The sequence below is a fragment of the Nannobrachium achirus genome, assembly GCF_963921795.1.
Source record: "Nannobrachium achirus genome assembly, chromosome: 14".
Taxonomy (NCBI): domain Eukaryota; kingdom Metazoa; phylum Chordata; class Actinopteri; order Myctophiformes; family Myctophidae; genus Nannobrachium; species Nannobrachium achirus.
The window spans coordinates 29665579-29737667 of NC_137821.1; the positions used below are offsets into that span (position 1 = coordinate 29665579).

Genomic DNA, 72089 nt, shown 5'->3' on the forward strand with positions numbered 1-72089 from the left:
TAAAAAACACTTTAGTAGTCATTCAGTTTCTGGAATCTGGACGATGACTGTGCAGGCCAGGGAGTGACATGATCACATGTGGAATGTACAGTAGAATGAGTCAGCGGTTAATCAGTGCTGAAAGGTGAAAGCATGCTCTCTGAGTAATGATTACAAATCATTAGAAATCACTACTACTGCTTTCCTTATATTATGGAATTTGCCATGGATGCTGTGGGCACAATTTGCCAGTAGGTGAAATACAAAGAAAACACAGATCCCTGATGTCATCAGTAGTATGTGCCCATATATAGGAATGCTCATATATTTATTGGCATATTGGTTGGATCGTCAGTTCAGGAGAACTGGATATCTGAACTACTCAACGGCAGGCACCGCACTCCCATACTGTATGCACAATCATGACCATAATAATGCATGAGCAGCATGGTGGTCGGATCTGTGGCTCTGGACAACGAGCACTCTGTATCTGTTAGTCCTTGTCCCTTTTATACCCATATATGGAGGTCGCTGATGTAATCAGTACTGTATATGCCAATATATGGACATGCCCCTTTGTGTGCCCATACATGGAGCTGACTGAATCGTTTGCGCCTGATGCAATCACGACACACTGAGGTTAGACAACACAGAACACACTCTATATTTGGGCATAGCTGCATTGGTTACTTCTGATAATAATGGTTATGGCTGAGTCATAGTGACACAAGCTTGACAACGTGATCCGCCAATTTTGAAATAAAAATACACACTTTTTAAGCCACTCAGTCGATATCACACATACTACGGCAAGGACTGCTGTGAGCCACGTCTCAAAGAGCATGAGTGAAATGGGACAGCAACACCTTCTTAATGTGTTTTGTCAAGGAGTGTAACTCCTAGTCCCCTTCCAGTTGGGCATACACATACATGCATTTGAATGTGCATGTACTCACAAGTGCAAGCACACAAGCACGCGCGCACACACAAATACATTATTTCACACTGTAATTTTCACACACATTCCCTTCCATGTGCTGTATGTGTGAATCCCTGCAAGCAGAGAGAAATGTGTGCGCACGTGCGTGCGGAGCATGTATGCGTGTCTCTATGTGTGTGTGCGTATCATCTGAGAAGTTGTCGTGTTTATGTGCGGCATTCATGAGTGAGCAGACAAATGGGAGAGACTGGGGCGTGCATTCATTTCCCTCTCACAGATATAGAAAGGTATAGTGGAGACAGTGGCGTTGGAGAGGTTCAGTTGGCCATGTCCTCGTCCCTGGAGTAGCCGGCCCATGGGCGAGCTGGGCTATTCTTACAGAGGGCACAGAGAGGTCTCTGTGTCCCCTGCTACCTCAGCCACTGTGTGGGATACCGCAGCACGTTCCCAAGGCCACCTGGGGCCGTGGGGGAGGTGTGAACTGAAGAGACAGAGCATGTGGGAATTATTGTGTATGGATTTATGCATGTGCAATGTGCATAAAAGGCAACTGAAGTGGGGTGAAAATGTAATCTTCATTTGTGTAGGTTCTGAAAGATTGAACGCAAAAGCTCGATTCAGTCGGTTTGTGCTTCAACCTCTTGATCCTTCCGTCACACCAAGCCTACAAGAAGACTGGGTCAAAACCTGTTATGGTTGGACAGGCACTATATACTGTAAGTGAAATTGTGGGTGATTTCTGTTACATGGATTGTCAGTGGGCGTGTCAAACCGTACACGATCCACAAGATGATTTTGGGATAAACAATATAATTAATGATGTATCTGGATAACCGCATGCCATTTCTGACTATAATTGTAAATTATGTAAATCACTTCAATGGCAGTTTCACTGCTGGAAGACGGCCTGGCCAATAAATTCATCCAAACTTTACTTTAGCCCATGAAGTGAAACAATTTGTAGATATAGACTGAGACACATGAAAACAGGTTTGAAAAAAAAGAAGGAAAGCAACTAAAGCTGTCAGCAGAGTCGTCCGGCCCTCATGAAGATGCATTGATTTTTCCCAGTGCGGCCCTTGACCTACAATTAGTTTGACAACCGCTGGTCAATAATGTGAATTCCTGGATATCAAATGTTCATCTGCAATTGTTTGTAGTGGTCCCAGTGTTGTTAAAGTGTACTGAATTAGCATATCACATAATATCTCAAGACATAAGAACCTGCAATATACTATTATAGTGATTGTTATTCGGTATGTTTTAACTGTGTGCTCTCTTTCAGGCTCCTGGGCACATGGAAAGCTGTTTTCTCTCCTACACTGTTTTAGCTGTTCATGATAATGATGGTTGTCTGCCTTACAGGTGTACTAGTTGGCATTACATACACTGGAGATGAAAATGTCTTTCATTGTGCTGTGCAACGGCTACCGGCATTACTGATTGCCTTTAACACAGCTTAAGCCTGACCGTGACGTCCCTATTCTGGGGCAAACATTTGGTGAAAATAGCAGATCTACTATCTGTGAGATTGTAGATAGAGAAATATATTGGTAGAGCGTAGCTCCGGTGTCCAAACATGTTATTTTCAAATCTAGCATACTTGTTCGGCAACACTACATGTCTTTGAAGTCAAGACGACGCTCTTATTTTAGATTTGGTGCAAGCGTCATCAGCACTCTAAACGGCAACATCTGATCCGTTTGGGCAAACCTCAAGACAGGCAAAAGAGGTGTACAAAATGTAAGCCTCTGCTAATTTCTGCTGCACATTTCTGCCTTGCTGTCACAATTTGCAGAGAATTGATGGGGCTTAATATAGCCAATTAGCCATTACCGATCAAAAGTAAAATATGCCTCGTCTTCGACACCAACCTCCGCACCATGGGCGACAGGGCTTTCAGCTATACAGCCCCAAGCCTGTGGAATGCTCTCCCAGAACACCTGAGATGTTTTTAAAAATGGACTAAAAACATTTCTTTTTAGCCAAAGCATTTTCTTAATTATTCTAGTTGTTTTTTGTCTTTGCCCTGATTTTAGTCCCATGTAAATGTACTGATTGCCTTTATGTGCTGTTTTCTTTATGCATTTTCTTTGCCTTTGTAGCACTTTGAGATTCGCAAGAATGTAAAGCGCGTTATAAATAAAATGTATTATTATTATTATTACCAGAGAAGGGAGGCGCTTTGTTGAGTAACGATCCATTCTGTTACTATGATCCCCTCCCTTAGCCTGGACAAAATAAACCCCTCAGGGTTCCTTGAGGGGGTCTAAGTTGACTCTTACAGGTCTGTAACTCAGATAGTATACAAATGGAACCAAATGGACCTGTTAGTCCATTTGGTTCCATTTGTATAACGTTAGAGTTAAGGGGGTCCTTGAAATTTAAACGGTTTAAAGCCTCTAAAGCCCAGATTGGAGTTGTCCAATCTGGGCTTTAGAGGATTTTCATTATAGTCAATAATGAAGTCAGAACAGAACAAAACAGAACTTGTAGGCAAAGCAGTGCTAAAATATCTTCTCTACTAGACTATATGTAAAGATATATAAGCACTATCGTCAGCCTGTGGAGGGCAGCATTATTCTTCAGCGTACAGCCTGGCGGAAACTAATAGAACATTCTCAAGGTGTGGTCCGGGGACCCCCATTGGTCCTTGAGGGGGTTCCTGGGGGTCCCCAGATAAATGATGGATAGTTAGGAACCAAATGGATCCTTATATGGTTATAACTCAGAGTGTACAAATGGAACCAAGAGGACCCTTACGGGTCCATCTATGGTCTAATACAGATGTGCTCAGATTGGGGTCCAGGGACCCCTAGGGCCCTATGTATATTTTCAGCTTTAATTTATATTTTCAAAAAATCTTGACATTCTTTGAAAATGTTAACACCATAAACCTTGTATGAGGGTCCTTGGCACAAATTATTTTCAGATGGGGGTCCGCGGCCAAATACACATTAATTTAGGGGTCCTTGTGGAGTAACTTCAGCATTCAGTCACTGCTGTGTCCGTTCAGGGTCCAACCAAAAACTGTTGAAAATAAGTTGCAGTCATGACAACAGCATTGATTTCAATCTTTAATGGCTGATGGCCTGAAATGTCTTCATTTAACATTTTCTTCTCTCATTTTCATAAAAACCTTTTGATCACCTTTTTTTTAGGGAGGATGGGGGAGGCGGGTTCAGAACAAACAAACCTCTGCAATTCACTGAAATATAGTTCCTCCTCACAGTGGCAAAAATACATAAATACCAACAGTCATGTATGCATTAGGGATGGGACGATAAGCGATATTATCGTATATCGCGATAAAAAAACATTCACGATAATCGTATCGTGGAGATTTCATTTATCGTGATATCATCCTCAGTCATGCACTGGGTTCAATTCACCTTTTATTTGCTGAGCTACATATCCAGTACCAGTTAAACCTTCTAGAATTGATATTTATTTTCACTCTCTCAAACGTCTTTGCCAAAAAATAGGCGATCTACAAGCTCTTGTAGATCTGCTATTTTTTGGCAAATGGTCCGACCAAGGATAATGGATTTTGATTATCGTGATAATATCGTAAATCGCGATTTCTTTTGTCACAATAATCGTGATATGACATTTCCATATCGTCCCATCCCTAGTATGCATTGAGAAAAGGAGAAAAAAAAAGAACACACACATGCCGTGAACATGCACAGAAGACACAGGGTACTCACAGATCGAAACCATAAGGGGATATCATTTTTCCATTGACGGAACGTTTGCAGGCTTTGAATTTCCTGAATATTCTGTGTCTCACAATAACTTCCCAGCATTCTTTCAAAGAACACGTCATTTCTCTGGATTTCACAGTGGATCTATAGGTAAAACAGTATTCATAAATCACATATTATGTTTTCCGATCGTTGAAATAAAGGACAAAGAAGGACGTTCTCAAAATTTACCAAATGAATATACACAATCAAACTCACAATAATACTTACACTGAATTACATGATGGGCATGGACTTTTAACATAACATCCATTTAAAACACTCACACACACAAACAAACACACTGTAAATATTTGTTCTAATAAACGTTGTGCCTCAGTTTGCTCAAGAATTGCATTCGCAATGAACGGAACATTGCTTCATGAATCCACTGAAATTACGTTTCTGTTCTCGTCATATTGATTAAACAACTCTGAACACATAATTCAACCTGTCTAATGATGGTAGACATGGGGTTCATGTTTCTTAGTTCATTTTGTGATTGCCATCACATCACCGTGAAATGTGATCCAACCTTTGGGCCAGATGATAAAACCACAGGACATGATTTCATTTGTCCTGTTTGGAAATGCAGCATTTGGCTTTAAAATGTTGAAATATCGTAGTAGTGTGTGTCATATAGCAAAAGAAACTTATTGCAGGTCCAGAAAAACACTAGGATTACAAAATATTATTAGTTTCACTCCAATAATTACTATAAATTCATATTTTACAAAAGCAGACTGAATCACATTGTTTCCCTAAAAATAGACAAAAGAGAATGCTTAAAATGAATATCCTTTCAGATGCTGATACTCTTTGGAGTGACACCAAAAGAGACATGCAGCACAACAAATAATAATAAAATAGTCACACGACACTTCATAAGAATTCAGATTGAGGAGTACAAAGCAGTCAAGAAATGGAAATAATTCCACTAGTCTAGATAGCTCTCCAGTGTAAGGGGAAAAAATGCCTTTGGTCTTTTGTTTGTCTACACTCTGTTGAAGTCCTCTGCTACACAATGAAGGAACCATTTCCTAATAATAGCAAGGCTTTAGTTTGTCGTGCATTGCAGTCTTTGGGATCACTCTACTTGCATCGGCGATGGCTTACTCCTGTCAATGTCTGCGCGTGAGCTTGTCTCCTCCGCCAGCTTTGAAGAGTTTCATTACATTAAAAATGCCACAGAGTTCAACATGACAACTAGCTGTTTCGGGTGTGTTGGCGTTACCGATATTAAGGGCACGGATTTGCTAGTTCTGACCTGGAAAGGCGGCATCGCTGCTCGTTGTTTGAAAAAGAAAATGCACACCGGTTAAAACAACAGTACATTTGGCAATACATTGCTTCTTCAGGAATAGATGCCTCGGGAGACACATGATCAAAACCCAAATCCACTTAATGTGAAGAAAAGACCATGGCAAACAAAAAAGGACTGCTTTGGTATAGCAGAGCAACTGTCCATTTTATAATGGCACCAATATACCATCAAAATAAAAATAAAAGACTGTAGGAAAGGTTGAGGTTTTCAAACAAGGTCCTCACACACTTTAGCACAACATCAACCCATCAAACAGAACCATTTCAAACATTGGCTTGATTACAAAAATACCTTTTTGTATTTCTTTAAAATATCTAAAAATGTACAGCATTGTTTTTGTTTAGTTTTTTTTTTTTTAGTTTTTTTTTGCAGTCATGCGTCAACATGTATTTAATAATCATAACATTAATATGGATGATATACAGAATAGTAATAATTATAATCATAGAATAACATTATCGGGTAGCACTTTGGCTACACTCCTGCACAGGGACCTTCTGAAAAACGGCAGCATTGATTTGTCCCGTTCTCTTGGCAAAACCTCTAATACAATCAACAGACAGTTGTTGGCGGTCTTTTGCTTGCGTTTAAAGCTACAATCCGAGACTTATTACAAATCTGTATGGCAGACTATGCTAACACAATACAACCAACTACTACATCTGCAGTGGTTGGTGGGGTCGTTCTCCCAACTCCTCCACTGAGAAATATTGACGCCTGTGTCGGTCGGGTGCACCTACTGGTTGACAATGTAAATACAGACGGCACACCGGACTGGACAATAGAGGAGCCGGCATCTCTGCTACAGTTCAGACATCATTGCAACTACCTCTCTCTGAACGGTAGAGTGAGACAACTGACATAACGGATTATGGATTAACGGGTTACGGATTGTAGCTTTTAAGCAAAATAAGACACGGTGGTGTTTGTACCTTGTTGTCATGCATGTCCAGTACCTTTCACATAGGTAACCTTAGACAGGCACCATAGAGTGTAGCCAAAGCACCGCTAGTAATTCTTGAATATGTAACAGTATAAAAATGGGATCGGGTTTCAGGGAGAGGGGGGGGGGGGTTCGATGTGTGATGGAGACAGGGGTCTAGAATTTCCTGAGGCCAATGAGCCTGCTGCTGCCTGAGAGAGAGAGAGAGAGAGAGAGAGAGAGAGAGAGAGAGAGAGAGAGAGAGAGAGAGAGAGAGAGAGAGAGAGAGAGAGAGAGAGAGAGGTTACCATAGCCACAGCACCCCAACCATGTACACTAATGAAAACACAGGGGATGATGAAACTGGAGTAAAACCACACACACACACACACACACACACACACACACACACACACACACACACACACACACACACACACACACACACACACACACACACACACTACTGTATATACAACTGTTACTGTACACAAGCTGTTATAGAGTTGCCTCCATAGAAGTAAAAAATAATCTGTGACAAAAAAAACAAACAAACAAACGTTTCCCACTTTCTCACCCAATCTCCCTAACTTATAATGTATCATTAACACTGAGACCACACACAAATCCCCCTTTTCATCCCACACAAATATCTGACGAGACTTTGTTTTCCAAATCTCTTCGGTGTGGAGTGAAAACATACGCACATGAAAACCGACACAGTGTCAATATGGCCACAAGCTTTCAAATCCATTCGGGGCGGATATCTTTGGCAGCTCGAGCGACGGCGTCTCCCAAAAGCCTCCGCTGGGTTTTCTTTCTGCAAACCTACACTGTCAAATCAAAGGATGTGGTCGCACCCCCAGAACCAGGTGTGATGTACATGTTGGCCCAGCTTATAAGCAGCGCAGGGCCATGAAGTCGGCGAGTGCTGCCAAGTGTATAATTATCGCATTCGTACCATAATTTTACCCTCTGTACGATGTGCGGGATTGTGCGCATGATCAATAATGGCAAAAATTACCGAACGTATGAACATTTTGCCATTTCTCAAAAATTCCCAGCCCTGCTGATGCTGGATCCTGTTTGCCTTTACGTTTTTACACATAAAAATGTTATAATTAGAAATCTGATTCTAGATATATGTACCTGTATATATCGTCATTGTCGGGTGAAAACCTTTAATGTCCAAAACCGTTCGTTTGGCATTTATCATTTTAAAAATTTAAACTAGTGAAAACAGCCGATCTACAAGCACACAACGCCTCACACCGCGAGGCGTTGTGTGCTTGTAGATCTGCTGTTTTCACTACTTTTGTGCGACGGCCTTGTATGATGAAGCAGGGCTTTACTTTGCGAAAGAACATACACATTTGAAACTTGAGAGATACAAGGTTTCCACCCGACAACGACGATATGTATACACACCATGTGTACAGTATGTGTATTTAGAGGGGAAAGTCATTTAAAGACTCAAGTTGTGTCTTTCCATCCAATCATGTGCTTGATGCATGATGTGCATGCGTGCCCCCACGGGAGCAAGCGCGGCTGCCGCTCTCCATCAGAGGGTGTGAAGATGGTGGGTGGTAAACGTGCCAAATTTACACGTACAGTTCAGTCTTTGACCGCAGTAAACCTACATAAGAAAACGAATGCCCCAGCCCCATCAACTTCCACACTCCCGTGAATCTGTCACGGAAAAAGAGGGCCATTTTTTTTAGACGTTTTGGGTATTTTGGAAAAAGAATAAAAATGTATACAGCAAATTAAATACCTTGTCACAGAATGACATTATAATGCGACACTGATGACTGAATATGGCATTCCGTTTCCATGCCGATTAATAATTACAGATCTCAATTATAATGATTATAGGGCCTACCTACAAGTTTGAACAATTACTGTACTTGTAGCCTATTTGACATTATACAAATGTTTCTGTCCCCCTTTCTGCACAAAGTATGTGTGTATAGGCTTCTCAAAGGAGGCCGTTGCTTACAATCAAGTAATCTCTCAAGAACAGATGAATGGAAAAGAAACAAAACAGAGAGGGCGCCGTTTTTCCCTTTTCTTTGACGATGGGTTCCCAGATTGACAATCAAGAAGCTATTTTTGTGAAATTACATATTTACACCAGTAATCTTTTTTTTTCTTTTGTTTTGCTTAAATAGTGCGACGGATCCGGAGGGACAAAGCTAGTTCGGTTGACGATCACATGGTGCGCGCGCCGCTGCGGGGGCCGGGACACTGGGTCCCGCCCCTTCCCAGGGTCCTTTTAGGTAGGTCTGCCAGTAGGTCATTCATGTTGCGCTAGCTGCTGCCCCGTCACCACCCCAGCGCCACCGTAGGTTCTGCTTCAGACCCCCGTGGGGGGTCTCGGGCCATAGCTCGCTGTAATAAGATTATGCCCTCGATACTCATGGCAACATGGGGATCGGGGGACAGCGAGAAATGGCCCGAGGGCAGAATCCATGCCAATCTAATGCTCTTACCGGTACTTAGGTAGGTCATAGCTATAGATATTATGCTTTATAGTAATGCTCACTATAGTAATGCTCACTGTATGTTCATGCTGTGTGATGCTTGCCTGCTGCCTCCATTCTTGTCTAATAAAGTATACCTAAACCTAGTGATCGTCTCCTGAAATAGGATAAATTGTAAACCTCGGGTAAAATTGTTTAATAATTAAGACCTGGCAACACTGAAGTTAGCTCACTTGAGGGCATTTGACGGTGAACTCACCGACGGTCCACTGCTCAGGGAGTCGAGGGTCAGGTTGATCCTCCTGGCTTTCTATTTGGACCCGAGAGACAGTCAGCAACGCCCATCACGGCCGGCCACGGCCGCCATCACACATCAAGAACCTGGAGTACACAGGAAATGGGGTTTAGGGAGTGGTTTACCAGGGGCGTCACAAGGGGGGGGGGGGGGGGGGGGGGGGGGAGTGGGACTGCTTTAGCTATTGAAAAATAGCAGATATACAAGCTCACAGCGCGACACAGAGTGCCGCGCTGCGAGCTTGTAGATCTGCTATTTTTTTAAAGTTGTGAAAATGTGTGAAAATCTTTGAATATATCTTTGTCTTTTTTAATGCGAACATTTGTAACTCAAATTTTGCTTCTGGGGGGGGATCCCTGGAACTAAATATGTTGAGATGGGGGTCCGTGGCCAAATACATATAATTTTGGGGGTCCTTTGCATGAAAAGGTTTGAGCACCACTGACATAGAAACCTTAGGATTTTAAATATTTAAAGACTACAAGCTCGCAGCGCGGCACTCAGTGCCGCGCTGTGAGCTTGTATATCTGCTATTTTTCAATAGTTTAAGTACCCAGGGCCCAGAATTTGGTGCAACACCCCTGCCCATGAGGACAAGATGGAGTTAACAGAGACGCTAGTAATCGTTTGTCTATGATTTGTCGGCGAATGTTTTAACAGTCAACACATAATGTAAAAATAACAGTGTAATTTACAACCCATCTGGGCGAGAGCAGCCGTTGGCTTTGCAAAGTGCCATAACAAACAACATCTTATGCACTTCCTCCAAGAAGCTCCCGATCCCATGACTCCCAAACTCCCCGGCCTCCACCCAGCGAACCAATGAGAGAGGTCAAGCCTTCAACCCGCGGCCCCCAGATGTGTTGCCAAAAATAAACGTCTTTTGGAAACCTTCAATGGGAAGACCCTCTTTGAAACAATAAACAATCAGAAAAGCCAACATGGCCTTGAGAAACAGAAAGCAAAGACAGAACAAACCGAGTGGAGTTGCCTGATCAGAGAACATGCATTAATTGACAGTAACATGCCTGGACACGGCTGGGCTAGCTAATGCCTGATTGCACGTTCAATCAAGGATGAGGGAATCAATGTGGTGCATAGCCGCTCGGCTAGGATGACGCCATGCATACTTCCACAACGTCGCATTTGTTCTGGCTGAACGGCCAAGGTTAAAGATTGGGCTGATCATTGAACAAGTCTGCACGGATTAGACAAAGTTTTAGTGATTTTCAGGCTTAATGTGTTACATCCTAAACTCGGGCCTGGTGGCATAATGTGAGATAGGTAAACAAGGGCTGTTTGAGAAGGGGAGGGAAGTCTTTGTTTCTCATGAATGTGAGCACTGTTTATCTTTTAGCATCAACAAGCAAACATTACCAGTGATGTTGCACCATTGATGTACACTGTAAATGTGGAGGATCCAATAAGGTAGTGCAGGGGTTTTCAACCAGTGGTCTGGGGACCACCAGTGGTCCCTGAGGGGGTTCCAGGCGGTCCCCAGCTAAATGATGGAGAGTTGGTAAACAAATGGACCCTTATAGATCTTTAACTATTGCGTGTAAAATGAAACCAAATGGACTCTCGAGAGTTAAATTATTGCTAAACATCTGCATTACTTAATTTACAAGAAGTCTACACCATTAGAGAATGTAGAAGAAGTTTGCCTGTTTTATCTCTCCTATGGTACCGACAAATACAGCATGGAATTGTGTGCAAAATCCAACGATATCCAACGATAACAAAATATCCTACGGCTTTGGTCTGAGACGTTAAATCTCATCAAATGGTGGTCCTTGGCTCAAATGCCGAATAAATAATGTTCCTTGATGTGAAAAAGGGGGTAGTGCTCTTCTTTGTTAGCGACCATGAGTTTGACTTCATTGTTCGTTTTTTGAGCACATCTTTTTTCTAATTTTCCAAAATGGAATACATACAGTATAATTGTATGTTTCATTCCATATCCGAGGGTGCTTTGGTATAGATGCCGATTGTATTAACGCTTGAGACCTTCGTTATCGTTAAGACCTTTACCTGTACTGCGTGGCCATGAAAGAAAAAGGCCAGGGCAATTCCTCTTTTAATCCAATGAAAAGCCTTTAGTTCCAGACACACATACCACATATCAGCGAGGTGAATGCAGCTGTTGACATGTGCGCTTATTGCTGAAACCTTGCATAGGGACAAGGCCACTGTGGCCATACAGCTGCGGCTCACTACCGGTGTGTGTGCGCGCGCGTGTGCATGCGTGCGTGTGTGTGTGCGCGGGCGTGCGTGCGTGTGTCAGTGGGGGGTGAAAATAAAGTCTCACTTCCTTATTAGACAGGGCCTCAGCTGGGGTTGGCCCCCCACTCCCTGGTGGGAGTTAGACCAAAGTTACACAGGAACCAGTGGCTTTGTCAAGCTATTGGCCAATAAGCCCCCCAGGGCAAGCAGCCAGACAACACACACACACACACACACACACACACACACACACACACACACACACACACACACACACACACACACACACACACACACACACACACACACACACACACACACACACACACACACACACACACACACACACACACACACACAGCCCCCCCACCATGTCTTGTCAGATGGAAAATCCGGATTACCTTCCCTGCAGTTCAGCAGGCATTTGTGTCTACTTTTATCCTGTGTTTGAATGAACCCTGTGCTGGATGCACTCGACTACGAATGAAGACTTCATTATTAAAATGTACAAAAAACTCCCAGAAAACTACATTCAATTATTAAAATGGGTAGGGAAAAAAACATACTATATACTACAGAGAAATGGAGCCCAACAAGCCATGTAACCTGTTGGCATGTGGTGGTTAAGATTGCCTTGGAACTTTTCAAAATGGCCGTTCCATTGACAGGAGTAACGGCAGGTGATTAATAAAGGTCACCGAGCGGCAAGCACCTGCACTGAGCAAAGAAACCCTGAACACTATCTCATTTCAGGTGTTCACAAACACGCACACGCGCGCGCGCGCGCACACACACACACACACACACACACACACACACACACACACACACACACACACACACACACACACACACACACACACACACACACACACACACACACACACACACACACACACACACACACACACACACACACACACACACACACACACACGGCCAGCATGTAATAAAAAGGCTTGTGTTTATACACACAATGCATGCACACAAAAACATAATCCGTCCCCCACAGTTATGCTTCCTGAGGCAAGCTGCATACCCGGCGCGTGAATGTAGCCCCTCTGTCGAATGCCTAGACGACCGCTGACTGACCACAAGCTTCTCATGACTGCAGAGCTTCACAGCTGTTTTGGAAGCCCCGTTTTGCAGAGAAGCCGGGAACATTGCTTTAGCATGACTAGGCTACTTCGGCGCGGGAATGGCAACAATGTCAAACCATGCCCTTTGTGGATTCAAACCGACTTTTTCTGGATTCACGAACCACTTGGAAATGTTGACCACGTTAAGTGGTCAGGTGGGTGCGCCGGATGTAAAGGACGACTTCACCAACCTATCTTCATATAATTGGTCCTCACTAATGTTCATGATAAAATAGCACAGAAACCTGTCTACCAGTGACATCATTGTTAGGCAGATTTAAAAATATATATTTAGATTTTTATTATCATTATGGTAACTTTTCAGGAATAGAAAGCAGTTTCTATTAGCTTGGATTCCCCATCGATGATGTCACTGGTAGACAGGTTTCTGAACTGCCCACAGCCCTCCTATGAGACACAAACCGTGTAGATTATTCTTTTTGTGCTATTATATCATGAACATTAGTGTGGACCAATTATATGAAGATGGGTTGAAAAGTGGTGAAGTTGTCCTTTAATGATGATCAATCAAATCCACCTGGGATCAATGGAACTAACGTAGTACACTTTTAGGTTCTTATGTATTAGTATCACTTTTGAATATTAATGTATAATATCCTTAAACTGTGCCAATTATTTGGGGGGGCCACTTGCAATTCCCGCGGCCCACCAGTGGGCCCCCGGCCCGCGGGTTGAGAACCACTGGATCAAACGGAGCAGTCGGCAGACAACTAACTAGCTGCAGACACGGTGGCATATAAACCTGGTGCAATGCACAGCAACTCTTCCTCAACCACTTGAGATCAAGTTTATTCTTGTCGTGTTGAGTGAGTTACACTCGCCACCAGCTCGCGGCCAACAGTTTCACAATGGGCCTGCGAGGCAGACAACACCCCGGTCCCAGTCCATTTCAAAACATTTGAGTAAGTATCCGTGTTTAGGACCAGACTGGGTTCATTCATATGTACGATAAAGTGTATCGAAGACCCACTGGTACTGACAATTGAACAAAGGCAGGGACAAACATGCTGTCAAGCTATAATCCAGTTATCCAGTTATCCAGATGGACAGTAGGAGATGGATGGCATTATATGATACGAGGGCACTAAGCTTCACTGGGCCCATACCATTCTCTGAATGCCTTTGCACACTTGCGTGGCCGTATGTCACGCTTGCCGTGTGTGTGTGTGTCTATCTGCGTAGTTGGAGCAGTTATTACGCGGCGGGCTGTGTGCAGAGCATACTGCATTAGCGCTGCATTATTTTTGTGTGTGGGAAAGTACCGTATATTATTAGTTACATGTGCCTGTGTTTAGCATAATTGCCTATATCTCGGGGTGGGCGTCTTAAAATCTCACCTCGGTTGTTTCCCGAAAACCCACAGCCCCCATGGGGCGGCCCGGATGTGGGTGGTGTTGTCGCTACATGAAGGGGGGGGGGGCAATATCCACTGGGGCAGCCTGACCCAACATATGACTTCCTCGGTTTGATAGGAGTAATTATTCCCTTCTAACCCCTCCCCCTCCTTTCTCCTCCTCCACCTCCCCCCCGTCCCATACTTTCACTCCCTTCCTCCTCCACCCCTACAACTCCCTTCCTCGTCCGTCCCCCCACCACTAACACAGCCCCCCCAAAGTTCTTGAAAAATAAACAAATGCTGCAATTATTTGTTTTATCGCTTCCCTGCTTCACCAATCCCCTCGCCCCCCCTCCCATTCTGAAAATAGACAAGGAGATGATGGAAAGGGGGGGGGGGGGGCTGGGTTTAAAGCTACAGGGTTCGCACCAATCAACACCGTACCCCCACACATCCCTCCAAGTCCCCCCTCGCCACGACGACTCCCTGTTGGCTTCCTGGGGGGGGGGGGTCGCGGGAACATGTTCCCCCCTGTCGTGGGATGGATGGATGGTATTAGTGACTGTGTCTGTGTGACTGGCGCCGAGCACATAATACTGTATATACGCCAGGGGTCTTCAACGTTTTCAGGCCAAGGACCCCCATATGAGAGAGAGATGAAGCAGGGACTCCCACAACCTTTTCATAGATTCCATATAGTTTCATGGTTTGACAGCAACGATCATCAGTGTATTTTGGGTTCATGTCAATTTGTGTTTTCAGATATTTAACCTCTTGAGCCGTCATTACCTAATGAACTTGATCTTTCACTCTGTACTTAGTCTGCTCTTTTTCCCGTCTACACCAAAGCTCTTCGCTGAAAATAGCCGATCTACAAGCGAGCTTGCTATTTTTGGCTAACGTTCTCAGAATATGGACACTAGGGTTCAAATGGTTAATATAAAAAAGGAGAAAAAAGTTTTTCTATCACACAAAGATTTGGCGGCCCCCTTGTAGTAACTCTGAGGACCCCCTAGTGGTCCCGGACCCACTGTTGAAGACCCTTTCTGTATACGCGTACACACATACACTCCGATTAAGCAAACATGCATACACACACACACACACACACACACACACAGACAGACAGACTGGGACGGGATTCGCCTTGCTTTGTGGGTTTTTGCGTCGTGCTCCGCAAAGCACAACAGTGCCCCGTTTGTCTGAACTGCAGGGCAGAGCCCATGTGCTGCTCTGCTCTCTTAAGCTGCTCTGTTATGCTTGTTCCTCGCCCTTATCAGAGGCCCTCTGTTTACGACAGTGATAATGACTGATAAAAGTTTAGTGAAAATGATATCGTGCCCGGGGCTGCACATACGGCTGCAGTGTGGGGATGAGACACAGCGCGTAGGTTCATTGCGTTTTGTGGAGGCTCCTCGTCAAATCAATGTTCGTTTAACCACATGAACGCTAGCATCCCTATTCTGGGCATGTTATAATAGACAAACCTTTTTCAAAAAGCTCACAAGCTCACAACACACCACAATGCAACTATTTTTGGAGAAGAGAGATTTGGTGTTGAGGGAAAAAAGGAAGGGACCAATGACAGACCCCTAAGACACCCCGTCAATTAAGTATATACTATATGTTTTAACTGGCTGTGCACCCTCTGCCTCTTGCTCCAACTCTTTCGTTTCATCTTTCATGTATAATAAGGTGGGAACCCTAAAATAGCATCTTAAGATTAAAAGAAGTATTTCACTTTGCCAGCATAGTTTATCTTTCACTTGATGAAATACAGTAACCTGGCTCTTGTTCAATTGAGTCTAGTTCTGCTATACTTTCTGCTTACAGTATGTCTGTTTTTATTCCAATAATGTTAACTCACAACTCATTAACCTAGCGCTATTGCTCTTTTGCTAGCAGCTGCCTGTATTTTAGGTAGTCAACTACAGTAACCAATCAGAGGCTGCATTTCATTGGGTGCTTGAGTGGCACAGGGCCAGGGGTAAAGTACCTGCCCACCACTGTGGAGTCTATGGGGTTTGAATCTATGGCGGCGGCTGTGGCTCAGGAGGTAGAGCAGGTTGTCCAATGATCCATGGGTCGGTGGTTTGAATCCCGGCTCCTACTGTCCACATGTTGAAGTGACCTTGGGCAAGACACTGAACCCCACATTGCCTCCAATGAGTCGGTCGGTGTTAGCTTGCCACCATTGGTGTGTGAATGTGCGAAATGAGGACGCTGGCATCGACTGTACTGAGTTCGCAAAAAAAATGCTATCCATTATTATTATTATCACGATGCATCCGGCTTTGCTGAATGTCTATACGAACACAACTGAGGGAAGCTGGATGGGGAGGGTGATATTTGTCACCGTGGCGTACAGTAAGTACTCCTACGGGCTGTGGCAGCACCTGTCAGCAGGGAATGTTGAGCGGAGAACAAAGGCTCTACGTCCTCCCGGTGGGGGGAGGGGGCCAGTAGGGTACAACCATCCACATATAAACCTAGATGCCCCATTGGCCACTGCGGTTCACTGGAGCCATGCGTCATCACGGCCGGGCACGTCCTGATAAGGCAAACGCCGATAAGGCAAACGCCGATAAGGCAAACTAATGTACTAAACCTCCTTTTGTTATGGTGAAATGTGAGCTCACCTGCATCGCGTTTCATGATCCCATTCATGCGTTTATCGTGCGCTTGCCCAGGCCTTACGGCCTGGGCATAAATATAACGATTGCATTCACCACGGCTTCGTAACTCGTGCGGCCGGCCCGCTCTTTGCGCGCACTCGCGCCTGCGGCGCTCGGGCGCGAAGAGCAGGACCAAGGTCCGCTGGCCTTCGCGCCGCTTGCAATGTCGTGGACAATAACTGTGACATATAACCATTGCATTGCTCAAAATTCTTTATTCATTTCACCATAACAAAAGGAGGCTACTCTGTTGCATTTTGTCTTATCGGCGTTTGCCTTAGGGGGATTTCCCCATCACGGCCGCCCATATTTTGAGTGAAAGCAGGAGGTTTCCCCACTGTTAAAATCATCATAACTCACTGAATGCTCAACCAATTTTTACGCAGTTTTGTTTGTTAGAAATGTCAGAGATGTATTTATGCTAAATGAATTACATGGATATGAACAGTAATGGTTATAAAACAAGAAAAAGGTTTTAGCCTCAGGGGCAGTACTTGTCAGAGTTAACTTTTTTGGTGCCATGATTTTTTCTCTTCAATGTCCCACGATGCCATGGTCTCCATAGACTTCCATGTAATTTATAGTGCACGGATCGTGCACGCCCATGCCTAGATGATGCACCACGTGTGTGCCCACTGTTCACAGCTTTCAAACAAAAAAATCCGCTTGGAAATCCGTTCAGGCATTCATGATTTATCAGCCATTATGTTTTCTTCAGATGTAAACAAACATGGCTGCCATGTTTGAAAGAATGGGTGGGTTGGTATGGGGGTTAAACATGCAATTTCGCGATCGCGATCATGCCTAACACATTTCTGGAGGTCCAAAAAAAAAATTGGAAAAAAAAAAATAGATTTTTTTTTTTTTTTTCCTTCAAAAACGGCCCAAACTCTGGAAACTCGGGGTTGGCACAGCGGTGGTACCAATACAAACTCGGGAAACTCGGGGTTGGCACCATATGTGTTAAGTTAAGGCCCTGCCCTAACTGGCCCGGCCCGACTGATTATTCTAAATTAAAGGCCCTACCTGGCCCAAAAACACCGGGTCGGGTAGGGTCGGCTTCGGGAAGGATTTGAGAACTTTATCACGGCGTAAAAGTAATAATTAAAAGTAAATACTTTCTTTTTTCGTTGAGCCTGAGGCCCGGCCCGACTAATTAGCATACATTTTAGGCCCTATCCGGCCCGAAAATGTCGGGTCGGGTAATGTCGGGTTTGGGCAGAATTCGAGAACTCCAGTACTTGTATTACAACTCAGATTCCACTGCAGATAGAGTTGGAGTTAGCTGCCCAGCATTATATAGGGGTTTCTTTGATGTACGGCCAACGAGGCATCTACCTAATTATGTCTATGGGTACAACAGCAGGCAAGCAATGGGAGGAATTAATTGGCATAATGACTATATTGGGGAGATAAATGTGTACCAAATGATTGACAACTCTAAAATAAGAAAAGTAAATACAGAATGTATTGTATGTGCATGTTAGAATGCAGTCCCTGTTTGGCTCAGAATACAGTACATCCAGATATCAGGGAATAGGCATGACTAGCCTCCATGTTCACCTTTTGTTGTGGATTTCACCTCATGAACTACAGTATAGCAGACTAATGATTTCTTTCTTAGCCGTGAGTGATAAGAGAACTGCACAAAGACATAGCATAGCCATGGCATGGTCGTCACACCACACCTATCAACTAATGAGGTTGCGTGATTTGATCAATCCATTTTAAAATGAAACACTTGGCCCCCGCTTGGCTCCTCATCCATTCCGTTTGAGTCACTGCCTTTGATGCCTCGCGTCAAGAGCAAGACCGCGACATCAATGGGAGCCGTCGACTTCGCTGCACTCCGTGACCCGAGCTGGCGGGAAAAAGCAGCGGTTCGCGTTCGTTTCTCATTTAAACTGCACCTTTTATCTCCCTGACGAGGGACGAGTGGGTGGGGTGTTTTGATTGCCTCAGAGCCCCGATGATGCTTTGGACTAATCGCTCCTGTCTCGTAGTTCTTATGGGCTAATTTGTCTGTTTCATGTTAAAGACGTGTGTGTACATGCGTGTGTGTGTGTGTGTGTGTGTGTGTGTGTGTCTTTGAAGTCGACCAACAGAAACGTGGTCAAATCTAATTAGTTGGCCGAGTCCGTCAGTAGCCTGAGTGAAGACTATATAAGCCTATGGGCAACGATATAATCTGCCGCCGCGAGGGATTGTTGGTTGTTGGGCTTGGATTGTTGTTAACGCACGTGAAGGTTGTAGCACGGCGTGCGTTAGTCCTGACCAATGTTTAGGAACATTTCTGTGGCTGTTTACGCCATGTGTCATAACATTTACTGAGGAATTTGCACAGCATGGTGCAATGTATACCTCTTTGTCATAGCAGGAGCAGAGACAGTGCATGTGCGTGCGTGTCATTACTCACACATACTTCAGCAGAACTGCCTGGACTTCCATCCCTGAGGAGTTCCATCTGCAGGTGGGAGCCAGCGAATCTACAGTACACATACACACACACACACACACACACACACGCACAATGAATACATACAGTATGATTAACAACACAAAAGTTAGCATACCGTTTCTGTTATCCAGAACTAACCCTTACATTTAGATCAGTGGTTCTCAACCTTTTCAGGCCACGACCCCCAAAATAATCATATTTTAACTGGGGACCCCCCCACCCTGACGAGCACTAAGAGTTGAGGCATTACATTTTGTATAACACGGTGGTTCTATTGTGAAAACAGCCGATCTACATGCTCACAACGCCTCGCGTTGGGCTATTTTCACAATTCCTGCCTCTAATATTTGACAATTTGGCCAATGTTTAATTTGTCATTTTAGAGGTATTAAAAAGTCCTTAAATTGTTACTTTAGAAATGTGCAGATACACTTAAACGTTATGTTGGTTTGTTTACTGTTGAGTGAGAAAACAAGGTTGCACGTTAAGTTAATCATCTGGGTGTCCCGACCCACAGGTTGAGAACCACTGATATCCTATCGGGCGAATTACCGTGATCGGTAAGGTAAAGGTAAAGGTTATCATACGTTTTTGTTTAAATCTGTATTCAAATTGAGTATACGGGTTCGATCCCGGGGCACCACCAACTCACAGTGTATGAGTAGCACGGCTGGGGTGCGGCAAATCGTGTGGTAAATACTGGGAGCTGATGGTAGGTGTTGCACTCCACCTCAGAAATCCATCACCCAGGGGTCTAGCGTATTGAAACAGGGTTGGACTCCAGCACTGTCGGCAGAAACCGACAATAATAAGCCTCTCCGACAATACTTGTATGCTAAAATGTAATCATACAGTTTGTGTATGCGTCAGAATCTTTAGGTTTGTGATCCTCCTGAACCTGAACCTCTCTTGTCAACCATGCTTCAATTATCAAATTTATATACACAGTATACTGTACACAGAGATGGGCACAAATTACAAATAAGTATTTGAAATACAAATTAAAAATACTATGTGAAATACTTACCAGGATACACCAGGATAATATATTGGTGACTGGTCAGTATATTAGACCAAGTACTGACCAAGTATTTCGATTTTCTCCCCCCCAAAAAATACATTTTCTTTTAATTTTGTGGCCATCTCTGACTGTATAGTATATTGGTATATAATATAAATGTATTTGATTTTTATATATTTTTAAATAGAATGTAAAAGGTTACAGACAGCAGGTTTAATTCACAAGCTTAGTGTGTGTGTGTGTGTGTGTGTGTGTGTGTGTGTGTGTGTGTGTGTGTGTGTGTGTGTGTGTGTGTGTGTGTGTGTGTGTGTGTGTGTGTGTGTGTGTGTGTGTGTGTGTGTGTGTGCGTGCGTGCGCGTGCGTGCGTGCGTGTGCGTGTGTGCGTGCGTGCGTATTCCAGAAGATCCAAGGAACGGGAAATGCTAAATAGGCAGATTCAGCCTAAACCTATTTTAGAATCTGACATCATAGGAGATTCAGCGTTAGTGCTGTTGCTTGGGGCCCTCGTTCTTAAAGAGCCCTGTTTGAGATTCTGCATGATGTCAGGAAATACTGCAAGTACTGTATGCTAGTAATTAAACATCCATCTCATAACAAAGATAATTACAAAGGCTAAGAAAGGGCTAGCATAGATTATTTCTTACCACTTTTGAAATAATAGTTCCTGAGAATCTGTGAGTGTACGTTGGGAGCAAGTTCACAAAATATTCAACAAACAAGTTTTAATAATAGAGCAGGTATTCAGAGCTCAACGGAAAAAACCCCGACTGAGCTTCATGAGAAGAATTTCAAGAGATCAATAATGAACTCCTATGTGAACTCGCTGTAGAGCCGCATAGATTAAGCAGATAATTGGGTCATGGTTGAAAAAAAGTAAGTGGAAGAAAAATGGGCTGTATTTAATGGAATAGGTGATGTTCATTTCAACGATGCAAAGATTTCAAACAGCTGAAGGTTTCAATATACCAGAAAGCCTGGATAAGGCCATTGTCTAATAGGAATACACGAACGATCTGAGCAAGAAGAGGCCTTTTTGATACTTATGATACAAAATGACAGTCTGTGCATGGACATTCATTTCCATTTGTTGGATGCTAAGAATATTTCAACTCTTTATCTTCTCCATATTTGAGAGATTGTCACTGCCCTGGAGTCACCAGCCGTTTCTTTTCATCTGACAGCAAGTAGCTTTACTGGGATTGCAACGCATGCAGAGGAACATGCTATCCCTCCCAGTTCTGCTCCCTGCTGAACACGTGCCCTGATCAACTTGAAGGAATAGTCACCAGTGCAGTTGGTGCACACAGGCTCAAAACCCCACTCTCCATGTGGGTGTAAAATGGATATACTGTACATTTATATACTGCAATATGTCAAATCACAGTAGTTTTACACATGCTAATCAGACATTTTGTAGTCTGGCGTACTGCATGTACCAAACAGTCACATTTCCTATTAATATTTTACCATACTTTCCAGACCTGGGTAGGAGCATTGTTAACTTGAATGCAAAACATGTCCAGGTTAGCAGGAATGCACTGAATGATGTTTCTACTTGAGACTTTGCTACACCAGTTACTATGGCGCATACACTCTGATAGCTTCAACACTTACCTTGTTGTCGTTTGACAAAATGTTAATGTTACTTACTTCAAAGATGCACTTTGTAAGTCACCGCATAAGACCATCTGTTTACCGCACATTGGACATTGCATGGCTTGATACTGCACATAGGGCATTGCACACTGTTTAATGTATATTATCTCCTATTTTGATTTTTTCTTTTCCTTAACTTTTCTTCCTCATCTATGCACGGTAACTGTAAAGGTCTACCAAGCATTTCACTGCAAGTTGTTCAAGTATGACTGTATGTGACAAATAAAGCCTTGAACCTTGAAATAGTAGCACCGTCTGTATCTGTTCACAACACACCTCAGAGCCTGTCATGATAGTTTTGTGCCACATTTTCCCCTTTATGCTACTTGACCGTCACAGAATGCTAGAAAGGAGGACATTTGGTGGCCTGTGCTCTGAAGTGCATCCGTGGGTCAGGTCAGAGTGGAAGGTGATTTGATGGCGCTCGATGGACGCAGCTGGGTTGCACAGTGAGCTCAGGAGGTCAAGACAAGACGTGGAGGTTGCGGTGAAGAGGGGAGGGGGCGGGTGGGTCGGAAAGGGTAAGGGATGGTGGTGGTGGTGGTCGGGGGGGGGGGGGGGGGGGGGGGGGGGGGCGGGGGGTTAAGGTTACCTGAGCGTGGAGCGAGGAGGGGTAGGTGAAAGCGGGTGGGAGGGCCGGCGACAGCTCCGCCGGGTACAGGGGGTATGACGCCCACACATCTGGGCTGCTGGGATAAAGAGCGGGCATTGTGAGCTCATCTGTGGAAAGAGAGAAGAAGCAGAGGAGGAGTGGAGTGAGGAGAGTGGCCAGTGGATGGGTGGATGGGTGGGGTGGCTGACAGAGAGGACAGGGTGGAGGTGTTGGCGGTGGAGGTGGTGGTGGTGGTGGTGGTAGTGCACCGTGAAAAGTGAGTGTCAATGTCTGTAGTCGTTTCCTCTTATACCCCATTAAGACCCGAGGAGCCGATTCTACTTAATGTCTTCTAAATCCTTTTAAGGCTTTTGAAATACGTGCGTTTCTATGATCAGAGGTTTTCAAACTTTTTAATGTCAAGGACCCCCAAAATAATGATATTGTATTTGGCCGCGGACCCCTATCTCAAAATACGTTGTTTCTTTAAATATATAAATATATATTCAAAGATTTGCAAACATGTTCGTGATTTTTCATAGCAGATCTACAAGCTCATAGTGCGGCACTCTGTGCCGCGCTATGAGCTTGCATATCTGCTATTTTTGAATAGCTAAAAGTAAAAAATAATGGTTCAAGTGGTTCAAATCTAATGCGACACAGATGCGTTCCAGGTCTAAATGGTAAAAACCCCATTTCCTTTGTACAGAACATACAGTACAACAGATAGCGGTGGTCGTTTTTGACCTTTCTTTCTTTCTTCCTTTCGGGAGAAAACATGAGGAAACCTCTTCAGACAATATTGTGATTGGTGCCCTTTAAGTCAGTGAAAGAGATTGTAGAAAAGAGAGAGAGAGAGAAGTGCATGAGTGGAAAGAGTGTCTGTGATAGTGAAGTGAGTCAGAGTTTTATCATCCAGTCAGAGAAAAAAGCTCTATTTTAAGATTACAAACATGGGAATCAGCTTGATCCAAAGCAATTCCTTTGAAAACACTGAGATACCAATATTTTATTTTCAATGTGCATACATGTGTGTGAAGTAGAACCTACACATTTAGTTGCCAACCGTTTATCAAGGCAAGATCGGGGAAAATGGCAGATTTAACAACTCTTATCAGGAAATGAGAGCCATTTCCCCCCTCCTCTGGTCGTTACGTCATGGGTTCATTAATCGCTTCCTTCTCTACCCCGCTGGGACCCAACAAGTGCACGCCCAGGCTCTGGCAAAAAGATCCCAGATAAGAGAAGTTTTTTGGTCATTTAGGAAGAATGTACAACCACAGCTGGCCTATGTTCAACTGTCAATGTGTGCTCCAAGCAGGGTTCTTAACCCCCTTGACAAAATATTTAACTAAAAGTAAAACAAAGTGCAGAGCTACAGAGGCACATTCCTCGCAGGTTTACATCTCAAAGGGTACATCTACAAATCCTTGTTACCGTAGCTAATAGAACATGCACAGTTCATGAAGCACAAATCCAGCCGAGTGGATGTGTCCACAGGGATGAAACTCTAGGGATTAGGTTAACCATAGATTTAAAAATGAACCTGTATTTTATTTCATTGCTTCTCAAACTTTTACATTTGTACCATTTACTGACAACGTGTGCTGTGTTGTAAAAAAAAAGAAAATACATTCCATTAAGAAGGCTAAAGAACACCATTACCCATAATTCAACGTTACGTTGTCATGTCAAACACAAATACTCTTCTGCAATCTCCCAAATACTACACCGTTCCATCACCTGTTGCAACGAAACTTCTAAACAGTGAGTTGACATTTGCACCAGCAGCAAGCAACAGATAAAAAACAGACAAAAAAAGAGGAGAAAGTCACACAGGATAGACAGCAGGAATAAGAGGAGCACTCACATGGATCTCTACTGATGAACTGTGGCCCGGGACTCTGCTGGTTGGGAGTGGGGTTGGGAGTGCCAACCAGCTTGTTCTTGGCCATCTTGGTGTTGGCCTTGGCAAATTCCAGACGCAGGGTCTGGGGGATTTCTGGGTCAAAGCGGACCCCCTGAGGTCAAAACAAAAGGCGCATGTATTCTTTCATTTCTTTCATTTGTTTTACTTTAAAAAAAGAATACGGTTCAAGTTATTTACTTTTTCACTTTCACAATGTATATTTTAATACAAGACTACTGTAATAAAGCTCTTCATAATTGCTTCAGAGCATACATAAGTTACTGTCAAAAGGTTGACATGCTGACATCAGTGGCTCCTCTCTCTAAATATTGTCATGAGCCAATGAAAAAAAACCTTATCAGTCGATCACTAGTCGTGAGATTCACAAAAAACTGCAGTGCAGTGAAAGTGTAATGATGAATAGTGTCAAACGGCAATGATAACTTCATCCAAGTTGCTGGGGAACAATAAAAGCAGATGAAGAGTTTCAAGCCTGTCCTGCATGGCTCAGTGTGGCTTAGGAAAAGGTGGATGAAGAGTGGTGACACTAGCAATAGAGAGGGGTGACACAAACCTGGCTGTCACACGTGTCATGCGTGCCACTGTTATATGAGCCAGAAGATACTCATCAATCTCTCTCTCTCTGTCTCACTCACACTCTCTCACTCTCTGTCTCTCTCTCTCTCTCTCCGCATTGAACTCTGCGGCTGTAACTTAATAACACAACCTCAAATCCTCCGATCGCTATGACATGCACCGAGCACAACCACTTAGACCAAGCCAAAAACCTCGACAAATTCCTGGGATGCCATTGTTAAAAGGCTGGATGCCTTTTAACAATGGCATCTTCTAGGAAATGACACGCTCAGCAGGGAGTCGACTGTGGGTTGCTCTTCACTCCTATGATCTCTATCAAAATCTCACCAGACAGCTGAGCAAAAACTTTTTTTGGGGGGTCACTATTACTTTTTTACCTCGGGTCTGAGTCTAAAAATATGGAACGAGACATAAACAAATCCCGTATTTGTTTGCCAGGTCAGGTATCAACAAAGCCCAGTCGAATTTTGCCAGTGGCTATAATCGCCCTCAAATCAACCCCGTTTGAGATTCGTCGGCAAAGAAAAGCCCCACAGTTCTAGTCACATCAACTGAGAAAAACAGAGAAGCAAAGAAAGGTTTCTGCAGTGAGTTAAACCAGATTTTTACACAATCGCACTGCGAACACAGTCACACTGCAAAGAATGGCCGATCTACAAGCTCACAGCAGTGTAAAATAAGCACCAAATTCTGGGCCCTGGGTACAAGGATTCAATGCGGCCCCCCCATGAATGTTATTCATACGGGGAGGGGAACGCATTATTACGCATTATTTTGTGCTTTCTTTAACTATTGAAAAATAGCAGATAAACAAGCTCACAGCACGAGTGCCGCGCTGCAAGCTTGTATAGATCTGCTATTTTTGAAAGATTGTGAAAATTTGTGCAAGTCTTTGAATATTTCAAATCCTTCTAAGGTTTTTTTGAAAAAACCTAAATGTTTCCTATCTCAAAATATTTTAGTGAGCTTGTATATCTGCTATTTTTCAATAGCTAAATAATTAAGGCCCCTCCACCTTGGGCCTTAGTAACTCAGTCCCACTCCCCCCCTCCCCTTGTGACGCCCCTGCGTGAGAACACGTATGCGGGCCGGTGCTCCCCTCAGGCCCGCAGGAGAGCCGAGCCAAAACGAGCAAAAGGATGATGGTTCTCATGAAGAGCGGGGAATTAACTAGGATTGCTTTGGCTCACTGCAGCCGCTGCCTCAGCTAGCTGAAACTCTGTAGCTGGGCGAGATATAATAAGGTGCACTGATCTAATGAGGCCTGGGCTCACACTCAGCTTTAAAATCAGGTTGCAGAGGAATCTTTGACATGTTTATAACTTCTTTATTATTATTTATTATTATTATCCGACCCCCATTTTTAACGGTTCTGCTTGTCATTGGGTTTGGGTGATGATAGTTACTTCATGTACAATAAAGTGGTAAACGGGATCATTGTAGAAATGTGTTGAGTCATGTGAATCAATCTTTTTCTTTTCTTAGTCGAACTCAGCGACTGTATTTTCTCTTAGTTTACAGGGAATATTATGCAGGCAATATCAAAGCGAATGTAAATGCAGTAACATCCCCTAAACATACACGCCAAACTCAAATACTGCGTTCCTCTCTCCTGTATTTCAATATGCAGATAGATGTTTGCAAAAAATCGGGCTCATCTCCATATGACCCATGGGACATAGCCCTCGCAGAAAACAAGAGCACTGTTTAAATCTCGGAGCAACTGACTGAATCTACGCACACGCACGCATGCACACGCACACACAGAATACTTTTTGCTCATAATAAGACGATAATTCGTATCATTTCCCTTACTCCCTCGTCTGTCTTTGATGCAAACGGATCTCAGTATTATTTGAAAGTATTTGAAAGTTGACAGATTCTGCGAGAGTTGTCATTGTTTCACGCCGTCAGGATGATTACATTGATCTATTTCTGTGGCAAAGGGACACTCATGGCTTTAAGAAACGCCAAGAAAAGGTAAAGTATAATGTACACATCAAATGAAAAAAGGTAGGGAAATAAAGGCACCGATTGCCGTAGTCCTCATTACTCATGTTGAAGTTTGACTAAAGCCCTGCAAAGATGAGGTCTATTTTGAACAAGTCCGTTTCATCAAGGCTTTCTACAAGGGAGCTCAAACGCTATATATTTTTTTAAATAAGAGATTAAAAACAAATCCCAGATCAATGCCTCCTATTTATACGTGGAAGAAGTTGCTAATTTGCCCTCGCTTAATGTGACCTTGTAGAATCTTGCGGATACCAAAGGCTTTATTTTACTAATAAAACTACAGTAGCTATAGCTTTCAAATAAAATAACTGATCGATATACTTTACTACAATGTGTATGTGTGTGGGTGGGTGCGTGTGTACACACACACACACACACACACACACACACACACACACACACACACACACACACACAGAGTATATCTTCATATATACAAATGTGCTTGTGGGTGGACATTGAATCATGTCACAAACATAACATGTTACCTATCATAATACTGTAGAATTTGATTGAGATTTTTGAGGTATTTATTGAATCCATAATACCAGGAGATGAAATAACATGCAGGCAGGGCTGTCACGATTATACCATTTTACCCGACGATTAATTGTCACTCAAATAATTGCGATTAACGATTTAATTGCCTTTTTGTCGTTGACATTTACGTTTCTGTTTAGCTTTTAGGCTTTGAAGTTGCACATGGCAGATATGACACATAACCTAAATATACAAAGAAATTCCTGTCATATTTGTCAACTTTATACTTAAAAAAGAACATTGATAGTGGAAATAGCCGATCTACAAGCTCACAACGCGTCGCATCGCGACACGTTGTGAGCTTGTAGACCTGCTATTTCCAAAGTTTTTTAAACTGTTATATATTATATATATTAACTTTTTCAACATGGAAACGATTATGACGATTATGAGAAAATAATTGCGATAATGTAAAATAATTGCGATTTGACGATTATGTAATAATAATAATTGTGACAGGCCTACATGCAGGTCCATTCCCTCAGTAGATCCAGAAGGGAGACCACAGACGCTAGCTATAGGAGAGAGGTTGTTCGGTGCGTGACACTTACATTCAAGGCATTCTTAGCCGCCTCTGCCTCCGACCGGCTGTCAAAGCTCACAAACCCCACCGGCTGGGGAGACAAGAACACAAGAAGGAAACATGGTTTAAAGGCACAAACCTGAGTCGGCAAATTCTGTCTGAGTGACACAGACATGGTTTGTTTGTGGAGGAGGGGGGGTTTATATGCATTCTGTCATCTCTCTCCGTCTGTCTCGCTCTTCCTTCCAGTTTATTAAATCGAAGAGAAGAGAAGACGGAGACGGCGGGAGAAAGAGATTGAAGCAGAGAGAGAGAGAGAGAGAGAGAGAGAGAGAGAGAGAGAGAGAGAGAGAGAGAGAGAGAGAGAGAGAGGATGGAGGGAGGGAGGGAGGTAGGAGGCCTACAGCGAGTTCATCATTCAGGGACAGTGTTCAGCTCCCCTATGTCCAAATACGGGCAATAGAATAGTGAGAACCAGCGAGTACTGTACATGCAGGAGAGAGAGAGAGAGAGAGGGGGGGGTTAGAGAACAGAAGGACAAAAACAAATAAGGGGGCTCAAGGAAGCAATGTGAAAGAAGGAGAGAGGGAAAAAAACAGGTCAAAGTTTAGAATGAGGAGGGAGAAAATGAAATGGGTGAAGAGAGAGAGAGAGAGAGAGAGAGAGAGAGAGAGAGAGAGAGAGAGAGAGAGACGGGATGGGGGGGTCGTCTTAAAGACTTCTCCAAAACAGGCCCGTCGACAGCAGAGCAGGAACACTTGTACTGTAAACTATATATGTCTCTCTCTTGTCCGTCCTGCAGTCGCTGATTTAAAAGGAGAGAAAGGAAAGATATACCGTGTATGGCTTGTACAAGCTTGTCTTCCGTGAATAAAGACATCGTTACACCGGTCGCTGCAGTGTGTATTCACGGGAGTTGCTGCCATGGCATGATATGTGACTCTTTTTTTAATATCGTCGCTGTCGGGTGGAAACCTTGTATGTCCAAAACCGTTCGTTTTGCATTTATCATTTTAAAAACACCCATTGTGTGCTTGTAGATCTGCTGTTTTCACCACATTCGTGTGACGGCCTTGTATGATGAAGCAGGGCTTTACTTTGCGAAAGAACGTACACATTTTAAACTTGGAGATACAAGGTTTCCACCCGACAACGAAGACATACAGTACATGTTTCGAATCGTCTGCCCTCAATATGTATTTTGGGGTTTTTGAACAAAGGAGACACAGATTTCACAGATACCCCCCTCCCAACAAACAGACGGCAGGGGAGAGGGGGAGTGGAAATGAAGATATGGAAGGGGGGATAAGAGTTGTTTCTGTTGTTCTCATGAGGCTGTGCCACACCGTGTGCAATCTGGAAAGCTTTCGAGGGTTATGGGAATTTTGAGCAAGTTGAACAGGAGAGGGAGAGGGAGGAAAAACAAAGACAGACTGGGTAAAGACGTCAGAAGGGAGAATATAAATAGAAAGGGCCCGAGATCTGGCTCTTGCTATATATGGAGTTGGCCATGTGTCCTTTGAGTGGATTGAAGAGAGAGAGATCGATTGATTTAAGTCATTGTCGTTTCCATTAGTCAGGGTCAGGCTGTAGAAGCGTGAGAGCATGGGAGAGTTGCTCGAAACCAGGACACCCTAAAATAATGCACCGCGTGAGAACTATGTCCATACAGCATGTATGAATCATACAAAGTCTGCCATGCGGAAACCTGCAATTTTCAGACCTATGGGAACGGAGAGCGAAAAGAGACAAAAATACGGGGAGAAAAGTGTACAAACTAAAGCTACTGAATGAGAACCAATATTAAGAAGGAAGATTTTATGAGAATAAAATGTAGGTCTTTAATAACTTTAGCATGACAAATTATAAACTACACTTACTACTACTAGTAATAATAATATAATCATAACAATAACACCAAGAAGAAGTAGAAGAAGCAGGAGAAGAAGATGAAGAAGAAGAGGACACCCCCACAACATGTATATGGTACAGGGAAATCCCTATATTAGTATACACAATCAATTCAGTAACGTTCTATACTGTGTCAGTATTAGGGCTGTCACCAACATCACATTTTTAGTTATCATTCAATTTTACTTGATGCAAGAATAATGGCTTCTATTTCACTGTGTTAACTTCCCAGTAAGAAACAGGCTGTAGTTTGTGTGGTTGCTATAGGCAACACACTATTGTTCTAGGTCAGATAACCTTAACGCCAGCTAAAGTGACCCTGTTTTTGTTAACATTTTGACTGAAGTTACTGTATCTGGATTGTAAGGCCAGATATCTTGGACAATATAAGGTCCAATCAGACTGGATTGGATACAAATAATTGCGACCGAAGGTCGCATATACTCTGAAGAACCGTGTCGCTTGAGTGACCTTCCTTCCGTATCGTCGTGACCTTCCTTCCGTATCCTCTGTGATGTCAGTGTGATGTCAGCGAGTTGTGACATCACTTCCTGTACAGGGCGGCTACACGAAATGTGGATAACACTATATATGGAGATAGTCCAGTCCATCATGTCATATGGGATTACCGTCATAGAAAGTAGCCATTGTTAGGCCGGAGTCAATGGCTGTCTAAACATGGAGATGTGGATAACACTATATATGGAGATAGTCTAGTCCAATATGTCATATGGGACTACCGTCATAGACAGTAGCCATTGTTAATCCGGAGTCAATGGCTGACTCTCTGTACAGGAAGTGATGTCACATGACATACTTTTTATGCCCATATATGAGTCCTAACATGGAGATGTGGATAACACTATATATGGAGATAGTCTAGTCCAATATGTCATATGGAACTACCGTCATAGACAGTAGCCATTGTTAGGTCGGAGTCAATGGCTGTCTGTCTGACTGTCTGTACAGGAAGTGATGTCACATGACATACTTTTTATGCCCATATGAGTCCTTCTGTACCACATCTCCATGTTTAGGCAAACTCCACACAGAAAGGCCCTATCGCCAACCCAACCTAGGGTGTGAGCGATAGGGCCTTTCTGTGTGGAGTTTGCATGTTCTCCCCGTGTCTCCTAGGGTTGATACCCTCACAAAAACATGAACAAACTCCCCCCAGAATGACAACAACTAGAATCGTCAGAGAAACGCTGTGGTTGGCCAGATGGTCAAGAATTGGCGCGACCTCGCCCTTTAGGGCGAGGTTGCATGTCACCCTGAGGTCGCATTCCACCCTCAGGTGTCTTACTAGTGTATGAAACAGGCCATATACTTAACACAACGGAAGCCAAGGTTTCTAACATTTCTAGCTGTTGCTGGTGCCGCCGTTCACTTACGCTTTATTTTGAAGAGCCTCGGAAGCTTTGTGCGTGTGCACGTGAGTGTCCACTGACGATTGAGGAAGATAATCCATTTGTTTACAAACGCTCGCGAAACTAAAATCCAAACCGGGGCCGACCATCGCGGTAAAGTGTCGCCGTGAAAACAATCAGATCTCTGCTTCCCTGGCGTTCTTTGCACCTTATTCAGAGATAAAGCCCTTTTTATGTTTCAGCATAGAATAGAAATCAACGCAGCCTAGATGCTCCATTTCGCTTCTGTGCGCGTCATGTTATGACATATGCACCAGCGTCTCTCACAGGGTACACAGGACGGATGCAGCTGCATGTAACAAAGTTAACCCTTTGTCTCGTTGAAAGACGAGACAACTGAGTTTTGGCACAGCGACCTCCAGTGGCCGTATCTCGTTACTGAACGAGTTTGGCCCCCAAGTTGTTAACTCATGGGATGCCCACGAGGTGTCTACATGCCAATCTCTTTGATGTTGCTGGAGGCCCACAACGTTTTGACGTGTTTACTGTATATACAGTATTAACTTTAAATCTCACCGTTAGGTTGGGGCTACGCATGGATGTAGCCCATTAGCCGCTAGTCGCTTCGAGTTGACGCTGAGAGCATCGCACGGCCGTTTTTCTGCATATACTCCAATGCATTTCCCCATCTTTAACGCCCTTTATCTCTGATGTTTGTTTTATGGCTAAAACTGTGGCGGGGTGCGGCAAAATGTCCAAATTTTGATCGGCAATGAACAGTTATGATCAACACTGGTCCATACAGAAAGTTACACAACAACATCCTGTCTGCGCTCATGTGACCAAGTGACGTCATGACGCATGCATTGACGCAGCAGGGCCGGATTCAATACAATGGTGGTGGGCCTGGGCAGCGAGAGGGGATAAATGGGGCTCAATCCAGGGGCACCCGATGTGTTAAAGGGGAATACCACTTATTTTCAACATTGAACTATGTCATTAATTTACCTTAGAGTTGTTGTGTGGAAATAAGAATATATATGAGGTGGAACCATGAGGTAAAGTGGTACTAAAATTGGAACGATACTGAGAAGATTACGATTGACTCTACATGGTTCTTATCGTGGTTCTCTAATATTCTCTGTATCGTTCCAATTTTAGCCTAAAGACAGTGCCCTGTTGCCATTTTGGTATTGCATCTGAAACGGCTTGGAATTAGAGACAGACAGAGCATGACATTTCAATATCCGAGTGGTTGTTTAGGCTAAAACCTGTATAAAACCGTATTATGGACCAATATTTATATAAAATATATACTTTGAAAAGCATGGTGGGGCCCCTTTAAATTCTAAGGTTCTTGAATAGATTGATAACAGTCAGCCCTAGGGCTCATAACTGTGCACTGTCACCATCAGCAAGCTGCGTTAGGAAGTCAGTAAACCAAACACGGTCAAAAATCAACCACCAGACATGGTTGTCATGGATGGTTTGGTAGAATCAACTGCTGAGGAGACACTGGAGCTTATCCAGGCACAAAAGAACTAAAACACAGAACAGGAAACAGCAATATTGGATGGTACACCGAATGGCCACATACCAACAAGGGCGAGGCTCGCCAGTAGCACCTGCTATGTTCCCTCCCCACACTATCAGGAAATCCCAGTGGGACAGCAGTTCCTCATTGACAGTAAAGGCAATGTTGTTGCTGTTTTTGTTTATAAATACATAAGGCTATGGGTAAATTATCACCCAACATTCGTTATCCTCAATATCCTACCTGAGGCAACAACAAACGCCAGGGTGATAATCTCTATATGTATGAACTCCTAGTGATGTAATACTTTGCACGTCTGTTTGATTTGAAGTACTGATTAATTCAGTTTCAGCTTCATGCATTTGATGGCTGCTCCAGATGGTCGTGATAAGCGCTGTAGGGGGCTGTTAGGGGGTTAAGTGGGGACACCTCAACAACTGGGTGTGCTGGGACGTACTTTACATGCTACTGAATCTAAAGACACCTTAATGAGCAAGTTGTCTTTGTATTGATCAAATTGTAATCTGCTATCAAGTACCCTGACATGAAGCTGAGTTGCTTAACTCTGGGCTTGTCTTGGACACATGCCAACTGAGCTCATTTTCAATTTTTGAGCCCCAGGGGCAAAACATTACTGTCAGTACCACTCTTGTCAAAACATTCACTTTGACACCTCAAGATTCTTTCCCATCTTCCTTCCCTTCCCTTCCCTACACATCCCGCTGGAGTTGATTGTCTTGAAGTTGACTGCATGCAGTCAGGCTATTGCCAAAGGCAAGTTGGTGCAACGCTTCCTACACCCCCACCGTGGAAGGTAAACCACACTCCTTGAAAAAGAAAAGCTGATGTATTTTTCTGTTTAAGTTATTTGCTAACAAAGGGTGCTAACTTGTAAGTTTTTTCTGTGCTAAGCAGAGACAGACAAAGCCGAAACAAGAAACCCTACTCCTTCGGGCGGGCTGGGGGGATTATTCGAGGCGTTGATTCGCAGGCCATTGCGTAACATATGCAGTGATAGCTTGGTGAGCGAATGAGTGATGGATTCAGTTGCTTATGGAAACATGGAGTGTCGTCAACATACCTGCTTTGAAGTGAGTTTTATCAAGGAGCCTTCATAGCCCTGTAAGAGAGAACAAAACAAAAATCAGAATGACTGATATAAGGATACTAACACAAATGATGTATTCTATAATCCAGTGGTTCTGAAAGTGAGGTCCATATAGACCCCCACGGGTCCTTGCTTGGGGGCTCCTGGGGGTGTCCAGCAAACTGAGGAACAGTTTTAACCACATTAACTTTATTTCACACTTTGTCTATTTGAAAAGAACCAAACTACAAGCTCACAACACACCATGATGTGATGCATTGTGAACTTGTAGATTTTCTATTTTCAAAATATTGTGATAACTCTTCATGATGAAAATGCACCAATATTTTATGGCTGGTCCCAGGCACGAAGCCCTTTCAGAAGGGGTTAAATGTGGGGGTCCTGAGACCCATAACACCCATTGCTATAACCTTCACGGACTTGAGAGAATAGAGGATTTCACAGTACCACAGGGCATGTCACGATATAAATGAGCAACATACAGTGACTCAACATACTGTATGGTGTCACAAAATGATACATTTCAATATTGTTGACAAGCAAAAGGCTTCCAATCTACGGCAGGTTCATAACTGACTACGAGTGGTTGTGTCATGGATCATAGAACTCTTATGAAAACCATATGCGCTGGGCTGTTGAGTATCCATATGCCTGATTGCATGAGATTTACTGCTTTCAGCACTCATGATATAAACCATTTCCACAGAGTACATACCATGGGCATTATCTAAGAAGTATTAGATGCATAGCAATTGACCAATTATTCACTTTAACTGCACTGTTGATGTGCCATTAGACCACATTTCTCTGGGGCAGGATCCCAATACACCTCACGATACTCTCTCCTCAACCCGACTCACTTATTGTCACCACATTTGCACTGTTGTTGTTTGGGTCAGATGAACGCTTACTCTCGTCCACTGAACGTAAGATGAAACAGATAGTTTAGTAGCATTTAGTATGGAAGGCAACATGCTATTTTCCATTAGCCTCCTCTAAGCTTCCCGTGTGTGGATCTGACTTGATTGAACTTCAGTCTCGGGAACACGGACACTTGAACCGCAGTGGATTTTTCCATGGCCATTTACTTCATCACCATTAATGGAGGTCTCATTGACCGCTGGAAGGAAAGCTGCTAAGAATAGCTGCACAGCCATCCATTTAATACATATAAACATACCTTAAATGGTCTGAACAGGAGATAGAGCTCTCGGGGCTTAATATCCAGCGGTAGCCCGCTGACGAATAGCGTTCGGACCTGGGGAGGAGACGAGAGGGAGAGAGAGTGAGAAAGAGAGAGAGAGAGAGAGATCATGTATTTTTCATTAACCTTCACTAGTTATAAATAGCTACCCAGTACACCTGACACTAACATATGAGGTTGTGACGGAGGGCACAAAGAGGGACACTGGAACTGTCTTGATCAAATTGTTCTCTGGCTGAAGGGTTGGCCACACACACAGGGTGGAATGTAGCTCCTTTTGAAATTCTGCTTTCGCTGATAGGGATGTCTCTTAGCTTCGCAAACACACAAACACACACGCCCACGGTCCCGTCGTGCACGCGCCTTTCCAAGTGCATTACGTTCCCTACGTAATCTACTACGGCCTACCGAGTCTCACAGCAACCCTCCCCCACAGTTTCGCCCTCTCGTTTTGTGTCTTGAACTTTTCAACTTCAACAGCGGAGACCTAAGCAAGCTCACTCTGGGGGCGAATTACAATTCACATGTTAGCTTATAGAGATACATCTGTTTACCCAGGCAGGATTTGCTAAGCGCATACAGCAACGCCCTGCTTCAAGCTGGGTCAGATTCAGGGAATTACATTAAGATGACTACAGAGGTTTGTCTGGAAGGGAAATTGTCATCTTTAAATATATTATGTGTGCTGAGTGAATCTCCAGTAGGAATATGTAAGAAATTGACACAACCCAAGAAGGCACAAGCTACCACACTGGTTAAGTGTTGATGGAGCAGGTCATTTCAGTCTAATATATATTGTAAAAATACAAGTTTTGTTGTTGTAAGGGCAGTTGGGTTTAAGACTGCTAACTGAGAATTAATAAATAAAATACGAAAATACAACATCAGATTTAATCCAAGGATTTACACCCTTTTAGAAAACAGAAAATAAACAAGCAGAATCTCTAGATTTTAAGAACAGTTTCTATTTAAGATGTATTTGCAAAACTGATAGAAACATTAAACCACAAATCATACTGTACATGCTACTGTTGAAATCTAAAAGGCTATCATGAAATATCAGTTCCTGCCTTAATAACTAAATTGCACAAATGTCCCTTTTTTGTTTCATAGCCGTCTTTAACAGTCACATGTGCCAAGCAGGAACCAATTCATCTTCCACCATGGAACAATCACTAATTCACTAGCATAAAAGCATAAGGACATACGGTATAGTACTGTAGTGCAGTGGTTCTCAACCTGTGGGTCAGGTCCTCAAATTATTTTGGGGGGTCCCCAGATGATTAACTTAATGTGCAACATTGTTTTCTCATTCAAAAGTAAACAAACCAATATAAAGTGTAATTGTATAGAGGCCACCCAGGGTATATTTTATAGGGACTATTTAAGGACTTTTTAATACCTCTAAAATGTCAAATTAAAATGTGTCAAATATTAGAGGCAGAAATTGTGAAAATGTCTGCCTCTTACATGCTCACAACGCCTCGTTGCGAGACTCTGTGAGCATGTAGATTATTCTATTTTCACAGTAAAACTGTGTTATACAGAATTGAATTCCTCAACTCTTAGTGCTCGTCAGGGTAGGGGTGGGCGATATGGAAAAATACAATATCACGATATTTTCCCAAGCTGTATCACGATACACGATTTTATCACGATTATTTTTTAAATTGAACTTTACAAGTATGTACCTCTGACAGTATACAAATGAAACCAAATGGACCCTTACGGGTCCATTTGGTTTCATTTGTATACTGTCAGAGTTAAGGGGAGACCTTGACATTTTAAGTTTTGAGAACTACTGATTTAGACCAAAATGCAGGTTTAAATTTAATTCTGCAATGAATCTTTGTATTAACGATTAAACAGGATTTTTTACAAGGCTCCCTCAATTGTATCACGATATATACGATACCTCTGAAAAGGCATATCGTGGAGACATTGTATCGTCTCAGCGATAATTATCACCATATCGCCCACCCCTACGTCAGGGTGGGGGGTCCCCAGTTAAGATTATTTTGGGGGTAACAAACAGCCTGAAAAGGTTGAGAACCACTGCTGTAGTGTACAGCACAAAAACTACTGCCTCAGTGTCCAGGAAGACCTCATTATTTTGTGTCGAAAAAGTGTAGTGCAAGGTATTTTTGACTGACAGAAGTGTTGACTTGCAGCATTTTCTCACTAAAGCACACTGTAAATTAAACATTTTATGTTGAATTCATGCATGCATTTTATGCATATTTTATATCTGCTGCTATTTGATGTATTTTCCTGTTTGCGCAATAGACTGAAGAAAACTGTCAACAACTTTATATTTGATAAATTGATCTCCTTTTATTTTCATTCTTATTCTTTATTTAAAATGTAAGCTAAAAGCAATGTGTGGGAAGTTTACACAAAATAATATCACCCACACTTTTATACCTCTGTATGAGTGTAAGTAAGCTTGTGATGTAACAATATACTGAAACTGAAGTTGAAATAGTAGGGCTGCAACTATCGATTAGATTCTTAGTGATTAAGGTATTGATTCCTTTTTTGATTAATCGAGAAGCATGTTGTTTATTTTTTATATCAACAAATAGGCAAAAAAAAACAGAAATAGATGTTTTATGATTGACTAAATCAATTAATAGTCAATAAATAAAATAGCCAATAGTCAATCTACAAGATCACAACGCATTGCATCATGTCATGTTGTAAGCTTGTAGATCTGCTATTTCTGCCTATAATAAATCGCCTATAATGACAAGAAGAAAAGGGAACAAAAGATTACTTAAATAAATTAGTTTGATTAACTGTTCCACCCCTAAACTGAAGTTGAATTTATTACCAACTTGCGCCGTATGTGCTGGGTTTACGTCCACATTTTCATGCATCCACCACCACCCTATATCTTCACACTATTACTATGAAGATTGTTAGAAATTAATTCATCGCCACTATACAATTCTCTCTATTGACAGCACAGTCTCAACTGCAGTTTGATTGAATGGATGCAAACCGGCAATATTTCCACCGTGTTCAATCAAGACAGTGGATTCACAATGAATCAGAGTGTTGAACAACACGAGTGCTCATCCACAGAGTAACCTGATCCACACCAGCGGTGCCGAAATGGAGACAGACACACAAACAATGATGCCTAGCAACGGAGGGGGCACCCAACCCGCCACCCAGCCGCAAATCCCTGCGGTGACTTTCTCACCTTTGGTCGTTATCTTATCAGTGACACTGAGCCCTGCGGAGCTGTCACTGGGCTCCGTCAATAGCAGCCTGGTTTAAGTAAACTATTTCATTGTTCTCTTTTTGCCAGAGCTAGGTGGGACAATCACTGACAGGTATTGAAGCCAGTGAAACCATAATAATGCATGAATACATAAAAAAAAGAAAAGAAAAAAAGGAAATCTGCTCAGGTGCATACGTGTGTGGTTTGACTGTGTGTGTGTGTGTGGTGGGGTGATGGAGAGTGGGGGGTATAATGCCAAGTCATGGAGTTTGGCACCAAATCGGATGGAAATTCGGAGGAATTTCCATTGAGGACATGGGCTTGCTGTGGATTGCTTATGCTCCCTCGCCATGGTTTCAAAGTCGTCATTGCGATTGCATTTCCATCACTATATCAGTGAATATGCAGGTGATGCTTCTCCAAAAGCACCTTGAAGAAGAAGACGCTGGCACAAACACTGAGAATATGTTAGTCATTTGTCTCAGGGTTGCCAAGCTGTATTAGATTTCACATGTTTTCATTAATCACTACTTCAAATCTTGCACAAGTTTAGACAAAATCCCGCAACAACAGACAGACGGAGCAATGGGCCAATCCTTGTAGTGTTGGATGGAGGCAGGGGTGTCGCACCAAATTCTGGGCCCTGGGTACTTTAACTATTGAAAGATAGTAGATATACAAGCTCACAGCGCGGCACCAAGTGCCACGCTGCGATCTTGTGGATCTGCTATTAATTGAAGTCTTTGAATATTTCAAAGGTTTAAAAAAATATATACATATATGTTTCTATGTCAGTTCTGCTCAAACCTTTTCATGTGAATGACCCCCAAAATTATATTTATTTGGCCACGGACCCCCATCTCAAAATACTTCGTTCTAGGGACCCCCCATAAGCAAAATTCGAGTTACAAATGTTCGCTTAAAAAATACACATACTGTATTCAATGATTTGCACACATTATCACGACTTTTCAAAAAATAGCAGATCTACACGTATACCTGTTATTTTTCAATAGCTAAGTATAAAACAATTAAGGCCCTCGCACCTTGGGCCCTGGTAACTCAGTCCCACGTTTCCCCCCCTTGTGACGCCCCTGGATGGAGGTGCACTCTCATTCCTGAGTCGTCCTGACGTCAGTTGTTGTGATATATGATCGGCTGGAGTGTGTCCGACGTGGGGCAGTCTGCACCGTAGATACAGGATGATTCACAGTCAAGTGTGTCAACAGTTCCCTTCCACGTACGTACACATCTGCTATCAATTACGGTATCTCTCCCTCGAACCTCTTTTCTCCCTTTTCATTGCTCTTAGAGCACTCAACACACACACACACACGCTGCTATAAACATTTTTCTCCGTCAGATCAAGTGAGACGTCAGCCATTCTTCTCAGGGCAGTAAATTAAACTGAAGGTCAAGTCAGGAGCGCGGGCGGATTTTGTAGTTTCATAAAAAACAGAGATCAAACTTCTGCCACACTTTATAGGGGTTTTAGTGCTGCCGTTTTATTGGTTGGCTCGTGAGTCACTTCTAGCTTTTCCACATACCTGCATTTCCACAGAGCCCAGTGGTCTAGTGGTCCCGGGTCTTTGAATCATTGACCATTTATGGCGTGCTCACGCACAAGCGCAGGCGCGCTTCTATCAAAAACAGCAGCCCCAGCTGAGAACCTCACCAAGAGCCCCATACCCAGGCCGGCGCAGTTCCCTGGCAACGCTCTAGCAGTGCACGGCGGAGTGCCCATGCAGCCCCGGGCCAAAATACATCAGATCCTATTAAGGCCACCTCTGCGGCAGGTCGCAGGGGAACAATGCACCTCTAATAATCAGCAAGCTTTGATTTCTTGTGCCCCCCGGATGAGGCGATCACCTTATCGATACTCAATCACAGCACTAGCAGTGGCGTGGAGGAAGGGGAGTCTGTGTTCAAAACAAATGGCGCGGAGGTGTGATCTTAAATGCCCTCTGTATTGCAAACAGAAAATCGATTCATATTCCCCGGCCAAAGCCCTGTCGGATTTTATTTAGAACCAGTAGAATGTCTGGAGATTGGCTGGGACTTGGAAGTTGGAACTACATTATGGGAAGAAGCAGACAACTGTCCAGGTGAAGTCCCACATGCAGTAGTCTCCCATGCCAAGACCAACCGCCTTACAACTGAATCACAAGTTTGCATGTCCAGGTTGATATAGTTTTTCAAAATAGTAAAAAAAGGCAAAGAAGTTTAGGGATAAGGCCATGGGCGAAAATATAGCTCTAAGGGCCCTATTTCACCTTATGGTGCAAGGTGGTACATGGTGCAAATGCATTGGGGTGTGTCCAACTCAATCTTAGTTAGATGTTGAATAATCTGTCTGCATAGTCAGATGTACGACACAAAGGGGTTGTATCTAATCTCTGAATTAGTCATGGGTGTGATTTGGCCATAACATAAATTATTAGACCAGTGTGTCTTTTCCCATTTCCTTTAACACCCAAGGGGCCAAACTCGTTCAGTAACGAGATAAGGCCACTAGGGGTCGCTCTGCCAAAAGGAGTTGTCTCGTTCCTCAACGAGACAACAAAAGGTTAACTGTACAGCGCACTGTGCGCATGTTGTGTTCCCTGTGAATGACCCTAGTCCATACGTCACACCGTGGCTCGCAGAGAGAGAAAATGGCGCGACTAGGCTGCATTGATTTCCATTCTAGGCTGAAACATAAAAAGGGCTTTATCTATGAATGAGGTGCAAAGAACGCCAGGGAAACAGATAAGAGATCTGATTGTTTTCACGGCGACACTTTACCGCGATGGTCGGCCCCGGTTTGGATTTTAGTTTCGCGAGCGTTTGTAAACAAATGGATTTTCTTCCTCAATCGTCAGTGGACACTCACGCGCACACGCACGAAGCTTCCGAGGCTCTTCAAAATAAAGCGTGAGTGAACGGCGGCAGCAGCAACAGCTAGAAATGTTAGAAACCTTGGCTTCCCATGTGTTAAGAGCCAGGTGGGCCTGCACCTGTCGCATTGTTATTTAAACGACAAATCCACCAAGTTGAAGGAGAAGCAAATTATTTGAAACGGTTCTGCTCGTGCGTCAAGAGTAAGCGTCTAGGTGAGCAGCAGCATTAGCAATAGTGTGATATACGGATGTCAGGATATGGGGAGACAAAAGCTCAAGTGCAAACGAGAGGTGGCCCACGTACTCTCAGTGACCCTGCTGCTGTCTGTATATTTTGGGCACGCGGTTCAGAATCACGCCTTCCTCCTGTAATGTCTCATCATTTATAATGTCATCTGTGACATGTTGACATTTCAACTTGTTTATAATCACACCCATGCTCAGTTAGCTTCTCATAACCACCTATTAAGCATAACAGGCATGTTCTGTGCGCCTGTGTTTGATAGAAACTGTTAATGCTGAATGCTGAGCAGAAACAAAGCAGGCCAGAAAGCTATGGATTCAACATTCTTATGTATCCATATCTTCTCTGTACATGATGAGATTGCCTGGGTCCAGAGTCTCCAGACCATAGACTACGCCCACTCCACTAAGCAGACTGCTTCAGTCTGTAAGGCTAATGATGAGAGGTATTTGAACATATTCTTCAATAAAGTGTACGCTACTTAATAATAATAATCTCCATATCTTTTTCTCTTCCTCGCCGCTCTCATCTCTATGCAAAGACACACAGCAAGGTGCATTTTCAAACTGTTTTCTCATTTCTTATTACCTGTAGTCATCATTCATCTGTCTTATCTGAGCACGAAAACAATTTACATTTTTGGTGACTCTCAGCATGGCAAATCGTGCCAGCATTGCAATAGGCCAGTGGTTCCGGGTGAGCTTGTAGATCGTCTATTTTCGGCAAAGAGCTTTGGAGGGGAAAAAGAGCAGACTAAGTACAGTGAAAGGTCAAGTTTATTAAGTATTGACGGTTCAAGTGGTTAAATATCTGAAAACACAAATTGACATGATTAGGGATGTCCCGATACCACTTTTTTGCTGACCGAGTACAAGTACGAGTACTTCATTTTGAGTACTCGCCGATACCGAGTACCGATACGAGTACAATTAATAATACAAAATGTCTTTAAATTACGTTTTTTTTTTTTACTTTTTTTTTATCAGATCTTCCTCACTTTCTGGCTGTATATAACACATTAAATTGCATTGCTTTCCCAGAACATGGCACAACTGCCACACATTTCACTTTTGTTTTTCAGGTTTAGCCCGTGGAAATTCCTGTACTGTGCATGATCTTCTAGATCTGCTATGCTCAAACATTTTGTATTTTTACTTTTGATACTTTAAGAGAGAGAGAGAGAGAAAGGCGAAGTGGCGGAACACACAGGGTACTCGGGCGCTTTGTGAGCAGTATCTGACGAGTACCGATACCGGAAAATAGGCCGGTATCGGGGCGAGTGCCGATACCACGAGTACCTATACCGCATCCCTAGACATGAACCCAAAAAACACTGATGATCATTCTATGGAATCTATGAACAGGTTGTGGGGGTCCCTGCTTCGTCTCTCTCTCAACTAAGGGGTCCTCGCCTCCTCGGCCTGAAAACTTTGAAGACCCCCGAACTAAACTATGACACTCGGGCTGTGCTTTGCACTGTATTGCTCCATATTGCATCTGTGTAAGATAGTCAAAAAGCATAAGTGCTCCCCCCTCCAATTGACATTGCAGACAATAAGTCTCATAAGTGATGGGGCAAAAAAAAAAAAAGAAAAAAACTTGGCCTGACAGTGACAATAAGGGGTCATGAGGCCACTCAAATGTCAGCGAGTATTAATCTATTTAGGACTGAGGCCCATTCTAAAAACGCCTTCTAAATCCTGAAAAAGCGGTTCTCGTCTTGAAAGGTAAAAACCCCAAAAGGGGTTCCCGTCCAAAATGGGTTTTAGTGCTCAGACAATTACCTGGCAAAACAGGGGGTCCTTCACCCCAGATGCAGTGGGGCACAGCCCTGATATTGGTGCGTGCGTGCGGCCTAGACAAAACTGTAATGACTGCCTATTTCAAAATCTGTTCAAAACAAGAGAACACTTCAATGCACACGTGCATGCACACACACTCACTCACACACACGCACGCGTGCACCAATTGCCTCCAAATTCACACAACCATTCTCCGTGACTATGTTCAAATCAAAGCGTTACACCCATACACCCGAGTGAGCTCGGGGCAAGTTGAGTGCCTTGCGTCACTCAAAAGAACTCTGTTCAGAAGAAAAACAAGCTAACTGACAGACACCCTCTCCTCACTATCTCAGTTGTCACTGCTCTGCTTTGGTGTCGTCAGGCCCCCCCCACACACACACGCACACACACACACGCAAGGGACGTGCTGGGCCCCTGATTCAGCCCGGGAAAAAGAGTTGCAGAGGCCCTCATTGCGTGCTATGGAGAGAGATCTCTCTCTATAGCGCTGCTGCTACTCAAAGATTTGCCATTTCAGATCATGACAAGTGACAAGCCAGTGGGCCAATTACATGAGTTATATTTCGTCGTTGTCGGGTGGAAACCTTGTACATCCAAAACCCTTTGTTTTGTATTTATCATTTTAAAAATGATTTAAACTAGTGAAAACAGCCGATCTACAAGCACACAACGCCTCGCACCGCGAGGCGTTGTGTGTAGGGATGGTCCGATCAGGTTTTTTGGAACCGATCACAGAGCACCGATCACAAAAGTTTGATCACCCGATCAATCACCGATCCGATCAAGTTATTATTTATATTTTCTAAATGTTAATGTTTTAACTTTATTTCATTCATTCACTATTGAATTCATTTATATATTTGCCTTATAGTTATTTACCAGCATTACTATGTATTTATTATCATAGCAGTAACTAATTATTCCTTCAGCACTGTGGAAATCAATACCCCAAAATGGCCTCAAGTGGGCATACTGAACGGCTGGTTGATCAGATGCACCGATCCGATCGGATTGGTGAATTTACCTTTTGATCTAAACCACCGATTATCGGTAACTACTTTTGTGCGATGGCCTTGTATGATGAAGCAGGGCTTTGCTTTGCGAAAAAAAAAAAAAATTGAAACATGGAGATACAAGGTTTCTGCCCGACAGTGACGATTTACTTTGCTGGCCGCCTAGCCCCCAAAATGGAACGAAGGCCGACATTTTATTTTTAATTTTTTCCTAATGGACCGGCAGGGAATGAACCGGCCGTTCGGGAGTTGGCCCGCTTTTCCCTATGGCCAGCACGTCCCCACGCACACACACACGCTAGACAGAGAATGTGAGGAGAGCGTGAGGCTCCAGGGCAGGCTTGCTATAGGTGTCAAACGACCATAAGCGGATGGCTCTGGCTAAAGTGGCCATTAATTGCCAGGGTTCAGCGGGTCATGTGTCACATTCTGGGTCACGGGTTAGGGGTTTGTGCCAGGTTATCGTTTCAGTTTGGGGGGGGGGGGGGGGGGGGGGGGGGGCGTCAACTGTGAGGTGGAACGCTGTGTCATTTCAGAAGGCAGAAGGGGGATTTCTTCTGTGAAACTCCCACGAGTGCTTTGGTCCAACAATTACCTCTCTGTAAGGGTCTGTAAATGTTCCAACAGGTTGACCTTTAAAAAGGTATTTAAAACAAATGACCTAGGAAAGGCAAGGAAGTGCCCACTTCGTCATGTTCTTTCCCTTCTCTATTCCTCGGACTCTTTTCTTCCCCCATGGTAACGGTTTTCCCTTATTTATTAATAGGAAACCAGCGCGGCAACATTTTCTCCTGACCACGTCCTTTTTGTCCTCACCTTGACACCCATAAGAGGTCTTTGTTTCGTGTCAGTCTGAAGATGACATTGTTGACCTCCAGTAAGCCTGTCCTTTTTAGATGAAGAAACTATTCACAGATTGTCACCATGTGCGCATCAGAAGGCCACTGTAACTGTCAGGTTAACGGGAAAATCTCGCTCTTTCGATGGGTCATTCTTTCGACAACCAGTGTCTGCAGGTTAGCTACTCACCCGCGTCACGGTTACCGAGGTTATAGGGTTAGGGTTAGGTTTAGGCATAGAGGTTAACATTCACCTGCGTCGGCAGGTTAGCTACTCACCCACGTCAGCAGGTTAGCTTTTCACCAGGTTAACAGATGCTATGACGCAATATCAACACACTCCCATCATCAACAGCCTTCAAAGTCCCTTCCATTATATGTTAAGTCTCTAAAAAAGCCTTTGCAAAGCATTCCATGGCACTCATTAACACTGACTAATTGACCAAGTCCACAGTGGCCAGCCTTTGTTGCAGCTTCCCCAAGCGGGCGCCTTGTCTCTGTTTAGTTTTCAGGTTGGGCAGGCTGAAGCAGAGCAAAACCAACATGAGACTCATCTGTGGTCTCTCAGCATACAAAACAAGCGTCTAGTTAGCCTAATCACCTGAGCCCACAAGATCAAAACTTTAACCCCTATCCGAGTAGATCAGTTTTGGGTTTTGGGTTCAAAACGAAAAGACAGGATTGGGATCTCTCACCCAATCTGATTAGATCAGGAAATCAAATCCAAATTCTAATCTGGATCAAATAATCAAATGGACTGTTGCTCAAAATAATATTATAGGATTGGGATCAGTGGAAAAAGAAAGTACCTTTGATCCCACTGGAGGCCTGGATTTACAGTGGTTTAGCAACACTATATTATGTTTCAACATAAACAAGAAGGTAAAGTTTGTAGATTCCACAAATAACACACGTTGAGGCTCTTTGGATGCAAATATATACATTTTTAAAGTGGACATTATGGTCCTCAGAGTGTTTAACGTCAGGCCTGGGCCACAGTAGATCTGCTATTTTCAAAGGATGTTAAATACACTTGAAACGGGACATTCTGCACAATTACAGGTAAGTACTTTCTACTTAAGTAAATTTTGATGCCAAATTGCCAATACTTTTGAACTTTCAATCAAGTACATTTTGAATTCCGGACTTTTACTTGTAGCGGAGTATTTCTACATGGCAGTATTGATACTTTTACTTAAGTTTTTCAGGAGTAGGATTGCAGTATGAATATCGTTTACCCCACTCTGCTCTGCAGATTAAACAGTAATCTTCCGGAAGTGAGTTATTTACTACTGGCGATAGCAGGTGATGAGGCGGTAGTGGAAAACGTCACCCAAAAAAACATGAAAATAATGTAACTTTTGGACGACATCGCCCACAGTCGCCCGCTGTTAAAACATAGGGTTAGAACAAAGTAGCGCTTCACTCAGTTGCTCTGAGCTAATCCTCCATGTTTTGACCTTGGGTGCTGGACAGAGGTAATAGCAGAGGTACTAGCTGGCTGCTGGCGCTCAGCTGCAGTGGTGTAAGCTGAGTACACAAGTAACTACACTACATCTCAGAAAATTTTTACTTTTACTCCACTAAATGTATTTGAAAACTTTAGTTACCAGTTAATTTGCAGATAATATAAATTTAATAATCTAAAAATACATGAACCACTTTAGCCCTATATTTTATACCTAGGCTATTTGAAAATAGCCGATCTACAAGCTCACAATCGCGATGCGTTGTGAGCTTGTAGATCAGCTATTTTCAAACATTTTGTACTTTAAGTACATTTTGATGCCAATACTTTTGTACTCAAGTAAATATTCTGGACTTTTACTTGTAACAGAGTATTTCTACATTTCTGTATTGATACTTTTACTTAATGTAAGTAAAACATTTGAGTGCTTTTTCCACCACTGCTCAGCTGAAGCAGGGGGAGAGAGCGAGGCTTCTCCGTGTTACTGCTCTGCCTCGCTTACCCTCCTGTCTTTAGGGCTGTTCTCATGACCATAAACGGTCCTTCTGTTCAGAGATCTCAGGGTCATGCCTTTAACTTATGGGTTGATAAGGGATAAGTCGTTTGTCTACTGGGACTGAAAGGAGACGGAGAGAGAGAGAGAGAGAGAGAGAGAGAGAGAGAGAGAGAGAGAGAGAGAGAGAGAGAGAGAGAAATAACAGAAGGATAGGGGGAGGAAACGGAGAAAGAGCTAGATAAAGAAGAGATACAGGAGCGAGAGGGTGCGAGAGAAAAGGAAGGGAAGGAGGAAGGAGGAGTGGTAGGGAGATAAAGATGAAGTGTGGGAGGTGGGGAATGAAATGAGCAAGGAATGGAATGAGAGAGAGAAAGTAGGCGAAGAGATACATTGTATATTGTTGTATATAGGTAGTTAATTTTAGCTTGTGAGTAAGTAATGGAGGTGACACATAAACAGCACATAAATACAGCAAGGAAGAAGCAAAGGCCGATGTTTGAGCAAAGCGGCTACAGTATTTCCTCCCCTCGGCTAGCAAACTATCTAGTATGTATCGATAAGTGTCAAAAGGTGCAATTTAAAAGTCAACAACACAGGTCTTTCAAACACAGTGGTATACCACAGAGAATCGTCTCTCTCTCTCTCTCTCGCTTAATGTTTTTTTTTTTTGCTTTGGCTTGACAATCTACATGCTTATAATATACATATCATTGTTTTACATTAGCAGGTTCCTATACTAACCTAAGTATATCCCAGTCTTTTCAAATTCTTCTTGTCGTCACACAGCTGACAAATAGCCAAGATAAGATATCAATTCCTCTTGCGCTTTTATAAATAAACTTCAATCTTGCAGCATGGTAGAAAGATACAACAACAAGTGCATCTGTGGGTGTCCATATGTGTCTGCGAGTGCACGGCAGGCTGGGTGGGTGTTTGAGGTGATATGGTGTGATAGGTGTGCGTCTCTTGTGTGTGTATGTGTTTTGTGTGTATGTCACTGTCTGGGAGTGTGCTCGTTCTTCTACAGTAAATGAGTGCAGCAATTGTTACTATCTGCTAGGTATGGGTGCAACATATCGAACCGAATATCGAATATCGAACCGAAAGACCCTGTACCGAGCCGAATGACCCTGTACCGAACAATACAATATCCACATTCCCATGGAACCCCCTCCGCAGAGCCCACTTAGAGAACCACTACCCTGGAGGTTGGGTAATATATTGTTCAAAGTGAAATTTTTAAAAAAACAGTATAAAGATACATTTATAAATCAAGGACATTTCTGTTTATTTTTTGTATCGAAAAAGTATCGAACCGTGACACCAAAATATCGAACCGAACCGTAAATGTTGTGAACCGTTGCACGCTTACTGCTACTGTAGGTACAGTACTTGCTCACATTCAGTGGTGTAAAAGTACTCAAACTTTTTACTTAAAGGAGTAGTTCACCAATTTTCAACCTGTCTTCATATAATAGGTCCTCACTAATGGTCATGATAAAATATCACAATTTTTTTCTACTTAGTCCAAGTCTCCTAGGAGAGCTGTGGGAAGTTCAGAATCCATAGTCTTGTGACATCATCATTTTCCCAAAAATTTTTTTTTATCAATATTTTTGAAAAAAAAAAAAGATTTTTATTATCGCGAGAACAATGGCTTCCACTTTAAAATTGCAACTTTTCAGGAATAGAAAGCCTGCAGTTTCTATAAGCTGGATTGGCAATCGATGATGTCACAAGACTATGGGTTTCTGACCTGCCCACAGCCCTCCTCTGAAAAAAAAAAAAGAAAAAAAGAAAGAAAAGCTATTTTTGAGTGAGGATCAATTATATGAACATAGGTTGAAAAGTGGTGGAGTGCCCCTTTAAGTAAAAGTATCAATACTGCAATATAGAATTCTGTTAGGGTATGGTCACACCAAACTACCTATGAGAGAGTGGATTCCCGATTACACCAATGTATTTCAATGGGAATGGAGCGGTTTCATGCCAGTAGAGGATTTCTTCAAAAACCGATCCATTCTCATTTAAATACCTTGGCGGAATCGGGAATCCACTCTCATGGTGTGACCGTAGCCTTACAAGTTAAAGTCCAGAATTCAAAATGTACTTGAGTAAAAGTACAAAAGTATTGGTTCAAAATGTACTTAAAGTACCAGGCAACAGTAGAATGTACTCATTATGCAGAATGTCCCATTTCACAAGTTTTCAAATGTATAAAAAAATCAATAGAGATCTACAAGCTCACAATACGTCGCGTCTCAATGCATTGTGAGCTTGTAGATCGGCTATTTTCAAATGGCTGAAATGTATATAAGGCTTAAGTGGATAATATATGTTTGTAATAATAATCAAAATCTAAACAGTAGTAACTAAAGTTTTCAAATAATTGTAGTGGAGTAAAAGTACAATATTTGCCTCTGAGATGTAGAGAAGTAAAAGTACTGAAAATTGCAAATACTTTAGTAAAGTAAAAGTAACATCAACATTACTTACACCACTGCTCCACTGCTCAAATTGACCCTATGATAACCAAACTTAACTACACCCCACCCCCCCCCCCCCACCCTAGCCATAAATTATAACTTCCAGTAGAGGGTGCTAATATGCGGAGGTTACGTCTCTCCTGGAGTTATAAGCCAAAGTCATATGGCTCTCGCTGGATGAGTCCCAACGTCCATACTACGCTCAAAACATGTACATATCAATAAGTTGCTCACCGATCCGTCGAAACAGCGTTATATCTACCGGATCGCCCACTCGTTGGCATGTGTTAGTCCATATGTTTCTAATAAATTAATGTTTACTAAAACTTCTCTGAGACTCGCGTTTCCTCGTCGGAATGTTTCCGCATATAGAGCGCTTCAGAACTACAGAACGTTGGAATACTTCCGCATACAAAAACGTCATGTCCTAGTATGAGCAAATCGCAACGGCGATCAACGTCACGTGATATGTAGCCTCGCGTAGCCAGGCTTTTACTCATCTCGCGTGATATGTTCGGCCATTTTACCCAAGCAGTTCAAAAACAAGGAAAGCGATGAGACTCAAAGAAGTTTTAGTAAACATTAATTTATTAGAAACATATGGACTAACACATGCCAACGAGTGGGCGATCCGGTAGATATAACGCTGTTTCGACAGATCGGTGAGCAACTTATTGATATGTACATGTTTTGAGCGTAGTATGGACGTTGGGACTCATCCAGCGAGAGCCATATGACTCTGGCTTATAACTCCAGGAGAGACGTAACCTCCGCATATTAGCACCCTCTACTGGAAGTTATAATTTATGGCTACCCCCACCCCCATCTCCACGAATACGACTCATATCCAAGCCCCCAGAACGGCTTGTAAACATTGAAGCGGCCGCCCTACTGGCCAAAGCTGGAATTTCAGGCGGGGTGAAACATGCACGAGCATAAGAGCGCGGCGCTGGGGTCTACAATAGGGTTCAATGGACATCGACGTCGTTCGTGACGTCATTACGTCTCGACGTCAAACATTTTCCCCAGAATGCACCTGGAGCCATTGCTTCAAAACGCCACTGAGCACTTGCATTGAAATGATAGTGGGGGCGGGGCCGGTCTGCTCTCTATTTTATATATACTCTATGCTCATATCCCCCCCCCCCCCACCCCGATAATGCTCCATGTCACATATAGTTAACCTATCTCTGTGCCCTTTTCATTGACACATGAACACACACCAACCACACACATGCCCCAATCCGCTGTTCTAACCGCTATGAGATCAGCGCGGCTTCCCTCCGCTTCCTTCGTCGAGGTTCTCCAGCGGCGCAGCTCCCCCGCCAAGCTTACCGTCACCGAAAAAGGTCACTGCTGGCCACATGACCTGCTATTTGAAGAAGGGACCTAGATGATACCCAAACCAGGCCAAGCACAATCCAATTACACCCTGGGGAGATGATGCCTCAACATCTCTGCTGAACTCTTACATAGGGCGATATTCCCGCGTCGCTCCAGGCATTTGTGGAAGATCGGCTTACAGGTTTGTGGCCAGTCTACACTCACACAAGTCAACAGATGTCTTACAAGATTCAACGACTCCATGTTATCTTAAGTCTGTTGGGTCCATGGCAGCCGTTTAGGAGTTACACCATGAAGGAGCCAGCCAACGAGGTTGTCTGAGTGTTAACTAAGCACAGATATCCAGATCGCAAGACAAGCATAAAGTACTTTAAGTCAGGGGTCTTCAACAAGGGGTCCGGGACACCTAGGGGGTCCTCAGAGTTACTACAGGGGGTCCTCCAAATCTTCCAATCCTTTTTATATTAACAACTTGAACCCTAGTGTCCATATTCTGAGAACTGTAGCCAAAAATAGCAGATCTACAAGCTCACAACGCCTTGCAGCAAAGGTTTGGTGTAGAGGGGAAAAAGAGCAGACTAAGTACTGAGTGAAAGGTCAAGTTTATTAAGTATTGACAGTTCATTCATTGAAGTATTGAAGTTGTTAAATATCTGAAAACACACATTGACATGAATCAAAAATACATTGATGATTGTGCTGTCAAACAATGCAATTATATGGAATCTATGATAAGGTTGTGGCGGTCCCTGCTTCATCTCTCGCTCAACTAAGGGGTCCTTGGCCTGAAAACGTTGAAGACCCCTGCTTTAAGTGATCTGTTCAATTTCAGTTGTATTGTAGGGTGTCAATCAGGGTCCGGGGGTGTCATTTGTGGCATCAGAAGATGGCAATTGCCACCCCTAGTGTTCACATTTAATCCTAAATTCAATGATTTAATGCATATTGTACCATTCATTTATCAACCACTTACAACGTGGCATCCCTATTTTGGGAATGTCCTTATAGACGAAAAATGTTTAACATTTTATCTTTTCGCTTCCAAACAAATAATGAAAATAGTTGATCTACAAGCTCTCAACGCGCCGCTTGGCGATGAGTTGAGAGCTTGTGGATCCACTGTTTTCGCTGTTTTAGAAATGGGGCTTTAGTGGTAACTTATTTTTTGCCACCCTCCATTTCTTTCTGAAATTACGCCTCTGGTGTCAATTGAAGTAAAGATGTACAGTATTAGCCAAATGGAAAGTGACAGTGTCAAGGTCAAAGGTCAAGATTAGGGTTCATAATCAGCCAATGAATCAAATGTTCTCTTGCACTCTCACCTTTCCTGTTTCTCTCTGCTCCAACAAAAACAACAACAACAACAATAATTTTGAATACATCTGTAGATAAAAGATGGATATCCTAACCTTTTGGCAAATGAGGCTTATTCCTGTAACAAAATATGCTTCGTCATTGCATCGTGTTTCACTTCCATAACTTCATTATGAAACTAACATGTCTGCCATTGCTCTTGTCATAAATCTAAGTGGCATCACTTCGGTCTAGCTGTGCGGCAAATGCAGACACAGACCTTTTGCAACCGCATTATCCCAAGCCATTTTCTTTCAATGACCGGCTGAGCGACCTTCTCCTTGAGGCCTCTCAGAATGATGTTTCCATACAAGGGCTGGAAACTACAGAGACTTGAAACTTATCTGCCATATTCACAATCTAATGAATGTTATGTTATAGACTCCAGTGTGGGGGGGTACGTCGCCAACAATGACCCCCCCCCCCCCCCCCCCCCCCCCCCGCCCTTTAGTGACACAGTATGTGAAAGCTTCCAGGACACCTGATAATAAGGCTTTATCAAACCAACTCGCGAGATTAGACAAGGGTCGGGGCTGGGCCAGAACTGAAACCTGCATACCTTTGCCTGCACCAAGACCATGTTTGGTGACCGCTGGTCCGCGGAAGATAAACAGCATGTATCATCAAGCTTTTAGTGTGCAACATGAAGGAAGGCGTCTGAGGTTGAGCAACGGAGCAGACAACGAGAGCCAAGCTCGCTAGGATTTCGACTGGTACAAATCAGTGATCCATTGAGCTGCGTATGAGATGGTGCAGGGCTAACTAGTCCCATTGTTCTGCATGTGAGAGTCATACCAGAGAGCTCGTTAAACTTTGGCTCCCTCAAGGTAATGGTTTACCGTTACTATAGCACTGTTAAGCAAAAAGCTATTCAATCTTTTATAGTTCCTGCTTTTTGACAAGGGGAAAGTCATTTGGATGTTTTCGATGGGCATAGGTGTATGCATTACACAATTAACACCAAAGGCTTTCTTTTTTTTTTTCATTCTTTCTTTAAATATGTTCAAATGTGTTTACATAATGTGACCTCTAATGGATACGGTTGAAATGTGAAAAGTTAAGTTATTTTGGTTCATTGAAGGGCATACTTGAATAACCTTAAGAAACTGCAAGTCATGGAGACTTGAGGAACATTTACTCACAAAATTAGCTGTGTGTGTGTGTGTGTGTGTGTGTGTGTGTGTGTGTGTGTGTGTGTGTGTGTGTGTGTGTGTGTGTGTGTGTGTATCCGTCCATACTGTGTGTACAGGGCCGGTGTAGTGAATGTTGGTATGACTGTTCCCTCGCATCCTGCTATTGTTTGTGAGCACATTTTTAAGTGTGCCCCCCCCCCACACCCCCCGCCCGCACATGAGCACATTTTTAAGTGTGCTGTGACCCATCTACGCGAACACGCACATACACCTAACCTCCCCAATAAAGCATGAGTTATTTCACCAAAAGATAAAGTGGTGCTGTCTTAATTTCATATTAATATACTCTCATGTTAATACATTTTTCAGGTATAAGCATAAGACCCTGTCTGTCTGGAAGGCTTCCAAACAATTCCATAACCATTAGATCTAACCACTAATGCAGTCTCTAATCCGTTTGTCTCTCTCTTTCACTCTCCCTCTCCCTTATGCAGTGTCAGAGAGACCAAAATATATACAGTATATCGTTGTTGTCGGGTGGAAACCTTCTATGTCAAACACATTCCTTTTTAGTTTTTTTAAAAACGATTTAAAATTGTAGAAATAGTTAAAATAGCCGATCTACAAGCACACAACGCCTCTCATCATGAGGCGCTGTGTGCTGGTAGATCTGCTATTTTCACTACTTTTGTGCAACACTATGATGAAGTATATAAGGCTTTACTGAAAAAACACACAATTGAAACTTGGAGATACGAGGTTTCTGCCTGACAGTGATGATATACAGTACTCTTCAGTCCCTCTCTTTGCTTACGTCACCAAGTTAAAAAAAAAGAAAGTATAATTAGGTTTCCAGTTGTCCCTTTCAAACATCTCTGTAATTCAGTCAACTCTAAATTAAGTGGTGGTTGTATATTAATCTCAAAGTAGTTTTTACCAATAAAAAGGAGAAAACCAGATCCGATTCTCCCATCTTTTGGTCTCCACCTGGGGCAAAGTTCTCCACGATATTGTTCTGCCGAAGGGTTTGTAGCCTATAGCTAATACTTACTTCTGTAAGAACTTCAAGTTTAATATTTATACGATATGTGAGTGTATCTAAAATGTTCTTTCCACTGGTACATTATCTGCATATCACCAAATGGACTGTCTGTATCCATAGAAACCCAAACAGCGTACAGAAAAAATGGAATTACATCAATGTGGAATGTTTGGCTATTTAGTTACAAAGTGACTAATGGTACGCGGTGCCTTAATCAAATTGCTCCAAGAGAAATAACTGATATAATCTGATATACCTCCTTCCTTACATCACTTGGCTGTGCAGACAATGGAGCGCTGAAACAACATGTCTGTCATCTGAACACAGATAATGGAGAGCCAAAGTAAACTACCCCATGCAAAAGACACTACCACTACAAACATATATTTACCTAGACATAGATATTAGGACATTGGATACAGGTTGTGCAAAAATGCATAATTATTATAAAGAAAATAAAATGAAAAAAGAAAGAAAGAGGGTAGGGGCTAATGCAGAACATGTTGATGAGAACATAGTTCTAGTGGACAATAACATTGTGGAATAACAAAATGTACACTGGAGCCATATCCATGCTAGGCCTGATTTACAAAGAGTTAAAGAGTTGTTGCACACATGTTGCAACAGCTTTTGTTTTGAATAACTTGAAGTGCTGCTCACTCAGCTCCAGTGACTATATCAGTGACAGTGCGTCTGGCCTGAGAATTCTACTTTCTATCTAGTCTGGTCTAGTTTTATGGTACTACAGAAACTTAAATGACAAAGGAAAAGGTTTTGAATGTTACATGACTAACAGAAAGATTCCATAATATGTGGCTGATAAAGAAATGTGTAGCCTACTGTCAATCTATGATGAGGGTTTCAGCAGTAGACAAAAGAGATGACAGGTGCAAACTCTTTTCAATTAACTTTTATGACAGTCACATGACAACCTTCTGTCTGCCAGTGTAGCCTACTGAAATACATAACCAAATGTATATTACAACTATTATATTAAAATACACACAACAGCACCTAAAGTGAAACTATATCCTCTCCCCTGGAGAGGATGTTGTGTTAAAAAGTAAATATGTCATACCTCTTCTTCATGGCTGGTGAATTCGTTTTGTTCGCTCTCCTTAATCTCGCTTTTGTTGTTATTCATTGTGAGACGGAGAGTCGGTCTTATCACTTTTATGTTGAATCGTCTTTTTGCTTTGTTCTTCTACCCTTCTTCCCCCGAAACCAGCGATAGAGCAGAACAGTCCGCGTCCTGCCTCTACTAGCAGTCTTCTATAACCTCGTGGTTATGTTATTTCCACTACTTTGGAGACATCGATCTAATATTAATTACAGATAACTGCGGGGGGGAGGGGGAGGAAAGTAAACAGATAAATGAACTAATCACTAGTTGCGAACGAGACTCCTATGAAAATAATAGTCCGCTCATTGGAATTCGGCAGTATTCCCTGGAAGACCTCTTTCTCTCTCTATCCAGGAGCTCTCTTCGTCTTTTACCGAGGAGACAAATGAAATAGACTAATTTTACATTTGACTGCACTGCACTATACGGCACGGCCGACGAGGAAAAGTTCTCTCCCCATCTCCTTGTGAGGAAAAGGAGGGGAGGGAAAGGGAAGGGATGGGGCGTGGGGTGAGGTGGGTGGGAGGGAGGGAGGGTGTGATGATGATGATGATGCACTGTCTGCCTCCCCTCCTCCTCCTCCACCACCTTCCCAAAGTCTACCCTACAGCAGTGATTCTCTCTAGCCTTTTCATTTCCCAGTGTGATATGCATTGATTAGGCCAGTTGGTTCTCTAACTTTTTTTCATGCCAAGGACCCCCAAATTAATTCGGATATTTGGCCATGGACCCCCAGGAAAATATTTTGTGCCATGATGGCAGGAACCTCCTTACAAGATTAATGGGGTTAAAATGTTTCAAAAATGTAAAAAAGAATATATATATATATATATATATATATATATATATATGTATGTATGTATGTATGTATATATATATATATATATATATATATATATATATATATATATATATATATATATATATATATATATATATTTTTTTTTTATATATAGTAGATTTTCAAGCTAGATTGTCTATTTTCAAGTCATCTATATTGTAGACAAAGTATAGCCTGTATAGGTCTTAAGTAGTTAAACATGACTGTTCTTGACACTTTACCTACGTTTACGCCTGCAATGTATTGTTGATTTTCTTTTAGTAATCTTTTCGCTGTACACAACAGTACTTTTTTTACGAGTAGTTCACCCCCAAAATGACCTTTTTTTTCCTGTTGATTACTCATGCCATGGAGACTTGAATTCATTGATATTTTTTTGTATTTGACGCATAAAAGACAAAGATTTGATTTTAGAAAATGTACCCCCTTTGATTCCAGATGGGGACCCAAAAGCATTTGTAAAATTGTAAACATTTATTGTAATCAATTTTTTGTCTTAGAAATGCGACAAAAAACTAAAGATGTTATTGAACTCAAGTCTCCATGGCATGAGTAATCCATAGAAAAAAGTCATTTTGGGGGTGAACTACTCCTTTAACTGCTGTTAAAGGAGTTAAACTGTTGGTAAACTGTGTGTGACTGATTTTCTCTCTTGGGAGAAAGGTATCTATCTAAAGACATGTTTTTATGCTGGAGTAGGCCTGGATGATATTTCACTGTGACCCCCTGGACCCTACTGGGGGGAGGCATAGCTCAGGGGTAGAGAAACCGTCATTAGAGCACGAAGGGATCCCGAATGGTTCCCAGTTAGAATCCGGGCTCCCCCTGAGTTAAAGTCGAAGAGTCCTTGAGCAAGTCTCTGAACCCCAAGTTGCTCCCGGTGAGCAGGTTGGTGCCTTGCATGGTTTTCTCTGCCATCGGTGTATGAATGTGTGTGTGAATGGGTGAATAATGCACAATCTATGTAAAGCGCCTTGGATAAAATCGCTATATAAATGCACCATTTACCATTTACTACATTAGGCCACGGCACGAGCCCCACATTTGATACGTTTTTTTTTTCTTTTTCTTTTTATTATTATTATTATTATCTGGACCCCATTCTAAACACAAAAAATCCTAGCGTCAATTTAACTGTGAAAGTGTACAAATTGAACAGAATTTGGTTCGTACACACTACGAGTAAAGGTCCATTTGGTTCTTAATCAATAATTTAGCTTGATCGGAACCCTCTGAATCCTCTCATGGACCCCTGGCGGTCCCCTGAGCCCACGTTGAGATCCAATGTTCTAGCCTCAACCAAGTTCCAATTTCAATAACAAATGTTTCACCTTTTCGAGAAAATTAGAATTATGCAAGTTGGAGGGGAAACATGTTGGCCTACTTTACTCCAAGGCAAGACTAATAAATTGCGTCAGATCGTTTTTAATAACCATTATTTGGCATTTGTGCTAGAACATGGGAACATGGGAATTTGAAACCCAATTTTAAATCTCAACATGCTGACAGCATGTTGCCCACAATACATTTACGTTATTATGCTTTATGTTAACCTTTAACCACGTCACACTGCTTGCCATGGTAAGCATTGTGCCTGTAATAAATCTGGGATCATATAACATCTATAACAAGTTTACTGGAGAGACATTAAAATCTCTCTCAAGTAACCACCCCCCTCCCCGCCCCTCTCTCTCTGTCTCTCTCTCTCTTTCAACACCTTGAAATAACACTTGGCAGAGTTCATCTGCAGGTACACAGACAAATGGACACAGGCCATAATCAACCTGCCTCGTGAATTTAAACTGGCTTTTAGCCTATATCATTTGTAACCCCTTGAGTACACCTCGGGCAAAATAGTTCTGCTGGGACATCACTGACATCATTGACATGTAGACTATTTATTTTAAACAAGTTTACAATGACCGTGGTAGGTATAAGCTGCTTTTAGAGGACAAGAGCTGTCATTCAGGCCAGATTGAAATGCGATAATAGAGACACACTAATACTGACAGTGTGAGTCCATCACCTCTCTGATTTATGACCGTGGAGTGTGGAAAGACTCAAAGCCTCTAGCTATGGAAGTGATGTCCTAATTAACCACATCAATCTTAGCATCCCTATTCTGGGACAAATATTCGATGAAGTCATGAAGATAATAATCGACAAACTTGTATGTCGGCTTATCAGCAAAGATATTTAGTGTGTAGAGTGAAAACAAAAGGGGGCATAGTATAGAGCCTTGGGGCACTCCGGTCAACCAAGCACAATATAGGGTTTCAGTGCATGGTTTTAACAATGCTGTGAGGATTTGCTTGGCAATTCTGAACATAGGTTGGGATTAAAGTATCGAAAATGACTTCAAAACGTTTATTTTGAGCAACCACTTCACTTTGTAGTTTGCACAACTGACAGCAGCTTGGCACCAGAGACTGTGAGTGTGTTTTGCGACATTCATCTCACAGGACAGAAACCTGTATTCTGTGACAGCCAGTGCAGAAAACAGCATGTGTCGTCTTTGCTGAACTTGCACCTCAAAAGCAGTGACAGAAGGAGAAAATAAATCAAACAGGAGTAGTCACTGTGGACTGGTCTCAGTGAATTTTGCTCTTTCTCCAGAATCATGTCTTCACCAATTACATACCATCTGAAGCATACGCATTGAAGAAAGGACATGGCAGGTTGCTTTTTTATGCTGATAAGAAACAATTTGGGGAGGAGAGAGAGAGAGAGAGAGAGAGAGAGAGAGAGAGAGAGAGAGAGAGAGAGAGACAGAAAGGAAAGAGTGACTAAATAATGGAAATGCACCGCTTGCTTCTCAACACCCCTTTATCAAAGCGTCTCGCAGGGCTCTGGGGAGCATAGAGGGGGAGGAGATGTAGGGAAGGAGGAGGCGAGGAGTGTTGTTCAGGCATGTGCACACATAGACATGAAACAGGGCTTGAGCCCCTGCCCTTTTATACGTCTGTAAAAAAAAGTGCCCTCTCCAGACCATGAATGCAGTTTTCACTATCGTGGAAAAAAATGCAAATGCCCCCTTTCCATGTCATACCTAAAGGCAGCATTCAAGAAAATTGAACGCAGCATTGAACTCCTGAACTTGAACGCAGCATCTTATGTTGAAAGAATTGCCATCTCTGGGTGTAGAAGTCCATGCCGTTACGCCACATCCCCAGTATTCACTTGATTATGCTTAGTTTAGTGTGGTATCAAGTACGACCTCCAAGCTCACAACGCGTCGCGTTGTGAGCTTGGAGGTCTGCTATTTTCGATATTTTCACCAAAAGGCCCTTTTGGAAATTTCAGCCCCTGCCTCTCTAATAACATTCTCTGCACATCCCTGGCGAGGAGTGTTGTTGAAGGAGGAGGAGGAGGAAAGGGGAGATGGAGAGGGGGGGATGGGGGGCTGGAGGAGATGTCCCAGCTGTGTTTGACAGGTCTCAGGGCTGTGCTGTGTGGTCTGATGACACCACCCCCCACCCCCTCACCACGCACGCACGCACGCACGCACGCACGCACGCGCACACACACGCACACACACACACACCACGGAGAGTGGGAGACAGTCTGGTCCCCGGCATCCTGGGGAACACGTCAGCAAGCTTTGACACAGCCCAGCCCAAAACGAAGTGACTTGAATCTCCATGCTGTCTTGAATCCCAGTCAAAGTGAATGCAGATATGTCAGCTATAACAGCTTTAGATAGCAAGCATGCTTTTTCATTTTGACAAAGAAATAGTCAATTATGTCAAAGGAAATCATTTTAATTGACCTAAAAATACTGACACTCATGTTGGATAAAGGATGCTTTGGTTTACAATTAACTTGGCCTGGGTTCTCTGAATATCTACGGCACAACAATAATATTATGCAGGGATAAAAAGGGAGCTGAACAGGCCATCGAAGGGAAAGTCGAAAAGCCATTGTGATTAATCAGATTAAGTAGTCATCTCAGACCACTGAGTCATACCTAAAAAGACAACCTGCATACAGTATGTGCATTGTAGTATGAATCTATCATGACATAACGCCGATATATTGATCAGCTGTGTTTTCTCTTGGGGAGGACCCATGTGGTATTTTGCAGGCTGCTCAGTTCACACAGTTCAGTCAGATGAGTCAAATATGAATGTTTTGTATCTCCTCTTCCTACCAAAATTTACATTCCTGCAACTGATACATTCAAAACCATAGGCATTGACCAACACAAGCCGTACACAAATATTACAAATAGTATGTTAAGTAAATGGCCCTGTGGGCTGGAAGACAGGCTGTACCATTCCTTTTGAACAAGCAGGCTGTGCACAAAGTTCCTCCCTTTTGTTTGGAGCCCTTTGATCTGCCTCTAAGATCACTAATGAGCAATCTGTGGTCAGATTGACCTACTATCATTGGGCAAAAGAAGCCAGTCATCATGTCTCAGGATCGGTTCTTGCTTTTCAATGTGTTCAATTATGCTCTTTTCCAATCTCTGGCCAACCAAATGGGTTTTGGCACCTTCGCTGCCATAGATCTGTTTATCCAATCTCCATCTTATATTTACAATTGGCTTAAGGCCGCAGCCCACTTTGGCACAGGGCACAGGACACAGGGCAGCCCACAGTCAACGGACACAGGACAGTCAACAGACTTTGAGACACGCCCACACTCGAGCATAGGCACAGGGCACAGGGCAGTCCACAGTCAACGGACTTCACAGAGAGACGCACACTTTGGGGGGGGGGGGGGAAATGCACAGAGACAGACGCACACATCACCAATACGTTTTATTTCTTATTTTTTTCAAAACTTTTTTTATCCTAATTTTTTCTTCTCAAAAATATTTTTTTCTCAAATTTTTTTTTTCTCAAAAATATTTTTTCTCAAAGAATTTTTTTTCTCAAAAAACTTTTTTTCTCAAATTTTTCTCAAAAAACTTTTTTTCTCAAAATTTGTTTTTTCTCAAAAAAAATTTTTTCTCAAAATTTTTTTTCTCAAACATTTTTTTTCCTCAAAAATTTTTTTTCTCAAAAATTCTTTTTTTCTCAACATTTTTTTTTCTCAAAACATTTTTTTCTCTAAAAAAATTTTTTTCTCAAAAAACTTATTTTCTCAATTTTTTTTTTCTCAAACATTTTTTTTTCTCAAAAAAATTTTTTTCTCAAATTTTTTTTTTCTCTTTTTTTTTTTTAAACTAGATGTGAGCGGGCCGAAGGCCCGCAAACCTCTAGTGAGGGTTACACTTCTCCATTCCGACATGTCTCCATTCCGACACTAACCCTATCCCTAACCCTAACCCTAACCTCTATGGAAGTGTTGCCACTCCGACAATAAGAAGTCAATGTCGGAATGGAGAGCAGTCCCCCTCCAGGTGACACTCGGAAGAAGAGATAGCATTCAAATTATATTAAGTTAAAGGGAAAGATGCTGAGAATTCAGAAATTGGGAGAAATTAGCATTATCACTGCCTTTCCATTTGTAGTGTTTGTTTCTCTTTTCAACATGTTCCCTCTGATGGAGAGAGAGAGAGAGACCAACGGTTCTTGTGATTAGGTTGGCTGCATGCATTGCTGAGTGGTGAGGTATACAACATGAGTTTATTCTCAAGGGCACTGTAGGGGTCATTGGTTGCTGGTGTGTGTTAAGCCTGACAAGTCATGAGAACGAAACGTGCAGGTAACTGAGTGCATCCACCCGCAACCCTCTCTCTCTTCTCCTGTCCTCGCCCCACCCCAACAATGAATCAGAATACCTGTGTGTCAAGGTACAGTACGTCCCTATATGCAAACAAAGGGAACAGGGCCGAGTCTGTTTCATTTTTGTTGGGCTGCATAAGCTTTTATGGGTCAGTGAGCAGATAAGGGGGGTCAAGCCGACAACAGAGACCTTGGTTAAGTATGTCTTTTAGGCTTGAGTTCCCAACCGTTAACGGGTGTCTATATGAGGGGCTGAACACACTCATGGAATGCGTTTGAGTGCTCCTAAAAAGGTGAAGGGGAAGCAAGCAAGTCATGTTCCCCTTTGTTCAGCAGTGGAAGCAGTAATAGTATGGCTAATGATATAACAAAACAACAACAAAAAAAAATGTGTAATGCCGTTGCCTTTTCCTCCTATCTTTAATCTACACTCTGAACACAGCTCTGTGTGGAACAGAAATTCTCCCTTTGTTTTCATTAGTTTCATTCCTGGCACTGAACTCCTTGTGTTTACTGTTCCTTAAAAGGCAAGAGCCCAAATCCTTTCTTGTCATATGTCTTATGATTCATACAGTAAGTAGAAGCCCGGCAGCTGTTGTGGACTTTATTCAATTTCACACAGTCTACTCTACTCTATCCAGTATTCAGTCATCTTGTAAAGCACTTGTAAATGTGTGAAGCAGTGGCATTGTAACATTAAAGGAATAGTTCACCCAAAACATGACTTATTTTCTATCAACCAGTAAGGGCGAAAAGCTCCATCTGACTTGGCCATACAGTATATGGATTCTGTTAGTGTGGTTCTCCTAACAGGGCATCATCTGGGATACAATCCCTTTTATGCCCATATACTGTATGGAGATCCCTAACATAATCCCTTTTATGCCCATATATGGAGATCCCTGCTCTGAGTATCTGACATCACTGTGATGTCACATGTGATGTCACAGTGATGTGTCAGGGGAACCACAGTGTCAGGCGTTACCCGTCCGGCCAGACGTGGACAAGCTGTGACGGTTCTGCGGTCGCAAATTACATGCCCCATGAAGTTTATGGGGAGTTATTTGTTCTTTGTCGCATTCCTAAGCCAATATTTGACTGATGACCGACTCAATGAACACTCTCTGAGTCTCCGCCAGTCATCAGATTATTATTTTAGGAATGCAAAAAAACTATATGAATTCAATTGAGTAATTTCTTTTGGGTGACCTAATCCAGGGGTTCTCAAACAGTTACATTTCAAGGTCTTCCCTTAACTCTGACAGTATACAAATTGAACCAAAATGGACCCGTTAGGTTCCATTTGTATACTGTCAGAGTTACAGACTTGTATTTAGACCCCCTTGAAGGAACCTAGAGTCCCTGGAATCCACTTTGAGAACCACTGACCTAATCCTTTAAAGTCATGGTTTAACATTGAAAAATGAATGTCAACGAGTAGTAGTGCACTCAGTAAGAATGCTTTCCTCCACCAACTGAACGTAATTTTGACCTTTCCCTTATTGTGAACTTGTCCTTTGACCTTTTTGACCCCAAAATGAATCATCTCTTTGGGACAGCCTACTGATCATTCCCAAGTTTCATGAAAACCAGCCATTAACGATTGTCTCACTCTTCATTGTGAACTTGAGCTTTGACCTTTTTGACCCAAAAGCGAATCACCTGTTTACGCAGCCAAGTAATCATTCCCACCAAGTTTCATGAAAATACACCTATCCATTCTTGGGTTATTTTGCTACCAGAGAAACTGGAGTAGGGCAAAAGCATAACCAGGTGTCCAACCCTGTTGGCGGGGGTACAGTCACAAAATGATAATAAACATTCTCAAGTTAATTTTAAAATGAGAGAATTTCATGGCAATTAGCGACTGTATGAAAGTGACACTATGGAAAACACAGTCACGATGACACAGCTCTCATTTATTCAAACAAAGGCAGGGGTGGGGAGACATCCGTTGGGTTTTGCTTCCCTTTTGCGATGACGTTAATTATTTCTGTTGAAATGCTATGGAAGCCACTGTGCCCTATAGGTCATGTTTCACTTTTCAAAGGTGGTGTGGATCTGGATGTAAAGGTCAGCTGTCACAAAGCTTTTATCTCCTCAAACCAACTGGTGGCCCACTTTGAACATGACCGACTATAGACCCTACTGAGACTTCAACAGCATAGCTGTTTAACCTACAGAATGTAGTGTAACAACAGGCGGAATGTTTAGCATAGTTGATGTTTTGCAGATCGTTACATTGTTGTTAACAGCGTTGAGTCAATCAGGTCTGAGAAACCCATGAGAGCCACTGCAATGGTGCTTGCTTGCTTTCCAAACAATGATTTAGAAATGTGAGTACTTGCTTATTTTTGAAATGTGAGTTCATGTGGCTGTCATCCAACAATTTCAATTGCTATCTCCCCAACTTGCAAACTGAAATAATGCTATCATATATTTCTGTTGGTTTAAGATAACATACTGTTGGGTTCTCAATGTATTTTGTATATTGTAGTAAAGGCCAAATATTATCTCAAGATAAATATGAAAAATTAATATCAGTTTCCGCATGCCTTTCACGTTATAGTTATTTATGATGTACGAACTTGTGACAAATGGGCATTTGTGCTGACATTATACAGACATTTTCATTTTTTATTGTGGTAGCTGTATAATTCTATTTCAGCACAGTGCAGTAAAGGAGGCATATAAATAACTCCAGACAATTATAGAACAGCATTTGCACATCCTGTGAATTTCCTGCCACAAGTCGCTATCAGCATAGAAGTCTACTGCCTCTAGAAAAAACAAAAACAAAACAACCCTCTGATTATAAAGCCACAGATGAACCCCACGAGGTCTGGGTCACTCTGCACACCCGCACAACTGTGCTCAGCAACGGTCCTCTTTGTCATACTCTAAAGTCAGCGGTTCTCAACATGTGGGTCGGGTCCCAAAATTATTTTGGGGGGTCCCCAGATGATTAACTTAATCTGCAACATTGTTTTCTCACTCAACCGTAAACAAACAAACATAACTGTTCCCTGCTTCACTTCCCAATATATGAATGAATGGACCATTGTAAAGCGCTTTGAGTTCGCAACTTGCTTAGAAAAGCGCTATAAAAATGCAATCCATTATTATTATTATTAAAGTTTAAGTGTTTAAATTAAAATTATACATTATATATTGGCCAAATTATCAAATATTAGAGGCAGAAATTGTGAAAATAGACGATCTACATGCTCACAACCCCTCGCTTTGTGACCATGTAGATTGGCTATTTTCACAATAGAACCGTGTTACACAAAATGTTATGCCTCAACTCTTAGTGCTCATAGGGGTCGCGGCTTGAAAAGGTTGAGAACCACTGCTCTAAGTCAGTGGTTTTCAACCAGTGGTCCTTGAGGGGGTTCCAGGTGGTCCCCAGCTAAATGATAGAGAGTTGGTAACCAAATGGACACTTATAGATCTTTAAAGTTGTACCATGTAACTTTTTTTATAAAACAAATCTTAAAATTGTCCTAACTGTTAAATCGCTAAAGTTTTAGAACACCCACTCCGTTATTTTCAGCTTCTGAAGCCTTCTCTTTATATGTTTTCTATGATCCTGGCCGTGGACCGGATTTCGCGCCAAAATGACGTAATCTGCATCATCTGTATACGTTGTGTATACGTTGCCCAATCACATCGCCGATCATGCACACATGGTACACTACCGGCCAATCACAGCGCATCTTGAAGTGGGGTCGCCATATTTGTAGTCGCCCGTGTGTCTCTTTACTCAAAAGGTAATCTCGCCTACCAGGCAGGGTGAAGTAGTCCGTTTCTCCGGAATGCCTGAACGCACAGGAACCAGGGACCCCTCTAAAGATAGCTCTCGGCGTTGTGGAGGCAGACGCGGGGGTGTGAAGGTACGAAAAACGGGCGAAAGACGCGAACGCGACCGCGGTTTGCTATAGGGCTACTGACCACTAGTTGAGCATCTTACACAGTATAGCTTTAACTCTTGACAGCATAAAATGCATTTTACACTTTCAAGAGTTAAATGATTGTTAAGGAGGTGGTGCCATAGTTTTGTACTTTTTCAGTTTTGTATGTATCTATGGAGTCTCTAATAGACCCCAGGCGTGGTTATAATATGCAAATATGTCTTCCCTGTGTATTTTTGGTTTCTTCCTGAAAGCTGAAAGCCTCCGAGTGAAAAGGCCCAATTGAAATACAACGCTTTTATGTCATCATAAAATCATCCCCTTTACCATACAGCAACACTGTGTGTGTGGCTAACTTCAGCTTGGTCACGACCCACCTGAAAACCAGGTGAGTGGTTAATGAACAGGTGGGTGTGGCCATTTTATTTTATTTTTTTGAATGAAATCTTCCACCAAGTATAATCATAACACCTGATGATTATGTTGTAGGGGGAAAACATCACAGCACACTGTCTTTAAACATCTGCATTACTTAATAACAAGAAGTCTACACAATTAGAGAATGTAGAATAATTGTTATTTTGACCAATGTTTGCCTGTTTATCTCTCCTATTAATTAACATTAATACAGCATGGAATTCAGAATCTTATCCAACCATAACAAAATATTCTACGTTTTGGGTCTGAGAGGCTAAATCTCATCAAATGGTGGTCCATGGCTCAAATGCCCAATAAATAATGGACCTTATGAAAAGGGTTGAAAACCACTGCTCTAAGCAGTAGCCTATACTGACACTCTGGCAACGCCCCAAAAGAAATAAAAAAAAGTGAGAATGAAAAAAAAAAACACATGCTTAGACAGACCCCTGCTGTACACCACCGCCGAAATAATTAGCCCCTGGTTGATCTGGGCTCCTTGTGGGATTGCACCGTGACACATTCAAATGAGTATTGGCAGGGTATGACACCAGCTGTGGGCCACCTAGAGGGAGCCACTGCACTCTGCAGCGCCCCTGCTGCACAGACCCAGCACAGTGACGGCCTGCAGGGGTGTCGCACCAAATTCTGGGCCCTGGGTACAAGGATTCACTGCGTTATTTTGTGCTTTAGCTATTGAAAAATAGCAGATTTACAAGAGCTTGTAGATCTGCTTTTTTTAAATTGTGAAGGTCTTTGAAGGTTTAAAAAAAAAAAAAAAAAAAGTGCTCAAACCTTTTCATGTGAAGGACCCCCAAAATGATATTTGGCCACGGACCTCCATCTCAAAATATTTTTTCCAGGGATCCCCCAGAAGCAAAATTTGAGTTACAAATGTTCGCTTAAAAAAATACAGTCTATATTCAAAGATTTGCACACATTTTCAAAAATAGCAGATCTACAAGCTTGTAGATCTGCTATTTTTCAATAGCTAAAGCATAAAGTAATTAAGGCCCCTCTACCTTGGGCCCTAGTAACCCAGTCCCACTTTCCGCCCCCTTGTGACGACGGCCTGCACGCAGAGCACAGTGGTCAGCTTCATGAGCAGTGGCATCAAGCTGGCGTCATGGCGAGCTGCAGTAAACGGCACGCCGCACACTGGATGATTAGATGTCAGCGTCTGTAAACTGAAATGGCCTCTGTATTTAACCACATGAACCCTAGCAGCATCCCTATTCTGGGGAGAATATTTGGCAGCAATAGCAGATCTACAAGCTCACAATGCATAGAGTTGCAAATGCGTTGTGAGCTGTCGACTGGCTATTGTCAATGTCAACCTTGGTGTAGAGTCCAAAAAAGGAAGGTGCGTAGTATATACCCCTGGTGGACGACAGTCAGCAAAGTAAGCAGGGTTTAAGTGTTTAAAGGACATTAAGCATGCTCTTGTTACTTACTCTCACACACTCTAAACACAAAACATGGGTCTGTAGTGATGTGGCATTAGGGACTCCAGGGGACACTGTTGGGATACAGACATTATTCAGCCCGATTGCAACCACACCCATGACCATAATAAACCACTCTTATCTGTGGAATTCCCACTATGCCAGCATTTGGCAAGCTCTGGTGGGATGACACCATCATCCCACAGAATCAGAAGATGTTCCTCTTTGACACAGTGAATAATGCTCCATTTAAATACTGATGCAAAATGAAAAAAAAAACATGCTTAATACTTTCAGTATTTACTGGATACTCTGTACCGATTCTTTGTTCGTACAATGCACTCCACACGAGGGAATTGCGCAGCTCTGGATGTGACTGTTCCAATCATGATAAGAGTTTGGTTATTATATATTTTTTTGGTACAAATTCTATTCTATTTGAAGAGGATATCTTGAGTCAACTAACCAGACAATTGTTTTTGTAAAGCCTGACTGCTGTAGATCTTGTGAAATCATTGCACAATAGCCCCTCTTAGTGGCTTCCATGTGAAACACAATGGGCACATGGTTGTTTTTATTTGGCTAAGATGTATTTACAGAAATCAACAAGATGAGCAAAATGAGGTATGAACCACCTGGAATTAAATGAAAAGACACATTGAACGTCAACAATTGGCAAACCAGGAATATATAAATCAAAGATGTGCAATAACAAGTAGCTAAAAGGACAGAAACCTCTATCGCATTGCATTGGTTCCCAAACCTTTCTGGATCAGGGCAACTTTAAAATCTCAAAAGCATTCACGGCTCACCCATGGGACGGTCCACTTAACAAGTCAGTCATTCGGCTACCATTTTATGATGATCAATCAATCGTGTTCCGGCTTGGATCAGTGAAACATAGTTAACCTATATTTTAAAGTTACACCATGTAACTTCTTTTATAAAACAAATCTTAAAATTGTCCTAACTGTTAAATCGCTAAAGTTTTAGAACCCCCACTCCGTTATTTTCAGCTTCTAAAGCCTTCTCTTTATATGTTTTCTATGATCCCTACCGGGGACCGGTTTTCGCGGCAAAATTGCGTCATCACACTACCGGCCAATCACAGCGAGGGTTATACACTGCCGGCCAATCACAGCGCATCTTGGAGTGGGGTCGCTAGGGCGGCCATATTTGTAGTCTCCCGTGTGTCTCTATAGTGTGTGCCAGCGCCTACGTCATTGTAGTCCTTAGCGGCCATTTCTTGGGTAAAAACACAGGTGTTTCAATTGTTTGATTGCATAGAACTAATGCTATAGTCTAATCAGAACACCTGTGTAAGGCTGTGTTTACCCAAGAAATGGCCGCTCTTAGAACTACATTTGGCACACCCTATACTCGGGTGCACGGTGAAGCATGGGTGAAGGAGTGTATCTCCGGAATGGCTGAACGCACAGCAACCAGGGACCCCTCAAAAGATAGATCTCGGCGAGGTGGAGGCAGACGCGGAGGTGTGAGAACCGAAAAACGGCCGAAAGACGCGGACGCGACCGAGGTTTGCTATTGAGCTACTGACCACAAGTTGAGCAACTTACACAGTATAGCTTTAAGTTCTTACAATATTTATCGGTATCACAATGAAAATTTACTTTTTCGTTAACATTAACATAAACAACAATAAAATCTTAGTTTGCCAATTACTTGTAATAACCTCACGGCCCGTCACGGCCCACCAGTGGGCCCTGGCCTACAGGTTGGGAATCGCTGCTCACAAAACAATCATGTAGTAAAGTGTACCTGTATTCATCGTTATTAACTCTTGAGGCAAGGTAGTGGATTCAAGGGAAATACTGTCTATGAGGAATGCTAAAAGTGCAGGTTGAAGGCAATCGCATGCTTATGACAGTGGTTCTCAAACTTTGAAGGACCCCATTTGGTTCCTGTATTTGGTCGCGGTCCCCCCATTTGAAAATATTTGGTGCCAAGAACTTAAAATAAGAAAACCCCAAACAAATCTTTTAGAAAATAGCAGAACTCCAAGCTCACAACGTGTCGTGAGCTCGTAGATCGCCAACAGGTATTTTCATAAATCCAATGTGTAGGTTTAGAGTGGTTTATCTTGCTATACTGATGCTATGTTAACACATTTTGCTAGGGACTCCCTGGCCTGGAACCCCTTCAAGGACCCCACTTTTGAGAACCACTGGCTTATGAGAGCAAAAGCAGTGCTTCGGGAGGGTTTTGAACATGACGCATATGGAGTTGGTCCCCAAGTTAGTTCCTGATAGGTGTAGTAGAGCTTCCTTTCACAGTCTTCTTCAAGTGGTGGTAGTTGGGCAGAATTTTCATGAGGAAATCTAGCTGCAGAGTCTGAGGCTAAAAGACAGAATTAAAGCATGAATCTATTTGTTTGAGTCATCAGACACACTTGTTCTGTTCTATTTATCACAGGGCTATACATTAGCTCAGTTGTTTCCAAACCTTTTTAGCTGAGGCGCAACTAACCTCGGGACTCAAACGTACTGTACAAACATACATTATGAATGGATAACTTCAGCCTTATTCCAAAAATAGCGAAAATAGCTGAGCTACAGCACAAGCTCACGGTACGGTGCATTGTAAGCTTGTATCAGCCATTTTCACATTTTTCTTCTGAAATTCTTTTGAATTATGATTAAACATATTTTTTTATTTCTGAAAAAAAGAAAAGAGTGAAATAATATTTTTGTATATTTAAAAGGAAAAATGTGTGTTTATATTTGCTCATAACAGTCACGACACACAAAATAAGTCCCGACTCAGTGTTTGGGAAAGGTGTTTGAATTAGCTGACTTAATGACAGTAATCAAGCAGCAAAGTATAAATCATAAATGATGACACACCTGTGGTTTTTCCGTCTGTACCCGTCTCAAGCAGTTGGAGCCATAGATGACTGTGTTCTCTGACACGACCTCACATGTGTTGACCTGGCAACACGCTCCCACAATACAGCCACTGGTCAGGATCACATTCCTCCCGAGGTCCGCTGTGGGGAAACGCCATGGTTTTATGTGTATGATTAAACAGATGTTTCAAAGAGAAATGGCAAATGTTGATGAAAATGTTAAACACTCTGGATTCGGGGTACGAATTACTGAGGACTGGTACAATATATATGTAAGACACAGTGCACAACCACAAACTCTAGACACCAACTCCAAAGATTAGAGGAAAGTTTCTATCGGAGCAACAATGAACAAATGGACTGAATATAGAACCCAACAGGACGACACCACTAACAACGGACATACAGTATTATAAATGGACAGGGATGTGATGCTTGATGTTATACAGAAACCCCTGCCCTGTAACTGTAAATGAAAATCATACTGTGTAATTGTATCTAGACCAGGGGTCTTCAATGTTTTTCAGGCCCCTTAGCTGAGAGACACGATAAAGCAGGGACTCCCACTACATATTGTATCAGATTGTGTTGCAGATTAAACTCTGTCATCTTTTATTTTGATATGTTGTATTCATGTAAACACTTAAACCCTCAAAACCACCTCAATAAAAATAGCCTATCTAAAAGCTTGAGCTTAAAGAACGACTATTTTTGGATAATGTTCCCCTCGGAATAGGGATGCTAGGGGTTGAAAAAAATCACACCCAATGTGAAGTGAGCGGTGGTCGTGCTTGCATAACTTCTTCAGACTAGGATTTACAGGCTATGCTACACACACACACACACACACACACACACACACACACAATGCTATGGCAAAACGCTGAGGAAAAAGTGGCTACAGACACAAGCACAGGATGTAATTGGTGATGTAATACAGGCTACACACACACACACATTG

General features: G+C 42.6%; 2 protein-coding genes across 5 annotated transcripts in view; both read right to left on the reverse strand.

Annotated features, from left to right (window-relative positions):
- Positions 1-6975: 6975 nt before the first annotated feature.
- LOC308298272 (RNA-binding protein with multiple splicing-like) lies at positions 6976-56415 on the reverse strand. 4 transcript variants are annotated; one of them, XM_080741838.1, is made up of 9 exons: positions 55929-56415; positions 35496-35573; positions 34289-34327; positions 28421-28483; positions 24681-24831; positions 22811-22938; positions 19506-19569; positions 9628-9775; positions 6976-7123 (listed from the first exon to the last, which is right to left on the reverse strand). In XM_080741838.1, the coding sequence occupies exons 1-7, from the start codon at positions 55992-55994 to the stop codon at positions 19507-19509; spliced, it is 588 nt and encodes a 195-aa protein (XP_080597964.1). In that variant the 5' UTR covers positions 55995-56415; the 3' UTR covers positions 6976-7123; positions 9628-9775; position 19506. The 4 variants fall into 4 exon arrangements, with proteins under 4 accessions (XP_080597964.1, XP_080597963.1, XP_080597966.1 ...); XM_080741837.1 differs by having other exon boundaries at positions 19500-19569; XM_080741840.1 differs by lacking the exon at positions 22811-22938 and having other exon boundaries at positions 9654-9775.
- Positions 56416-69587: 13172 nt separating this feature from the next.
- LOC308298190 (dynactin subunit 6-like) overlaps positions 69588-72089 on the reverse strand; it is a 6101-nt gene continuing 3599 nt past the window's right edge. Inside the window, exons 6-7 of the mRNA XM_080741745.1 lie at positions 71127-71269; positions 69588-70620 (exon numbers count right to left, since the gene is read on the reverse strand). Of these exons, the coding sequence (XP_080597871.1) occupies positions 70519-70620; positions 71127-71269 (245 nt within the window). The 3' untranslated portion in view covers positions 69588-70518. The remainder of the gene's footprint in view (positions 70621-71126; positions 71270-72089) is intronic.

Bases quoted from the DNA above. Each gene is read 5' to 3' on its own strand.
- LOC308298272 (XM_080741838.1), bottom strand. From the start codon at position 55,994: ATGAATAACAACAAAAGCGAGATTAAGGAGAGCGAACAAAACGAATTC. The intron at 35,574-55,928 runs GTATGACATATT...TCTCCTCCCCAG, and splicing joins TCACCAGCCATGAAGAAGAG to GTCCGAACGCTATTCGTCAG. The intron at 19,570-22,810 runs GTAACCTTAACC...TGTGTACTGTAG, and splicing joins CCTCCTCGCTCCACGCTCAG to ATTCGCTGGCTCCCACCTGC.